This window comes from Parasteatoda tepidariorum, chromosome 6, assembly GCF_043381705.1.
Source record: "Parasteatoda tepidariorum isolate YZ-2023 chromosome 6, CAS_Ptep_4.0, whole genome shotgun sequence".
NCBI classification, from domain to species: Eukaryota; Metazoa; Arthropoda; class Arachnida; order Araneae; family Theridiidae; genus Parasteatoda; species Parasteatoda tepidariorum.
Window position 1 is genome coordinate 63,078,845 of NC_092209.1, and position 69,471 is coordinate 63,148,315.

Below are 69,471 nucleotides of genomic sequence, written 5' to 3' on the forward strand. Positions count from 1 at the left end.
TCGGCTTCCGAATTCATGGAAGTAAGCCTGTAGTGGTTTCTTACATAGAAAAAGGTAAATATAAAGAATGCCCTGAATAATTTTTGTTAATAAAATTAATTTGTAATGTGTATGCAAATGACTGAGATTTTTGATGTTCTCATAGAGCCAGAAATTTTACTATTCTCTAATAGACTACTTATTTTCTCAGAATAGGAATAATCTGTATTTTTTTTTATTTACATTGAATTTAAGCTTTACACATTCCGTGTTTTTAATTCGGTTGTTGCTCTTCAAGAAGAAGAAGATCGCGAATACCCGCACATGGGACCTAAGACGTCAGCGCCAGCTGATCACTTATAAGCAAAATGGCGCATTTAACGTACTAACGTAATGGCGTAATTGTAACGTACAAAATTTCTCCACATAAGTCAGAATGTTGATTAACGTGAAGTTAATTATATTTAACGTCGCATCGCACATCAAATTTGTTGAAGTATAATTCTTTCCCGTCTACGTCTTTTACTTAGCTTAGATTAATTATTTGTTGATGTATTTTATTGTAACAGTGATAAATTTTTGTTTTGTGCACCTGGCAACTTCGATGCATAAGTAGTTTGTTTATGTTCTACATGGCTTCATGCCTATCTATAAAGTAAGAAATATATAGGGAACGAACTCAAATCTTTGTGAAAGAACATAGAATTTGTCAGTTAAGAGAATTTGGCGTACTCGAATTAGAATGAATAGAGCAGTTGCTAACGTAAATAAAGGCCATGTTTCAACAACCAATCAGAATCGAGATACCCACAGTACGTCACTTGCAGGTATCCCATTACGTACTCCCAACTAATCACGTGCCGAACATATTTACTTTATAGCTTTAAGGTTCGAGTTTATTATTAGGTTGACTCAATATTCGAATCAAATTAAAAGGTATGTTTGCAAGCGGCGTCACGTCACACTTGTGTACCGAACCTGATTCGCTGACCCACACGTGACTTCGCTTGCAAATATACAATTAACATAAATCGATAAAGCATATAATATATTTCACTTTCAAATGTACTATCATTGTTTTTATTATTATGTTTATTAATTTTCTCGTTTTATTCAAATATGTAAAATGCTTTTCAAATTCACTGCATTTCAATTCATTTTAAATTCACTGTATTTTAAAGTGTTATTCCAAAGCTATTCTACAGTGCTATTCCATAGTGTAATTTCCATTTATTGAAGCTGTACCATATTTCAATTTTAATTTCTTGAAGCTAATTAAAACGTAAAAATCTATCGGTTCGTGGGATATTTAAAATATGGTAATAAGATGTTGTTTTATCATTTCCATCTAGAAAGATTTTAAAATTCGATTAATTTAAAAAATCTGTATTTGAATGACTTTGAAAGTATTCAAATATTCGTGAGTATTAAAAGATAAATACAATAAACTAAAATTTGTTTTTAAAAAAAAATGAGAGAATTCATTTTAAAATAAATAAATTTTGAATTTTACTTATTGCATCTTCATACTGAACCTATATTTTTGTAGGTTTTGTAAGCGAAAGTAATTGAGGTTGAATTTCGGATGTTACTTACCATTTTTAAATGAGATCAAAATCAGTAAAATTAAAATAAAGTGCTCCCTTCAAACGAATTACTTGATGATGCATGAAAGCTTAAATATCACTCTTCTTCTTTGCATCTACATACTGTAAAAAAAGTACCGGCTCAAAGGGCACATTATCCGCAAAATCCATTTTACCGTAAAATTCAATTTTACCTTAAAATGTTATGCCGTAATTCTTACAGTAATATTTATTTAATTATGACGCCTGGTGGCTGAGCGGTAGTGCTTCGCGCTCCCTGATTCGATCCTCGGGCCGGGCAAGGTTGACTCAGCCTTTCATCCCTTCAGTGGGTCAAGAAAACTGAGGTGGGCACAGTAGGCCTTGGCCTTTTAGAGCTATCGCGCCACTGAGTTTAGTTTAGTTTAGCATTTATTTAATTATAGTCATGAAGTGATTTTACGGTAATTATTACTAAGTAATTACGGTATATCAGATTTTTTGTTTCTTAACATGTTCTGGTAAAAATGGATTTTACAGTAAAAAGTACCGGCACTGAGGGTGCCGATGCTTATTACCGAAATTTTTTACTGTGTAATCTGTCTCCATAAAATCATTCAGTTGTTTTAAATACGCTTATTTATCTAGATACTTTTGAGAAACACACACTTAATGAAACTATTAATCATTACTCAATGGGTTTATAATGACGAGCCTACATACTCAATAACGAGTCACTGATTGTATACTCCAAATTTACATGATTTATTTCTAATTAGGAACTCCTGCAGACATCTGTGGCCTTGAGATAGGAGATATTATAGTTTCTATCAATGGTCTTAATGTTTTGGATGCCAATCATTCGGAAGTAGTAAAACTGGCTCATTCAGGTAAGTAATCCTAAATCCTCAGAATCATTTATTACGTGCATTATAAATTTGCTAATTTCGAAGAGAGCTGCAGCCACTCTTCGTTTTGCCCCTGATTTTTGCTTTTACAATAGCCGACCGGCTGTACAGTGGTCAGGGAGCTTACCTGAAGTCCGAAAGGTTATGGTTTCGAATCCCGGATAAGGCATAGATATTCTTCCCTTCTCTTCGCCGAACTGTTTGTCCTTCTTACTGTGGGAGCAACGTTGGCCCACTTAATATGGTGCCCCCAAGAGAGTGGTGAACAAATCTACCCTTCTGATAGCCGAATGACAAAAATTCAATATCCGTGTGAGCATTGAAAAAAAACAATAGCCATCAGATTATTTAAAAGTTTTTATCTCATATATTAAGCTTTTACCCACATTTTAAAAAAATCTGTTCAACGTCTAACCATAATTTCGATGGCTTCAGATACATTTTGAAATATAGTGCAAATTTATCACAATAATATGGTTCAACTTATCGTTTTAGACTAGCCAATATTTTATTAAGGAAGTCGCAAATGACATTATGGTTCAAGACATTTTGAAATTCCATGCAGTATGCTAATCGCTAAAAATTTATTGAAATACTTGAGTTGCTAGGTTCAGCTTTTACAGCCTCTACGTTTAGGACAAAGCGTGAACCCGGATATATGTTACAAGAAATTTTAATTTAGCAAATGTGCCACATACAAGTTAACACTTATGTCATCAATACACAAGCTCTCAAATGTTTTTCACCCATAAGAAAACCATTATTGTTTTTAAATGCCTCCACCGATTGCAATGTAAAGTTTGAAAGTCATATTTTTTAAAAGCCATACATGAAATGACAATACCGTCATTGTGTGGTGATATCTACAGGAAAGAATTTGTATGAGCAAAATCTTTCAAAACCCGTTTGCATTCTAAAATTTTCTTTTTTGTAAACACAAACAAATAAGAACAAAAATTGTAGACAAAAGAATTAAAAACAAATATGTCGATGATATTCTACTTTTTCTAAGTTTCCTTTGAGTTCAGTTATTGTTGTTTTTCTGTTTTTCTTCACTATTGTAGTACGACATATTACTGTATCCACGATTGTAGTAGGACATTATTGTAATAAGACGCTATTGTAGTATTGTATAGTACAGTATTGTATAGTATAGTGTAGTATTGTATAGTATTGTATAGTATTGCATAGTATAGTATTGTATAGTATAGTATTGTATAGTATAGTATTGTATAGTATAGTATAGTATGACATAGTATTGTATAGTATAGTATTGTATAATATAGTATTGTAGCATACTCTAGACATTGTAATATCTGCTGTTGTAGTAAGACACATTAGTTTGACTTGTTTTTACCTTCACTAAAATGTAATGAAACAGTCTAAGTAACATATGATTTTCAGATAACCGAAGAATAATTTTTCTATTTAATCTCGTAGTCCCTAAAGATTTATAAGCTTAAATATCTGATCTACGTTGTTACTGCCATTGAAATATCACACTAATTCAAAATTAATTACGAATCCATGCCTGCTTAGTCCATTCTGAATAAATAAACTCACCAATTATAAATCTCTTTTCACAGGGACAGAAGTTCTTAAAATGGAGGTGAGTCGGACCTGCCATGTTCTAACTCCGGTGCTAAGTGATAGTTTAAATCCTCCTGTGTTTTCTGGTTTTCTTCAGAGGTTAAGTGTGAGCAGCCAATACAGTCACAAATGGTGCCGGCGTTGGTTCGCTGTAAAACTTGACGGTGTCCTTTATTGGTACAAAACCTGTGAGGTAAGCCCTTGTCGAAACGATTTAACTTTTGATACAAGGATATTATGTAAAATTTCCAATATTGGTTGGGAAATATTGGTTAAGCCAGTATTGGTTGGGTAATTTAGGATTTCAATTTTAACACTACCATTTTGAGCATGATCTTGAAGATACTCGGATAACCTAAGCCAATGATAATTGGTAAATTTAGAATTTAGATTTTAACACTGTAGTTTTTAGTGCGATTTTGCCATAAATTCCTTGTTTTGGGTTGATATTTTAAAACTCAGTGGGAATTAAATGTATTTTCTTTTACGTTAATACCCTTTCCCCTGCATGTCTTATTTTAAATACCTTAATTCTAACTCCAATGAATAAGTTTTTACAGTCTAGCAGTAACATTTAAGAGTAATCGCTGATTTTTCTGCATTGAATAGTTTTTAAATGTCTACTTTTTTGCAACTTCGGGCAATTTTTTAGGCATCGTAATATCGAGCTCTAACTCATTATCAAAATGTGGTTAAGTAAAATTAAATTCTGCTATGTCTAATATAACAAAAGTGGGATTTCTTGTAGCTATATTCTTCTATGGGGATACGAATAAGGAAATATTAAACTATGTTTTCAATAAGAAAACAAAAAATGAACTTGAATTTTTTTTCCGTATTACGAAGGATGAGGAATGATTACGTAAGCTATTTTCTTCCCCTTATCCGGAAAAATCCTTAGTGAATTGAAAAACCTCTACAACTGGAGAAAAAAACATTTTATTTTTCAAAACAAATTTTATTATTGCATTTTTTTTTTTACCTTCGCTTATTTTTTCGGACTTGGAGGAAACAATTCGCATGCATTTTTTCCTTCTATATCATCTGCTTTCAAGTAAGTGGTATATTTCATTCTTATTAAATCATTCATTTCAGAAAATAGACGAGCCCCTCGGTGCTTTGGCGCTTCAAAATCAGTCAATAAGTCGCGTCCCAGAGGCCGGGGCGCCACACGCCTTCAAGGTGTCCAAGTTCGGCGAATGCCCATTTTTCTTTTCTGCCGACGATGAGGATACCGCCACAAGGTAATCACAATTCACTGATTTCTTTAAGCTTCAATCCAAGTACCATAGTTAATTTATGTCCAAGATAAAAATAATTGATTAATTATGTTTCATAAATTATTTGAGTTTTTGACCTATATATGTAACAAAGAACAAAAACATATGATTTCCAAAACTTCGAAAACTTAAAAAAATAAATAATTAATTATTAATATTTAATTAATAAATAATTAATAAATAAATAATAATCAATTAATAATAATTAATTCATAATTAATTCATAATAATTAATTAATAATCAATTCATAATAATTAATATTTTATTACTATCTTTGAGAAAAGATAATCTTCGATTTATACAGAGTGTTCTGTAATCAACGCCCTTAATATACATCTCTTTTTCGATAACATTTTTCTTTCTTAAAAATAAGTAAAGAAAGGGTCACAAATTAATAATTAAGTGAAGATGAATAACTGTTAATCGCAAATGAGAAAGGTAGGAGGAAAAGCGTTGAAACCAATACGATTGCCTGATGAAACTAGGAGGCGTCTCTAATAAGCATCCTTTCAGCTCCTACCTGCTTTCTTTGACAAACAAAATAATTAATTTTTGTCCCGCCTTTCTTATTAATGATTCGTTAGAATTCGATGACGTTTTTTTTCCCTCATTTTAATATTAATTTGTGCTCCTTAACTTTGTAAATTTCCTTCTACTTCGTTTTTGAGTTCAAAAATTTATATTAAGGGCGATAATTTGGGAACAACTTGTATAAAAAACTCTGTTAAATAAAGTCAATCAAGGATTTAATGAGCCGTTCAAAATAATAAGCTATTGTGCATTCAAAAGCATTCAAAATAATGAGGTTATATGCACATATTGAGCATTCAAAATAATGAGATAAATTGAAAAACTGCCCAATATTATTGCAATAAAATTAATTATGTTTATGCTAATTTTGCAAGAAAAATTTCATATCTGTTATATTCATTGCAAACAAGTTAAAAGCACTGAAAGAAAAAAAAAGAAGTTCTGAAAGGAAATGTTTTTTTTTAAACTTCTCATTTTTGATTTTGCTTAAAATCATATTTAAAAAGAAGACTTTTTGAAAAAATTTTCTTGCCTGCGAAAATAATGCCGAAAATACCTGATTCCTGCTCTCAATTTCAATATGGCTTTCTTTTTTTTCAGTAATAAATGTTATTGTACAAACAAATTTTCAAACAAACACACCTTGATCAAAATAAATAATCCCAATAAACTGAAGCAGTTAGATATTACTTGCTTAAAAACTTCATTCACTTCAAAAATCTACAAATATGAAATAACAGTCAACATGTTTCAAGCACTTCAAAAATAGGCGCTCATTCTTAAGATTTGCAGGACGTGAATGTAAGGAAACAAAAATTATTCGAAATTTAAAAAAAAACGTAATAGTTGCCAACTAAAAATGGAAAAATGAAGGTGAGAAACAAAACTAGAAAAACCACAGAAAACGAGAGAAGGGGAAAAGTTGTTGTAGCTCATTTACGATGCACTAGAGCTGCACAATGATCTATTTGCGACGGGCCGGGAAGCATCGCTGAGGATAATCCGAGGACATACCATCACAATTTTGATCCTCTGTAGAGCGGATGGCACCCTTTCTTCGGTAGCCTGACGATCTGCGGTCGAAGTCGGGCACTTTACGGTAGAACAGTTTAATGAGGACCAATATCGCACACCCTCGTACCCTTCACAGACTGATCAAAGTGGTCACCCACGCGCACACTGACCACAGCCTTGACTTCGCTGTTCTACTGGGAATCGTGTTTTTACGATTCGTCAACTGTGGTACGAAAAAAGATGAATAACAGAGCAAGAAAAATTCCCGTAGCCGAGAGGCAAATCAGTTTAAAATACATTTCCACGCATTATGGAGAGAAGGGGAGTAACTAATGTCGTTAACTAGGGAATCAGAATTCAAATGAATAAAATAAAAACTTTTGCTTCCTGTTCTGTTTTATTGTCTTTTTCCTCTTTCTCTCGGCTTCTATGGTTCTTCGAGTTACGTTTCTCGCCTTAATTTTACCATTTTTCGCTGACAACTTTTAGTTTTTTCTTTATTTCAAATCATTTTAGTTTCTTTAAATTAGCGTCTGACAAGTCTTGAAAATGGGCGTCTGTTTTTGAAGTGCGTGAAACATGTCGACTGTTGTTTCATATTTGTGTATTTTTAAAGCGAATGAAGTGTTCAATCAGGTCCTTGATCATATTACTATGAGAAACATCGATAGATATTTTTCACCTCCATTTTATATAAATATATTAATAAATATTTTCTGCCAATAAATATCAAATCATTCATTTTTTTTCAGATGGATCAGTGCCTTGAACCAAGTTGCTGCAACAGCTTCACGGGTAATTTCATTCATAATTTCATTTATTTTTTTAACTAATCATTCATTATTTTTTTCTTAATTTACTGTTCATTTTAGTTTTTAGCATTTTAGTTAAATTTCAATTTGTTTTTAATTTCAATTCATTTTTCGTTTAATTTTTAGTCTGTTTGAATTTATTTTAAATTTAATTTTTTTCTTATTTTACAGTAATTTTTATTTTATTTTGAATGATTAATGAGAAACTGCCATTACTTACTTATCTATTTTAAAATAAACTAACTTAACACCTCTAGTAATAGAAAGTTTATTAAAATCGTATCTGTTTTTCAAAATAAAATAAAAGCATTTTGAGCTCTAGATTACCTTATAAAAATATTAATTTTCTTTATTTAAACGAAGCATTACTTACTTTAAAATTTTTCATTTCCTCTGGAATTCAGTATTATTACTGTAAAATACTTCTATTTATTGTGAAAATATTAAAAGAAATTATTACACACTCTTCTGAAACACTATCTTAGATTCTTAAGAAAAACAATTTTCAAAATGCTCAAACAGATTCTTTGAAGTTTTTTTCAAACATTGCTCATGAAAATAAAAATTGTGTCCAAACTGTACCTAACTCTCAACAACCTATGTGTTTACTTTTTAATAATTTTTTATCTAATGAGGCAATGAAACCCTCCGTTTACCGGAGCAAAAAATTTACTCTGACAAGCAAAATAAAGATTTGTCATTCTTCAGAAACATCAAGAACAAGTTTCTGAAGCCACCTTCGGTCTCATGCTCACTAGCAATCTCATCACAAAAATGCGAAAATGGTTTGATAGCTTCCTATAATATATCAAAGTTAATTGTTAAATCTGGAAAAGCTCATACCATCGGCGAAGAGTTAACACTGCCAACTGTCAGGAAAGTTTTAAAAACAGTTTTACACCATCCAGTCGCATCCAATGTAATCAAAAATATCCCATTAAGCAACAATACAGTGTGGCAACGGATTGATGAGATGGCTGAAGACATTGAAGTTTCCTTATGCAAACTTTTGATATCCAACGTATTTTTCCTTCAAGTGGATGAGTCAACAAGTAATAAGGCTTTACTGTTGACTTACGTCCGGTTTGTGAAGGAAAGAAAAATTATTCAAGAGATGCTTTTTCAAGAAACTTGATTGTAGTTACCAAAGGAGAATATATTTTTAATACTGTCGAAGATTATCTTAAAGAGAAAAACATTCCTCTTGCGAATATGTATTATGTTTGTTGCCACTTCTGCAATGGTGGGTCGACATCGTGGGCTTATTACCCTTTTGAAGAGGGTGGTACCAGATATTTTAGCTGTTCACTGCTTCATTCACAGACAGCATTTAGTTGGAAAAAAAGTTCAGCGACCGTTTTCATCAGTCATTGCAATATGTTGATCTCTTCTGTGAACGAAATTCGCAGTAATGCTCTTAACAATCGATTATTCAGACAGTGTGTAAGAAAAATGATGAAGAATTCAATCGCTTACTGCTACACACTAAAATTTGCTGGCTTTCCCAAGGCGACTGTCTCAATAGGTTTTGGAATCTTTTCGACTCTGCGCTTGAGTTCCTCGAAGACAGAGACGTAGCTCTGAGACAGATTTGCGGGAATTTAAGATTGACGTTGCATATATGACGGATTTATTTGCAAAATTTAATGATGTAAATTTACAACTTCAAGGAGACGAGCTCGATTTGGTCAATAGAAAATCAGTTATTTCTGCCGTTCTAAAAAAACTCATTTTGTTGAATCAAAATTTCGGTCGAAATGATTTCAGCTAATTTCCAATCTTATTGGGTCTTAAAAAGAATGGTGAAATTCCCTCTGATGATATACAAGAATATTGTCAACACCTTGAGTCTTTGCACATTGCTGAGCGTTTTAAGGATGTTTTGTCTCCGTAAGTCCCTCAATGGGTTTTAAACTCTTTTGTGAATGCTAAAACTGCAGAGGTTCAGATTCAAAAGGAATCGGCCGAACTTTCAACTAATGAAACTTTGAAATGGTGATAGTCTCACAGAATTTTACCTTCAAGGTACCATCAGTCGCCTTAACCCAGAACTGTGGACTATCGTCAAAAAATGCTTAATTGCCTTCCCTTCCTCCTACCTAGTCGACTACTTTTTAGAGTAAAAAAAACATTTTCGAGTGTTTTTTTAATTATATTTTTTTAATTATATTTGTTTGATTTAAAAAAAAAAATATTTAACGCGTAAGAAAATTACTTGAAAATGTTGCCTCTTATAATTCAGCATATCCCCTCCATCCCAATACTCTAAATAACTGGATTTTCACAAAGGGGACGTTGAAATTTTTTGCTGCTTAGGGTGTCGGCTACGTTAAAAAGGCTGAGAATCTATGCTCTAAGGTATCATGATAAAATAATCAAACTTAACTACACTTACCTAATTTTTTTATATATTATGAGAACATATTTTATTGTTAATGCCAAACCATTGCCAAAGTGCATGTTCTGGTAGTTTTAACGTTGCTCTTTTTTCTCAGTGCACTACATTTATTAAATTTTTCTTCCTCTAAGGAACCTGTAGCATTTCGGAACATTTTTGTGGTCTGTATTTAAATATTATACCAAAACCATTTTCATTTTATAATAATTACAAGACCATTGCCAAAGAGCTTCGACAAAAATTGCCAAGCTCTTTGGTGTTCCCATAGAGCTAAAAAACACGGTAAATTTTACCATATTTTGGTAGTTTTAACGTTGCTCTTTTTTCTCAGTGTGCTATACTTATTATATTTTTCTTCCTCCAACGAACCTGTAGCATTTCGTAACATTTTTACTGTCTGAATTTAAATACAGCCCGATTCAAATTGCAATCACAATGTACTCAACAATCTACTACTAGTTTTTACATCTAGTTGTTATTACTTATTCTAGTGTCCAGTTATAGCACAAAGAATAATTTTTGTTGCAGGCGGACCCGTACGTGGACGAGTGCCTGCGGAATGCCCAACTGCCTCCCATTTCAATTCCAAACGTCATCTGCCAGGGTCCACTGAGTAAGCTGAGTCAGCGTTGGAAAGCATGGCGTAAGCGCTTCTTCCTCCTAAAAGGCGCATCACTTTACTTTTACGCCGACCGCAACGCCAAAGTTGCCTTAGGTAATGCCTTTATTTATTTTTATTTTATATTTTGTAATCGGCGTCAATGTTCAACTCCATGGCCTTGTTATCTTGAACCTAAGCTAGAACACAAGAGAACTCCTGAATCAAGCATTAGGGCAAACTAGCATTCTTGAAAAACTTTCTGATATAACTAACCTACATTTGCCTTACATGGGGAAGAAAAACCACCTGAACCTTCCACGGTTACACCGATTGCAACGAAATTCTAACCCATGATCGGTCTTCCACTGAATTTATTTTGTGGTTGGTGCGATGAGGGAGATGAATCCTTCTCAACTAGTCACCTCTTAGATTCGAAGCTGGGTCATCTCATTGGGAGAAGAACCCTCTATTCCCTGAGCCACCGTAGCTCACTTATCACTATTCAATAGTAAATACAAAACTAAAATAATGACTAGCTTATATTGTATATACAGGATGTATAAATTTTTTATTTCTGCATCTAAAGGTGCCACCCTAAACTAATGTAAATCTAACATGGCGATGAAATTCATTGAAAAAACCTAATCATATATTTATTTTAAACAAGATTCTCTTCCGTAAAGGAATGATATTATTGAACTAAATTCAATCGTTAATCAATTAATGCTTACTCAGTTCTTGACGAATTTATCCTTTTAAGAAGCCTTGTGACATTACTATGCAAGTCTAGCAAGTCCTTGGCTTAAAAACGAAAAAAGTGTTTTTTTAAACTATCAACTGTTAATTGAATCTTTGTGTCCCTGGTGTAAGAACAAACGTGCTTGTCTTTACTTGTCTAGTTCATAAAAAATGACAAACCTGCTTCAACGAGGAAGGTCGCTGCAATGGAGTCACAATGAAGTATTCATTGGGATTAATATTTACTTCGTCTTAACGGGGGGAATCTATGTTCGTATTACAGAATGCAATTACTAATGTTTTTCAATGTAACGTGATAGGTAAACTGTTTTTCTTCGTCTTAAGCGAAAATTTATGCTAATTGTTTCCGTCTTAACGAGTTCCGACTGCCGTTTAAAAATTAATCATAGACCTTGTTAAACTAAATAAGTTAATTATATTCCTTGATCGCTTAGTCGCATTTCATTTATTTCATCAACTTCTTGTGATTATGTCAGTTAACGCAATAAATTATTTTAATGTTTATTTGATTCATATTAGAGATAACTTTTTTATGATCATTTATGTACATTTTAGGTCTCTTTCAATTGCATGGTTACAAGGTCCAAAGCTGTAGTTATCAAGGAAAGAAAAATACATTTGAAGCAGTACCACCGGAGCCCAGACTGAAGCATCTTTATTTTCTAGCAGATTCAGAAACTGATAAGAAAAGGTAACGCATTTCATGATTTTTAATAACCTAATTTTCTTATATATACAGCGGAAAATGTACATCAATGAGGCTGTTTATGCATACGTGAAGTTAATAAGTTTATATTCATAAAGAAGAGTTTTATTCTACATCATTTACGAACAAAAAGTTTAAGCGACAGTTGGAGGTGTAACTTTTAGAACATAACTCATTTAAAAACGTATAAAAATTCGACTAATTGTTTCCAAGCTTGGGATTTCTTATTTACTTGAAGCTGGATCCATTATTTTTAAGACGAATCAGAGTCCAGTTTCCTCCTCTTAAATATTAATTAGTGATCCTTCACTTATGTGCAGTTTTGGCAAAGACTACATAAATACATATTAAGGGTGGTAATTACAAGACTTGCAAAGCTCAATGCATGTATAACTATATGTAACTATATGTACATAACTATATGTATATGTAACTATATGTATATATAACTATATGTATATATAACTATATGTATATATAACTATATATATATATGTAACTATATGTATATATTACTATATGTATATAACTAAATCTAAAAACTATATTGCTTTATCTCCCTAAATATGATGTTAAACAACCCAAAAAATTGTGCAAGGGCACTCTTCCGGGTTAACCAAGTCGAGCTTTCGATTTAAAAGATGTAATTTAAATCGAAACACTTCATATTTAATAAACTTATACCAAACTTTTGCGCTTTTTCTTTGTACCAGAATTATTTTCAATTCCGAAATGTTGGCGCTCTTTGAATATCAAGAAACGCCAAATAGAATAGTTTGTTTAGAATCTGGAATAAGCTAGCTAGAGTTACTTGTCATTTTCGACGCTGATTTTTATAAACAGAAACAAAATTTCGCCGTTAAATAATTTTGTATATTTTTATATGTGTAATAAGGATAATTATACTTCAATTTTTAAATCTCTTAGAAATGTATTAATTGATTTTTTAACGTATAATTTCTATCCACTTTGTTAAGCCTGGTTTGGATTTATCCTGTGCAACGCACATGTTTATTTACGAACTAATTTAATTTTAAAAATTGGTGTTTACATGCATTTTCAATTAATGATTCTTACCTTATATTGTATTGTAAAAATAATTTTACTGACTCTAAGGTATATTTTACCCTACTGTAATTATAAATGTGAATGTTATTGAATAACAAAAATGGTGGCGGCTACTTCACACCAAGTAGTGTAAAAGAACATAGGTATAATGAAACATTAGATCCATGAACATTAGAAACATTAGTTACATATGGTGCTTAACTACACCACTTTAGTGTAAATTGGTTACCACCATTTTTGGTGTTCAGATACATTATTATTTTTTTACAGTTCACAATTGGGTCATTTAATGATATGCTTTTTAATTATCTTTGTATTCTTCATCGTAGCCTTTCACTTTTCAAGACCAATGTAATTATTTTATTTCTCAATATTTTTTATCTTGTTTTTCAGGTGGTTAGCCGCACTAGAATATTCAATTGATAGATGGATTAAAATTGGATAACGATGGTGATCCTAGCTCCATCAATATCAATAATGTGTAAAAAAAAAATTATTAAAACACGTGGTCCAATATATGCTCAGTTAAGAGATGAGAGTTATGTAAAATGATCATTGTATATGCCATTTGTGGATGTCAATGAAGTTTTGTACAATGCGAATACTGTTGTAAGAGATAATCATATTGTTGAAGTTATCAACAAACCATGATGAAATGCATTTTCTAACTTCAATCTGTTCGATCGAATTATATTTATGCTTTGCGTAAACAAATGACAGTATTATTACTAGAGTCGAATCAAATCTTCCAGGAAACAAAGAAAAGTTATTATATTATTTTAATAACTTTAAGTAAATAAAATAAAATTACATTTCAGTTCCGTCAAATCTACGTTAAATAAATAAAAAGGAGTGTAATAAGCCAATTTTTTATCATTATCCATTTTTATAATTTAATGTTTTATTCTAATAGCATCATAGGCAAATCATATTCTTTCCAAATTTTAGTCAGCAATCATCAATGCGTTTTCAAAGTAATTGACATACATCATGCAATTAAATATAATTAACAATTTCTTTCAATGCTAATGAAAAAGAACTTTTTTTTTCATTCTCTAAGATTTTGAATTCCAAAACTGGAATTGTCAGCTTTCACAATACAGAATATTTTTTGATTTAATCTAGGTTTATATTCTATGAATTATAACTAGCTTCTTTTTAATTTATTTTCATACTTAACAAAATTCATATTTAAATTTTATATTATTATTATATTATTTATATTTAAATTTTATATTATTTTAGTATCATTATTAAATATAACCAAATATTATATTTAATAATATTAAAAATTAAATATTATTAAATATTACCAAATATGTATGCTATATTACCAAATATATTTATAATAACTATTGAATGTCATTGATTATGTAAATGGCTTATAGTAGCTAAATGGCTGAATACTTCTTAGTTAAATTTTTATATTACAACTTTATGTTTATTCTTTTACTGCTTCAACTCAAAAATTATCCGGTTTAATTTTTGTGTTATTAGAATAAAATTTATCATTCGATCTGTTATGATATGTTTCCATTTATGAAATGCTTGTTTAATTTCTGTTTGAGCAATAATTTTGTGATAAATTTCTGGAACTTTTCTGAAAATATAAGATGAGAATATTTTAGAACAACTATACTAAATTAACAATCTTACAATAAATTATAATAATATTTATATTAGAAGACAGAATTTTATTTTCACTCAGTTGCTTTTCGTAGTTTTGTTTTTTACTTTAAAAAGAAAAGAAAAAAAGTGCTGATTTTGTTTTTGTTTGTTATGCAAAGTTTTTCTTCTCGGTAACATGACTTAAATTCGTCAATATTAATGACTATTAATTTTATTATAAAGTGTTTTTAGAGAACGTTCGAAATCATTTTCTTTATATGACGAAAACCTATCAAATTTCCCAGATAATTTTTAAATCTTTATATACCTTTTTTTAAATACGATTTCATTTACAAACATTTTTTTGCGTAAACTGACTTCAAAACCGAAGAAAAAAATGTTTGTTAAGTAAGGTGAATGCGTAATGATAAATGCGAGACGCATTTCATGTGCACGCATTTCACCCAACATAAAAATTGGCTTATTATACGCAACAATTAATCCAAGGACATTAACATATTTATTGTTCATAATTATATCAAAAACTTTTCTTAGTGATAATATAACTTACTTGTGAACAGAGATCTATATAAGAGTATGTGTAAGCTATAAACTTGCCAAACATGTGAGACATTTTTTATACTAAATGTGTCTATATGTGCAGTATTCGATGAAATGAAAGTGAATTGTGTCTGTTTATACTATGTTATACTATGTAATTCTAAAATTCTAGCTTTTTTTTTTAATGGACTATGGATTGAAGTTCGTTTCGTTCGTGAATTAAAATATATTTGCTATGAAAGAAAGGAAAATATAGTATCAAGTTTAAGAACATGAAGAGTTTATAAATGTTTTAAAATAAATATAAATACTGCCCAAAATTGTAACAATTGTTGATTTAATAGGGTGTCTTAAGAAATCACAATGTGAGAGAATTTTAAGGACAGATTAAGTTAAATACTATGTACTTGTAAAATAAGAAAAATTCTTATGTTTAATAACATAGGATATTCGGTAAAAGTCACCTTAAAATATATTTGTTAAACTTCACTTCAAGAAAAAAGTTTAAAAAAAATGCAAATTAAGAGTTACATATTACTATGCAAGTGGGAAAAAAACGCTACCAAATAGCAACTGAGGAAAATTGGACTAAAAACATCAGCTTTTTAGAAAAACCTCCAGATTACTTCAGGTTTAAATGTTTCTTATATCGTCTTCCTCATCGGCTATTTGATAAATTTTAATGTTTTTTCGTTTCGGTTTTAATGCTTAAATACGAATTTGCGATCATAATGTTTATACTTTTCTAACTTAAACTTTAACATTAACTAAATTTATTGTAAAATTGTTTACTTATTGTGATCCAAAAATACTCAAAATATCCTATCAATTGAACTTTGGGATTTAATTTCAAGTACTACTATAAAAGAGCTTTGAAGCAGTGTAAGTTTAAGGTAATTCAGAAATTACCAAAAAAGTATAATTGTTAAAAAGTTAAATGATAGAAAAAAATGCTGAGCATTAAAATTACTTAATGTTAATTTAGCAGCATCAAAAGCATATAGTATTTAAACTTCAAGATTTATCAAAATAAATTGATCTATTATAGTAAAAATGCATAGCTTTAAATAGTTTTTTTAATTGAAAATAAAGGAAGATCTGCGTTTTCTTTATAAAAAAAGAGACATTCTATTTCTATGGAAATAATAAAAAATTGCTAAGTATAAAATTTTCTTCATTATGAAAAGAATGGTATATTTCAAAATACTTTGGAAACATTTTTTTCATTATTATATAAGTAATCGAAATTTCTTAGTCAAAGTTAATAGAAAGTAATTAAATTAACGTTAAAAATGTGTGTAATTTTAAACTATTATTTTTACAGAATGCTTTAAACTATGTATTAAATAACTATTATAACTAAATTATTATTTATAATATGTATTTAAAATATATGTTATAAATTTCATTATTAACAGAAATATTTTTTGAATACTATAGCAAATAATAACCTTCTCAAAACACTTTCATTATCAAACTAACTGAGCAGTTTTTGAAAATATTGTAATACTTTCGTAAGGAAAACCTAAACCCAAGTTTTATATTTGGACAAAACAATTCACATTGTGTATAATTATGACACTCTATTTACTATAATTCTTGAACTTTTTGTCGCACAACAAAATGTATTAATTTGACTAAATCATTTATTTATGTTTATGCAAACTTAGTGTGATATTTTTAAACTTTGTTAATACAGGCTGCTGCTTTTTATTTTCTGTTATATGCAGCAGATACTGGCTTATTGTTTATGTTATGACATTTTTATTGTATTAATTATTTAAGTTTATATACATATAATTTTATGTTTGCTCAATATATTTTACTGCTCGGCCGCTCAATATTTATTATAAATTAATTGTTTTATATGTGTAAAATGATACGCAAACAGTACACAGAGAAAAAAAATTCAAGTAAAACTTCCGTAGTGTATGATAATTACATTCTGGAAGAAAAAAAAATCATAATTAAAGTATTAAAACTAAAAATCAAAGGTATTAAAAGTATTAAAGTATTAAAACTAAAAATTTCAAAATTGTAGTTCTTATTACCAAACATTTAGTAAAAAACGCAAAATTGTAAAGTAACTGAATAAATGGTTTTAATGCCATTTTCTAAGGTATCCCGATAAATTTATCAAATTTCGCCACATTTACTAAATTTTATAATGCATTATGACAATGTATTTCATGTTATCTGGTTGAAATCATCAAACATTAAAAAATATACAAAAATGAAATGACAGTTTATATGTTTCAAGCGCATTAAAAATAGGCTCCCATTCTAATACATTTTACTCTGATTTATACTTTGATATCTATTTTAATACTTTTATTACAGAACAACAAAAAACACAGTGGCCTCTCGACCACTGCGTTTTTTTATTTTTTTTTCTATCTCGCCTTCTGTTTTTTTTTTAGTTTTTGTTTCTCAACTTAATTTTTCCATAACTAATTATTGGTAATAATAACTAAAAATTGGTAACCTTAATTTTGCTTTTCTAATTATTTCTGTTTTGTTACTTTAACGTCTGTCAAGTCTTGAAAATGAGCGCTTGTTTTTGATGCTCTTGAATCATGTCAACCCTCATTTCATTTTTGTATATTTTTGAAGCGTATGAAGTTTTCAGTCAAGTAATATCGTACCACTTCAGTCTCTTGGGATTACTTAGCTAACCATATTTTATGGTTAATTCAACCGAATTCATTATCAAAACGCTTCCTTTAAAATTAGCTAGATTTTTGGTGTTTATATTGAGCCTGAAACACGGTAAGTTTAATCATACTCTGGTAGTTTTGACCATACTTTTTTTTCTCTGTTTTTTTTCCCAGTGAGTGTATATTGAATTTTCTTGTTTGTAACTCAATGCTAAATACTGTCCTCTAATACACAAAATCTTTTTCTTTATGGTTCTAGTAGATCTATATGCGTTTATTGTTATGTTAGTTTACCTAATTTTGAAATTTTGACTATTTGTGCTTTATTTAAAATCGACAATAATGCGGCAATTGAATTTACGTTATCTAGCCCAAAATGCAATATTTGTTTCAAAAGTACTTCTAAAATAAATTTTATAATAAATGTAAGCCAGAAAATTAGATTATTGCTTAATATAAAAAGCTTCGAATGTCATTTTGTAACTTGAATTTCATATAAAAATATAATTTTTGTCTTTTTGAACTTAATTTAACATTTTACCAAATATCAACTATTTTAAACCTAAGACAATATTGTTGAATTAAAAAAATAACGAAACTTTTTTTCAAATTCTACAAGAATATGTTTTTGCAAATCAGATGGCTAAAAGAGTGAATTATCTTTGTACAAATTCAAGCGTTCAAAGTTATCACATAACAAATTCTTTACTAGAAATTTTAGAATAGATGAAAAATGTACATAAATATCATCTACAGTATTATGGATTTCAGAGCTTCTATAAATAGAAAAGATATATTTAAATATAATTTAAATCTCCTATAAAAAAAATAGACCATTAATTCATAGATTTAGACTTTCAGTGTTGTTATTCTTCATTAAATATATAAATTGGTTCCTAAAATTGCTTTGAACATTTATCTAAATAGTTAGATAATTCTCTTTACGCTACTTTTGTTATTATTATTTAAAACAAATATTTTAAAATGAAGTTTTATTTTTTACATAAAAAGTACCTGAAGTGTCACTCAAAAAACTTAAAGCTACAATTTTTTCCTCCCCAAAAAAAGAAAAATTTCTACACTGGTGAACAAAATTAAGAGATGGAAGACATTTTCCCAAATATCTCAAAAAATACTGATTATAAATAAATGAAATTTGGTATGGATATAGCTTATTCCATGATAATAAAGTATGCAAAACAAAAATGAAAGTGCCATTCGCTGGCAAGACCTATTGCCAATAAGTCCAATGTAGTCTGAATTTAAGGATATAAAATGACAATAAAAGTGAGGCTTGTACAGTGTGTATTGCCTCTAGTATGGTATATGGTCACCCCTGACAGACAGACAGCATGCACAACGAGTATGCATGCTGTTAATAAGGGAGTTAAGGAGGACTTGTGGAAGACCCTCCCATTCTTCCACCAGAGCAATTTTTAACTCCAGAATGGTTCTGGGGGGAGGTTGGCGCATCGCAATAGCTTTCCCAAAAGCATCCCAAGCATGTTCAATAGGATTCAGGTCTGGGGATTTGGCTGCCCAATCCATTCGTTGAATATCCTCGCTTTCCAGATACTCATCAACCATGAGAGCCATATGTGGTCGCGCATTGTCGTCCATAAAAATGAACTCAGGGCCAACAGCGCCCCTGAAAAGACGCACATAGGGCTCTAGGACCTCCTGCCTGTACCTCCGGGCATTCACGGAACCATTGTCAAGCACATGGAGCGGTGTGCGGGTATCTTTCATGTGCGAATGAATGTGCGAAAATGCTTTCCATCTCTTAATTTTGTCCACCAGTGTAGTTAAAGAACCGTTACTTTTTACCGGAATTTCTTACAATATATTCCGTGTCAAAAAGGGAAACAAAACGGAAATATTTTAAAAAGTTGCAAAGTAATATTTAAGCAAAAAAAAGCAGAAGTTCTTTCTAAATTCGATTAATCACTATTGAGGCAGGCGTCGAGCAACACATCAAAACCTATTTGATTGCCTGCTGAGATAATATGGTAATATAATAATCATCTTTTAACTCTTCGTTGTTTCCACCAGCAATCAAACAGGTATTTATGGTTTGCACAATAGTAACTTGTAAGATTTCGATAATCTGTTTCTTTTTTTTTTCAAGTAGCCGAGCGGGTGTAAATAGGCGATTTCGACAAAAATTTCGATTTATTTTTTATTGTCTATATTTGAACTTTTGCTCAATAGTTTTCAGAATCTCTTTAAATTAAGAATGAGTATTATGATTCCTAATTATTTTATACATATAAAATAAATTGTTTCAGTATTTTTCGTCAATTATATACTTTAAATTCATTTTCGGAAGAAAGTTAATTTTGAGAAAAATCTCTTTACACGAACACTTACAAAAAAAAATTATTCTAATTTATTGACGCTTCTTATGTATATAATACATAATGTTAGCTATGTTTTGAACTAAAAGCTAAAGTCTAAGTGTGAATTTATTATTTTAATCATGTTTTACGTAAGAATGTTTAGAATTTTTCTGTAAAAAAAAAATCAATAGTAAACAATATATTTAGTTCTATTTCATAGCATATTTGGGTTATTTTAAAAAATTTTGTTCGAAGCACAAATAAGCTTATTATTGATCTAGAAAAAAATTATTTTGATATTTATGCATTGCATCTAGATTTGTTAGAATGATATAAAAATTTTTAACTATTGTGCTCAAATTTACCTTTAATTTGGAAAAAATATTTCATCTTTCTAGGACCCCACCCCTACTTCCCAAAAATAAAATTGAAATTTTAATTAAAAACAATTTTAAAAAAAATTGAGCCAAACCCAGTCAGATACCTTAAATATTGCTTTGCAACTTCCAAAATGCATACTTTGAGTCTTTCTTTTGAACAAGGATTTCAGGAATGTATAACTTAGACAGCCGTGTGGGAGACCCTGCATACTTTATTTTCCGTCACGTGGTTTTCATGAGAAATATATAAAAATCACTTATCAAATTATGTTAATAAGTATTTTAAAACTAATACTCTAACAACTTCATTTAAAAATGTAAAATGAGTATTTTAAAGTGTGAAAAATAGGGCAATTAAATTTCTGTACAGACAGTTTAGGTCTTTTCTTCAGAATCATTTTAATAGCTTTCAGTTTAAAAAAATATTATATTTTGATTATGATTAGCATGAATATTTTTATTAAAAGAAATATATGGAAAAACACTGATCAGGAAATAATATTGAGGTTTTTAAAACTCGAAAAATGTCTATTTTATTCGATAATGAATTAAAAATGGCGACAAAATAAATAATATTAACAATTTTTAAAAAGAAAACTATTCTATCTTGTGTCATTTAATCTTCTGTATTTTTAGGGTGAAAATTCGATGAATTTTTTAATATTTTTCATTGAAAACTATTTTAAAATTCAGACCAAAAGCAACAAAATGTATCAATATATAAAATTCAAATGAAAATGTTGACCAGTTCGTGCATACGCATTGGCAGCGCTCCCTAATGTCACATATTTGTTTCTTAACTGCAAGATATGTTAATATAAAACCTTTTCAGCTCAATGAGCGAGTGACACTTCTAGTATAATCCTTATTATTCTCATTTCTCTATCACATAGCTTATACTGTATTCTATCGGTATTTGATGAATGCATTAGTTATTCTAGTTGGTATTCCACAAGATATTTTTAGAAAAAATATTTAAATTTTTATGGACGAACTAAGTTAACAATAACTTAAAACTATTGTTTTAAAATACTTTATTGTTCTTACTATCTAATATTTCAAATACACCCACCGATTTAGGTCAGACATTTTAAACTTCTTGAATTCCGAATAAGTGAAATTTATCTAAAAACTTAACTCAAATATGTATGATATTGGGAAAAAAAGATCGTTATTTGGGTAGGAGTACACGTTTTTCCATTCATTTTTCATCTTATTATGGAAAACTTATTTAGTATTTGATATAAGAGGCCTTAGACCTGAAAATTTAAGTTTTCAGTTAGTAGCAAGCTTCCGATGGAATCTAGTAACTTGGTAACCACTTTTTCTAATGAGTCGGTAACCGATATCGATAGGGCCTTTTCCTTTAACTTTTGCTTGGATAAAATTATATTTTTTAAAAAAATTCATATTATAAACAATCTACAACTATAAAAAGTTAATTAATCAATGAAAAATAATATAAATATGGGACAAAGTTTAGCTTATCATGCTGACTTTAAAGAACTTTATTTAGACATATTTGAGGGAGCTAAATACATTTTATGTATACATTACAACTTTGAATTACTTGATTTTTTAAGGAACTCTCCTTCCACATGAATCTTTACAAATATTTTGAACTTTGTTAGGGCTCTCAACTTATAAAGAAAAGAGAAAAAAATAAACGAAATTGCAAAAAGTTTTCTTCGATACTAGAGATAGTATATCATAATATTCTACTTAAAAGTTTGTTGCTTTTAAATAGAATATTATGATCCACTATTTAAAAAAAAATTTCGTTTTAGGCAAAGTTATAAAGCTAAAAGAATAGAATATCGAAAAAGACATTTTTTTTAAATCAAGCTTTTCTTGAACTAATTTATTAATTTCTTATTTTTATTCAGAATTCATAAACTTCAAGGTACAAATGCATATTATAGTTATAAAATTTTATTTTGAATAGTCAAGAAAGCTGTCCCAAAGCCTAAAAAAATATTATCAATCTCCAAACATTTAGAATTAAAATAAATTTGTAGAATTGTAATTTTACCACTTACTTAGAAAATCTATGCCTTTGCTTTAAAACCTTAAATGAGAACAAGTTATAAGTTAATATTTGAAAAGTTTTTTTTTTCCATTGGTTCAAAATTCTATTTAATATTGTTTTACGAAGCCACCTTGCGATCGAACTCAACTACTAATAGGGTGAAAACAGGGAGTTAAAACTTTAAATTTGCTTTTGATTTCTTTTTATTCAATTTTTGCAAATAAACTGATAACGGTTATTTACTCTATTGGACAATATCTTTCGAAATATGTAAAATACAATATAAAATCGTCACCCAATCACAATTTGAGATATAAGTCATGTGGTGCAAATTATAGCAATACGATTCTGCGATCACCATTTTTCGAAAGAAAATTTAATATTTTACATTTGTTTGCTTCAAGACTTTTGATAAATATCTTTATTTTTGCTCTATTTTATCAATTTTTTATGAATTGCTTTTTTTTTCATCAATATTCTGGCAAAAAATTTCATCATCAAATCGGTTTTCGTTTGTTTAAACGACAACAAAATTAAACTTTAATGATTCTAAATATATACAACTGTGTAATTTTAAATTACTTACTCAAAGACTCCAATCACATAATTTTGTTACTATACATTTTTGAGAAAAAATCTATTAAGTTCTCAAAATTATCAAGCACTTTTTCGCCTAATCAACTAAACTGATCCCTTTATTTAAAATCTTTTTCATGAGGTATGCATTTGATTGTATAGTGTTATTTAATTACATTCTATCATTAAGAGCAACAAAAAAAATGGAGAGAAAGCGCAAATTAGAAATTTAACTTAAAATCCAAGATGGCGTAGGAAGAGGTCCAAATTATGGTAACTTTTAATATTCTGTGCTTGGTTTAATTTGGAGGTTAAAGGTTAATTATACTTCTTAAAATATTTTCATATTTTCATTTACCTAATTGTCAAAAAAATGCTGGGTCTAGTTTAAAACAAGTAACTGCATTGCATAATTAGTTGAAACGTGCATGGAATTTTATCATTTTCTTTAAGTTTAGACTCGAAATTACGCCTTAGAGGGGTTTGATATCTATAACTTTCTTACTAAAACTAATAGAGTAAATAAAAGTAAAAAGCTCTGATTTAATTCATTTGCTAAGCAATTTATGTGGGTTATATTTATAAAACTCATGGACTTATTTAATGTGCAGAATTTCTAACTCTTTAAGTTGAAAGCTATTGATTTATCTCAGTAATGCTTTTTTTATTATTTTATTTTTGTTTATCTTTTTCCTAATTAAGCAATTTTTAGAGAAATGATTGTAATTTTATCTAGTCATTATAAATACGTAAATTTTGTGCCATGCAGCAACAGTATTAAAGCAACAACAAAATCCCATTTTATTTCAGCACGTATTGCAGTATTATTATTTATGTGCCAAATGACAATAGCACTGAATACATACAAAATTTATACAAAGAAGTTCCAAATATTCAAGATTTTAAATTTCAATACCCTTTTTACTGTAAAGCATTTTGCTTGACATTATGTACAAGCAAATTCGCTACGTTATCTTTCCAATTGTTATATGAAAATAAAAGAATAAAGTCATTTTCACATTTTTTTGAAATAATTGTCTTTCTTTTGTTTTATTGTCATGGCTTTTGACATGAAGCTAATTTTGTGATGAGGAGAAAGTGAAACACATCCAAATTAAAATCGTTGCCGTCAATAAAGAGATTGAAAAGTTCAATTGCTTTAAGCACAAGATAGCTAAAATATCTCCCCTCTTATTTTTTAGTATAACTATACGATTTACTATTCAATGAAATATTTTCGTGATGAGCTTTGCTTATCATTAAAAAAATTATATCGCATTGTATGACTAGTATTTTTTTTTCTTTAAATGAAAATTCATAGGAAATATGCTTTTAGAAAATTAAGAATCTAATTGGTGCAATAGAAGACGCGTGTTATTTTTTCTTTAGTAACGTAATAGAGATAACTGCTTACAAATCTTGTAGCTCAAACATAAAGAGTTGCTTCACTCTTGTTTAACATCAAAAAAGGCATTTTCCACACCTTCTTTCCTCATCCAGGAAAAAGCAAAAATTGTATCTTTCGTAATTGTGAGAAAATCGCATCCAATAGGAATGGTCCTTAAAGCCAGAAATGGGCATTGGTCATTAAGAATAATGAATAATCATTCAAAATCTTCCTGAATAATTAATAAAGATTTATTCATTAGTCAGAAATATTTTGAATAAAGAATAAATCATTCATTATTCTCAATCATTATTCATTAGACAAGAATAAATGAATAATTTTATTGCTCAGCAAAAATGGGCACGGAATACTCTTATTGATCACCATTGTGACAGCTACAAATAAAAAGTACATGTTAATAAACTACATGTAATCATTTTTATAAGTTACACAAGAAACGATTTCAGACAAAAAGTGATTACGATTACCTGTAATCACAACAAGATGCGATAGCTTTCTACAAATGGCCCAAATCTCTTATTTTAAGCAATCAACGTTATCAATATGTACAATTATAAGCAGTTATTTTTACCAGCAATTGTGATTTAACGAATACAAGTAATCTCGAATAAGAATAATTGTAAAAATAGTTACTGCACGAATACATAAATATGTTGTACATGCATACACACTTTGCTACGCTGCATGTTTATGCGCACATGTATACAAGCGAAATCTGTATATGAATGCTTGCATGAATAAGCAAAAAAAGTTTAATGTTTACAAATATAGTTATCACATAGTATAATCGGACTTACGTGCATTGTATCTAAAAGTGCAAGCACATTGTATAATTATGTGTACGTCTCTATACATAAGTAGTACATACAATGTATGTCTGTATGCACATATGCATGCAATTTATCAAGCATTATTTAAGCAAACGTACGTATGTATGTACAGATTCACATACAATGTACTTATATACATAATGTACGTATACACACAAAATGCATATGTGTGCATGTAAAAATATGCGTACGCACGTACATATACATGCATATATGTACGTACGTATGTATGTGTACATGCAAAACACGTACAAATGTATAGATACAATACGTATGTTCACACAATGTACTTACGTATGCGCTATGTAATAGCAATGTATATACCTTAGTTGGCTCATACAACGTACCTCCATTTATATGTACATAAAAGAGTTGGCCGTCGATTACACGCAATTACAGCTGTGTAGTCAATTACTTGTAATCGTGATTACTATTTTAATGGATGCATTCACGTATGCACAATTTTTGTGTGTACAATTATGCATACACTGGGTATACATATATTGTACCTCATACATTCGAATGTGCATACATTGTACACATGCATCTACATACATTTGACTTGCATTTATTGTAATTAAGTGCATATATATATTATACATATGTTCATACATATATTGGACATACATGTTTTATACATATGTGCAAGCAGGTTTGTTCAATGTATGTAGATATGTACAATATATGTATACCCAAATATATTTACAATACAATATATACAATTTATGTAAGTTATCTAAATTTCAAGACTTTACTTATAAGGACCACTAATAATGACTCAAACAATTTAAATGACTAAATCAAACGATATTTGAAATTATTTGTTTTATATCATTTTATCGATTTATTTGTTTTATATCATTTTAAAAATATTTGAGTAGAAATCTTATTTTTATAAGATTTTTGAGGCTTTAAATTTACTTCTAAATAACATAATGCATAGTTCAGAGAAATACTTATATGACAAAAAAGCGTTTAATTTTTTAACTTGAAATAATATTTAGGAATTTAAAATAAGATTATCGTTTGCTTTTGAAAACGATAAGAAAATGAGTCATCAATCATTATTCAAAAATTTGCATAATGAATTATGAATAATGACTAAATCTGCATATGAATATTAAGAAAAAAATTCAAAATAATTAAAAGCAATTATAAACAATACTTCCAGTGGAAAAACGTGCTATGCAGCTGAAAATCCAAAAAGAATTGAAACAAAAAAAAACAATGAAAAATGAAAAAATATGACAACAGAAACTGACCTCTTCAGGGGCTACCAGCTCCGGAAGCCATAATTGCAAACCTTTTTCTATCGAGAGAGCACGAAAAATGTCGATTTTGCTCTCTCTGTACCCCAAAGGTTTTGCCAAAATCCAGGAAGAGAATACAATACAAAATATAAAATACGTAAAGCAAATACAAAGGTATAAAATCAAGACAAATACATAAGAATAATACTCACAAAAACTTACTAGAAACATAAATCCAATAACCGAATTATTGGATTTATGTTATTTATGTTTCGAGTAAGTTTTTGTATGTATTATTCTTATGTATTTGTCTTGATTTTATACTTTTGTGCTTGCGTTATGTAGTATTTTGTATTCTCTTACTGAACTTTGGCAAAGCCTTTGAGGTACAGAGAAAGCAAGTTAGACATTTGTCGTTCTCTCTCGATGGAAAAAGTTTTGCTATTATGGCTTCCAGAGCTACTACCATCTGAAGACGTCAGCTTCGGTTGTCATATTTATTCATTTTTTTCATTTTTCATTGCTTTTTTCTGCATATGAATAATCATTCAAAATAAATTTATTCTGACTAAATTTAGTCAGGAATAAAATTTCCGTGAATTATGCAAATCACTGCTGAAAGCATTCTTCAAAATGATAGTAAATCCATAGCTATGAGTGTTCTTTTAGAGCATGAAATTCATTCACCCGTTAAAGTAGATTAATTATTAAATCAATATGGTTGTCTTCCTTTCTTGATATCACATACAGTCTTTCATGTGGTTTTCACGTAAGTACTCCTGTGACACAGTAAAGGACAATAAAAATTCGAGAGCGACCAGCCGCATGGGTTTTAGCCCTATCGCCGCACTACTAGGGTCGCTGCCCGTTTTCAAGGGTGCGTCAGCACCCTTGGTCGACTACAACCACGCTCCACACGCAGCCGCGGAAACGGACCCGGCAAAATCAAAGCCGGCTTTATCGACTTTCAATTGCCGGACCCGCCCACCCGAGTCGGGGGGGTTCAAACGCGGGGCTATCCCTTGGCTGTTCGCCCGGTACTCCCCTGCGCTCACTCCCGCCAATCGTTTAGAGCACGAGGCTCTAGGGGACTTTTCGACCCCGTTTGCACAGGCATCCCCTTTTGGTCCAACGTAGACTTGGAAAATTGGTCACGTCGGACCGAAGGTCCGCTTCGGACCGAAACGACTGTACTCCTGCGAGCTGGAAGGTTTCCTTACGCAAACGAGGGCTGGGGTGGTGGACGAGACGAAACGAGGCTGGGGGGAATGCGCTCCAACTTCCCCGCCGGCTATCAACATACTCGCCGTTCCGTGCGGACATCGTGTGTCTCTCTGGGTGTGGTGAAGATCGTCCTCAAGTCACCTGAGTCCCCTTCTCTTGCGATCGAATCTCACCTTGATTCGCATCACTCAGGGGCCCCCATCTGCCTTCTACGAACCGCACGGCTGTTGGCCGTCTAAAAGACGTTGCCCATCTGACGGGACGAGGACCCAGGAAAAGGCGCTACTCACTCCACTGATATAGATTCAGGGATTATGAGTTCGATACTAGAATCTGAGTAAACATACGGGGTATACGGAGCAAGAAACTCTCGTAGGTTTTTTTGGCATAAAAGATAAAATAAAAGAGGAATTCCAGCTCTGGCGTTGCCTACGGTTTATATAACGGGGCATTCCTACAACAGCTTCTAAAACATAAAATCCTAAGAAAACAGGGAGGTGGGATAGCCTGACTGTAGGATATAGGGCCCATGTCCGAGAAGTCGTGAATTCGATCCCAACCTGCCGGAGGCTCCCCATGTACAAAATAATGATTGGTGCAAGCTAAATATGTCGGGGCTACGAAGTCCTCCAAGTTTCTATTACAAATCAATGCGTCTGGGGGTACTTGGTAGGAGATTGATAGTTCTCTGATTTAGGTCTAAATTACGATGATCTGTGAATGGATGGATGGTGTGTGAATCGTCCTCCCTGTAAAACGAGATGTGAAGTACGTCTGTTGTCTTCAGATCATCTTCAGATATGTTTCCCAGACCATCACCAAGAGCCCATTGTGCAGCTTTAGTCCTACATAAATGAATGTACCTACCTATCTAGATAAAAAACGGGCTAGGTACTTATTCATAGTTGGGTTATCCATGTGGACATCTTGCAATGCTCCGGTTGTGTAGTCTGTAAAAGCGTCGCTCACTGTGAGGAGATTACCGAAGCCAAGTATCACTGGCCGCGGTCAGTGAATGGGTGGGTGTCCAATTTGATCAGCCTGAGAAAGGACCGATGGTGCATAGTAGAGGCTCTCGTTAAACTGTTCTACAGTAAAGCACCTATAAGGCTCTGTGCTTAGTTTCACTGAAGTCAAAATTATGGATCATTCTCCCCTTAGTTGACAAATAATAGAGTCTTGAAAATAGGGCTATGAACTAGGATAGGGTTGGGGTGTAGATATCCCGATAGAATCCCAGTAATAATTTTTTTTTAAAAAGTTTAAATGTTGTTGTTGTTGTTAATTTACGTCGCACTAGAGCTGCACAATGGGCTATTGGCGACGGTCTGGGAAACATCCCGGAGGATGATCCGAAGACATGCCATCACAATTTTGATCCTCTGCGGAAGGGATGGCACCCCCGCTTCGGTAGCCCGACGACCTGCGCGCGAAGTCGAGCACTTTACGGTAGCACAGTTTAACGAGGACCAATACCGCACACCCTCGGTCCCTACGCAGACTGATCCAAGTGGGTCACCCACCCGCACACTGACCGCAGCCAGTGATGCTTGACTTCGGTGATCTGATGAGAACCGTGTCTTGACGATCAGTCCACTGCGGGACAAAAAGTTTAAATCGAAGTGATCCCAAATATGAAAGCAATTAGTGGCCACTTACACACATTGCTAGTGCAAATAGGCCTTAATTATACGCTGGTAGGCTGACCATGCTTGCCGCTTTTTTTCTTAATAATAACTAACTGTAACTGCAAATTTAGTTTCACTTTTGTTTACATCGTTCCATTTTACGAGTAGACTAGAGCAGACAAAGTTTCTGATCTGATGTTTTAAGAAATAACTTACCTATGATTATAATTTTAAAACTTATTTCCCGGAGTAAATATTCATTAATTACGCATAATAGTCTACGTTTAAATTTGTTTTCAATTTCTTCTCATTTTTTTGATCATATAGAATTTAAATTATCATGACCTAATCTTTTTATTTATACTTCCGTGATGACATCTTTATTTAAACTTCTCAAAGTTAATTAAGCTTTTGACCTTCAATTTTCTAACGATTCTAATTATATTCATTGCCTTTTTTAAAGTTTTAAATTTTATTCACATTAAAATGATAATTCGAGAACTTTTTAACCGAATTTGCCATTGGGGGCCTATGATTGCTATGATAATAATAAACTGTATTACGTTTTCAACGCTTCAAGTAACTGCTATGTGGCTTCCCTTCTTTTCTTCATTAAATGCTGCAGTGTGTCACAGTTTATTTTTATTTCTTGTTGGAAGCACTTTGTACAATTTTTTCTGTGCCATGTTCATTGGTCCTGGCTACGTTCCTTTCGGTTGGACTCCAGTAAGTGTACTTTATTTGCTAGTTACTTACATTTTATTCTTGTACGACAGGGGCAAGAATTAAGAAAATTTAATCACCCTTCCATCCTAATTTTCATTAATCCATTCTCCAGAGTTCTACAGTTGATTTGATCCTCAATTTTTAAAATTATCCTTCTATTCTCTTAAATGTGAGGACTGACCATATTTCCGTATCGTGATCTGTCACACCAACTACAATCGCCAAGGAGCCAAATAGATTTTAAACTTTCAAACGTTTTTTTTTTTTTTTTAAAAAAAACATGTAGATGTTTGCCCCAGAGTGGGCTACAAGTTATACCTTTCGAGTTGGTCCCTTTCTGTGATGTTTTTTTTTAGTTTCTCACTGGCCACTACTGCCCTGAAGTAGCTAAGACTTGACGATTACTCTGCCGCAAATCACAATACGGAAATCTTATCTTTAATGTGTATACTTTACTAAGTAATTCTCATTCAGTATCAAAATAACCAAAAAATTTAAAACTTCTGAAGAATAATTGAAGGCAAGCTAAAAGACAATCTCTGTGTTTAAATTTTTTTTTTTAAAGTAAACTTTAAAAAAAAGGATTGATTGATTAACATTTTGAAAGCTGTTTATATTTTAAACTGAAAATAAACATTCAAATGTGTATTTTTAAATTAAAAGGTATTTGTTAAAAAAAAGTAATGGTAAAATTTAAAATTACTAAAAAGAAAAACTCAATATACCTCCCAAATAAAAGATTTGAATATCTCTGTGGCCAAATATCATTCAAATTTTAACTATATACCAAGACAACATAAGATAACTAAAATTAAGAAATTAAAGTAAATAATTATCAGTAACTAAATAAATCAGAAGTGGACTTTTCATTAAAACAGATGGTTAAGAAAACAACCTTATCTGAAAAAATAAAATAAGAAAGCAGTGTTTTTAAGGGACGGCAGCTTAGTTTTACAAAAAGAGCAAGGAGGGTGTATTTATAAGATCAATGGGCAGGTAAGGTAGGCTGCCATTCTAAAAACGCTTAAAGAGAACGCTGCATTCTCATGTCTCTCTTTGATTTAATAATTTAAAAAACAAAGTAAGGATGTTTCTGTTTAGTAGACTTGGGCAAAAATATAATCAATTACATTTTTAGATTACTGTAATCAGTTACTTGTAACCATGATTACAACATATAGTTTTTATTACTGTTGTAATCGAGATTACAACAATCAATTACCTGTCATCATAATTAAAACTTTGATTACAGCTGCAATTGTGATTTCAATAGTCAATTACAATAATCATTTATTTGTAATCGTGATAGCAATGCACTATAATTTTGATTGCTGTTGTAATGGTGATTTATATAATCAATTACCTGTAATTGTGATTCCAAATTATTTTGACTGTTATATGATACTGCAACCTTTATTTTTGAAATTTCATAGCTATCATTAGTATGTATTTAATTTATAAGAATTGGATGCATAATTGTTTGTTTTTGTCATATCTTAGTGTATGTAATATTTATTTTTTTAAATATAGGCAGATACTAATGAGTGTAACTACCTCCAGTTTTGCTCTTTATGCAAAGGATACAAAGCACCAAGAGCTCATCATTGTCGTAAATGTAAAAGGTTAGGAACTTGTCTTCTTTTATTTCTAAGTTAGTCACTTTTAATTTGTCCTTGATATTTTTGTGAAATTATTTCTCCCTTTTAAATAGTCTCATAATTTTAACCAAAATTCTTTTGGTATGATTGTAATATTTTGTTTTAAGTTTTCTGCTATAATATTTTTTTCTTGCAAAAATTAAGCTAAAAATTAAAATTCTGAAGAATGTTTTTATATTAGTCAAATTTAATCTTCCTTGAGAAAAGCTACCTATTGAATTAAATCTGACAAGACATTTATTTGAAGGAAATGTATTTTTCTGCAAGGAATTCCCCATTTATTTTAAATAGTAGTGGACTTACATACTAATTGTGAAGAAATGCACAAAACTTTCCTTTTATATTTATTCCAAGTCTAAATTTGATTGTCTAGTATAAATTTGACCTTGATTCACTTCATTGTTTTTTGTTTTTTTTTATAGGCAATGAATGGTCCTGTTCTTTTTCTTTCCAATCTATCTACTACGATGTGTTAATTTCAAAATGTTCAGGTTTTAATTTTGAAGTGTTGCACATCATTTTAGTGCATCAGGTTATCATTTTTAGTGGCATTCTGATTTAAATAGCACTTGAGAATAGGCATTGCATAGCTGCCAACTGTTCTGAATTTTTTGGATTTGTTCCTAATTTTTAAATCAAATCTGAAAAATCTGATATTTTTATAAAAAATCTGAATTTTTATAAAATTGCAGTATATTTGCTCTTAAACCAATCCCTTATTCTGATCGCCACAACCGCATTTCCTGTGTTTATTGTGCTGAAGTAATTTTTAGTAGCTTTTTATTAGAAAATACTATTCCAATACTATAGCTGTTGCTGATCATTTCACTAAGATGAATCTTAACAACTATTATTATTTTTTAAAAAATTTATTGCACTATTATAACACTTGCATCAGAAATATTTGTTCATGATGTAGATTATTATTTACCTGTGTTTTATAATTTTGAGAAGAATCTATATTATATAAAACGCTAATATGTATGTATCAATAAAACCGATGATATTTCTTTTCTCGCGTTGGCAACAGTTTTCATTTTTAATTGATACGCTTCGGTGCGCAAGAGCGCGTAGTGAGCGTCATATGACTAATCTATATTACATAAAACGCTAATACGTTTTAATTGATAGGCTTCGCCACGCAAGAGCATGTAGTGAGCATATCATATGTCTAATCGGGTGAATTCTCACCGAATTATCAAAAAAATTCTCACAAAATTATCTTCATCGAAGCCGATGCTTTACATCCGGCGTTCAGTACTATTTGATATTGTTTTACAACGCATGGTTTTAGCCCTCTGGTGGGAGAGACTTTAAAACAAAACTTACAACAGTTATTTTTCTCAACAACTGAAATTTAGAATAGTGTGATTAAGAAAAATATGTGAACTGTTTGCAATTTTAAATTAATATTGAAATACACAGGTTTAGAAATTTCTACAGTGAAAAGTTTTCAGAACTTCAGTGTTCAAAAAAGTATACAAAAGCTAGACGTTAAGAACGTATCCAATGAGCGAGCAAAGCGAGCCTCCTAGTTATATAATAATAGGTAATGGTTGTTTTTCAATTATTATACTGGTATTCCTAATTATAAAATATTAATATTATTAATTTCCCACAAAAGATAGTGTTTCTAGTTTTGTTTTACTAATTTACATACGGTATTTAAATATTAATGTTATTATTTAATAGCTAAATTTTGGTCTTACTCTCGTAATTTTTGCGTATTATTTTGTCGCAAATAGTGTTCCTAATTTTTTATTCCTAAGGTTGGCAGCTATGGTATTGGCTGTCCAGAATTTGAGAAGTATATTATACATGCTATTGAAATGTTGATAAATTTAATAAAAGAATGCTCTAATTCTTAGAGCTATTTAGTTAATAAGAAGTACCATGCACATTTCATATGTGAGTATCTCCAATCTAGACTTAGATAAAATGCAAAACTTACTTCGAACATAAAATCTGAATTATAAAACTTTCTGCAAGCAATTGATTAACTCTTCTAACTAGATTCAACCCTTTTTTGGCCACCTGATTTTGTTGAAATTTGTTTGAAAATCACAGATTTTTTTTAAAAAATGTTATAATTTTTGTATAATTGATAATAAAAATTGTATTGTATTGTATAAAATTGCATAAAAAATATATTGATTCATACTATAGAGGTGAGTTTGGACAAACACACAAAAAAAATTTAAAATAGAAATCCAAAAATATTATGTATGAAAACACTTTTCAAATAATTGAAAAAATACCTGAAATTTGATCAAGAAAAAAGTGTATGTAGGAGGGATTTAGGAACAGAATGTTATGAATTTTTTAATAAAATTATTTATGTGAGATTTTAATTATGCATTTAAATTATGAGCGTGTGAATCTCGAAGTGTAGTTTTTTAATCCCACTTATTTCTTGATGTTTGATTTTAAAATTTCATTAATTTGATTTTAAAATTTCATTAATTCATTATCTCTAATAGTGACTTAAATTGCTTGTATACAAATTCCGTTGGATAATTTTTAAGTCATTCGAACACAAATCATAATAGTGGCTTTTAAATCGCAAGACTGCAAAAGGCAATTGATGTAAAATCATGAAAATACAAACATTATATGTGATCTTAAATCGTGTAAATAGGAATCTTGTTTTATGATTTTAAATCATGTGAATACCTACCAGGATTTGTGATTTTCTATCATGTGACTGTATTGTGAAATTATGATTTAACATATTATTGCTTCACTTTTATCATGCTTCTAATATACAATTTTATAAATATTCCCAGAAAAGTTATAAAGTATATCAAAAATCTCACAATTGACATGGGGTTGAAATTAGAAAAACTAATATGGAATAAAAAGAAAAATAACTAAGAAAATGTATATGATGCATTTAAAAATTTCATTTCAATGAAATATTATATGCTTACAATTTCTTTAACACATTGAAATCTTAATAAATATAATCTTATAGCATACTTTTAAAAAAGTAAATTTTTTCTATCTTTTATTTAACCTCTCTTCATAAAGCAACCTTTTTTTATCACACCAACCTGTACTTTTTATGTACTTATTTATTATATCAGCTCATTTAATTGAAAAAGATTAAGTGAATATTTCATTTTTCTCTGTGTTGTTCGTGAAAAAAAAAGTTGAATATATTTTTTTACAAATAAAGCAGTCTGAAGCCCATTTTTTAAATTTTAAATAACGTTATTCTGTCTTCCAGGTGTGTGATGAAAATGGATCATCATTGTCCGTGGATCAACAATTGCTGTGGTCATCGCAATCATAAAACATTCACATTATTCCTCATTTCTGCAGTATGTGGCTGTGTTTTGTCATCGGTTCTTCTTTTTCTTGGTTTATATCGTGCTTTTCAGGTGGTAAGTTATGATTTTTAATTTTCATTTGAAAAAATTTTAATTTTACCCTTATTGTAAAAAATAATCTCTCACTCAATTTCTTGATAGTAACTGTATTATTTTATCACTTTAAGCCTCCAACCTTCTTGACATTTACTATGGAAACTTTTCAAAAATTTTTTTAAATAAAGCATTATGTATAATTATTAAGTTCCTACTTAAAATTATTCTGTATAGGTCGTTATTATTATCTGTATAGCTTATTATTTTGTCGAAAGATTTGGCTATGCACCCTGTAGAAACAAAGTATATAGAAAGGAAAAGAAGTCCAGCTCTTCGAATACGTAACTAACGCAAGGAACTGCTCGGTTTGGTATGCTATACTAGAAAAACAACTTACAGGTTGAGCAGCATACTCAGATTTAGTTGAACTATGATCCAGCGCATGTGCATAAGATGTAAAGTGACAGTCAGGAGGTACATCACCTGTGAACCAGTTGTTGGACAGATTTGCAGGATTGGGTTGGTTGCTTCTCAGCAACCCCCGTTTTATTCTTTTTTCCTATGCTAAAATGTGTTTGCAGATTTAATTAATGAGAATGGTATAAATGTATTCTCAAAGAAATATCTTAATTAATAATACAGTACTGTTTATCAATCGTGTAAAAATGTAGAACAAACCAACAATTAAAAAGGAGAACTTTTCTTCTTCACCCCAACCCCAGTATTGATTAGAAGGAGATGAGGATGCAAACCCCTTTCAAGAATCTTTGCTGTTGTGCCCCTTTATACACAAGGACCGCACCTGACCTTGGAGAACTGGTTTACATTACATCAATGGATGCTAGACTTCTTCCCCTTTATAAATATAGATTCTTTGGTAGAGAGTCTTCACATGTTCTATTTTAACAAAATTTATTGTTCGCAATTTTTATTTTTTTTAAATATCACATGTAATAACATTCTGTATATCTTTAAAACTTCATAAATAGTTGTACACTGAACATCATCTTTCACTTTTTAAGCATTCCCACAGCATCTTACTTTTTTGAAAACCATTTTTCAATTACTCATCACTGCTTTTCCTTGTCTCCAAGAAACTTTGGTCTGGCTCTATTTGTTGATTTATTAACCTACAATATTAAGTATTCTTCCCCTAAATTTAAGTCATTAGTGAGAACAAAGAGAATTCTAGATCTCCAAAAATATAACAGGTCATAAAACCACCGCTACCATCTCTTACTGGAAACTCTCTAATTGTCTGTAGATAATTCCCATGCTTTCCAATCCCACATGAAAATAGTTAAGTTGTATAAAAATTAAAACATTTAAATGCATATTAGTGAAAATGGCAAATACGAAAGAAAAATACATCGACAAACCTATTCTATTCAGTAATTTATACTCTTTCAGGGACAACCTCCAAATATAACCATATTCCTAAATTTTTTATTCCTTAACTATGTGGGGAGAGTAGTTACAGATCATGTCAACCTTCATCTATGAAAAGGTACCCCGACATAGAGTCGAGTTAACATGTCTTATATACTAGTGAATTGTAGTTGTAATTTTGTAGTGGTAGATACGCTACAGTACTCCCCCACCAGAATTATAGCTATGATAGAATTCGATGAATGGATGCCACTAGTTGATTCATTGCTGTTTTGTGCGAAGCCGGGAGAGCTGTATTAAGATCACCGTATTTTTTTGAGTGCTGAATGTGAGAGGTGTATTAACTTCACGGTTGTAGTCGCTCCTGTGTTGCCGTTAGCAGTCGAGTGTATGCAAGCCAACGTTGTGTGTGATCGAGATGAGACTGAGTAGCAACTGCGTGAGGAGGTGGATAATGATGCAGTCACAAGTAGCAAGTCAACTGTTCAATGTGGACCATCCAACGAAGTAGGCGTTACTGCCGATGTAGGCGTATCCAGATCAAAGTGGGCGTTTTTACCAAGGTAGGCGTGTTCACATCATGTCCGAAGGTCACCAATGTGGGGAGAGTAGTTACAGATCATGTCAACCTTCATCTATGAAAAGGTACCCTGACATAGAGTCGAGTTAACATGTCTTATATACTAGTGAATTGTAGTTGTAATTTTGTAGTGGTAGATACGCTACAACTATATTGATAACACTTGGCCTTTAAGATATCTTTTTCTTTTTTCTATATTTGGAGAACATGGTTTTTTACTAAATAAGTAGATAAAGAATATTAATGTATAAAATGAATATAAATGAAAATGAATATATATCTTATTAAATTAATAAATTATTAATTAATATCTTATTGAAATTAATATAATCATTTAAAATGCTGAATTAAATCAGTTAAAAAGAAAACCTGTTAAATTGTCATTATATTCTTGATGCTCAAAAGAAATATTAAATATTAAAATAAATAATATTTTTTTGATTTTTTTAATTAGAAGTTTGAAGTTAGGTTTTGGTTTGTTTGAAAAAATTTTGTGAGCAGTTATAGAACTCATGTTTTTATAAACTCTTTAATGGTTTTATTTTTATTGCTTCTTTCAGAACTGGTACTTTTTACATGGAGATAGAAGATATGTTGTTTATCTTACAATATATCAGTTAGGCTTCACTGTATTTAGTCTTGGATTAGCTCTAGGTGTTGTTCTAGCAGTTGGTGGTCTATTTTATGTCCAGGTAATTGCTTTTATCTATTTATTTTTCTTGGTTTTGCATATCTATTCCTAGCCATTTTGTTATATCTCTTTGTGTTATTAAGAAAAAAGTAATTGAAAAATTAAAATTCTCCTAACTGTTTAATTTTAAGCACGGAAAACAATTTCAAATGTGATTCCTTAATGCAGTATAATCTGTAATCTAAACTTTTGGAATCTTAAATTCAGTTTAAATTACAGTTATTTTTTTAAGTACTTCTTATAGCTACCTGATAATTATAAGCATAAACTTTGTAATACTTTTGTTAGTGTGGCATAAGGAAATTTGTTTACTTCATTTTTATTTATTTGAAGATAAAACTAAAGGGGCATTCTTAAAAAGTAGAGTTTTTAAATCTTGCACATGGCTTACCAAAGAATACACTGATTTTGCTTTATCATTCTCTAATATAATAAACTACACATTCTTATAATACTAGGTTTTGTATATTGCAAGTTTTGAATTATTAGTTATACTTTTGGATATTGATTTTAAAAATTTAGTTATTGAGTCAGATTTCAGATTTCTTTTGTAAAACTAAAATACTTGTAGGGAGAGTTGTTATCGACCATGTCAACCTTCCTTCATCTATGAAAAGGTACCCCAACATAGAATCGAGTTAACATGTCTTATATACTAGGAAATTGGAATTGTATTCTTTTAGTGGTAGACACCCTAGAGTACTCCCCTACCCGAATTATATGTGTGATAGAATTCAATGAACCACTAGTTGATTCATTGCTGATAGTGAGAAGCCGGGAGAGCTGTATTAAGTTCACTGTCATGGTCGCTTTTGTGTTATGTACAAGTGCTTTAGCAGACGAGTGTATATGTAAGTTATGTGTGATCGAGACTGAGAAGCAACAGCTCAAGGATGTGGATAATGTCACAGTCACAAGTAGCAAGTCAACTGTTCATTGTGGACCATCCATCTTAGTAGGACTGTTCAAATTGAAGTGGGCATTACTGTTAAGATAGGCGTGTTCATTTCAAAGTGAGAGATTCTGTCAAGGTAGGCATGTTCACATCACGTCCGAAGGACACTAATGTGGGGATAGTTGTTTTCGACCATGTTAACCTTCGTGTATGAAAAGGTACCCCAACATTGAATCCAGTTAACATGTCTTATTTACTAGTGAATTGAAATTGTATTTTTGTAGTGGTAGACACACTACATACTGAATATATTAGTATTACATTTATTTTGTTCAGACTTAGTATGGTTACATGTTTATTATTTTGGCTTGTGTTTATAGAGCCTTACAAGAGAAAGAAATGTGTAGCCAAATTGAATTAGCTAATACAATATTTAAATTAGTGAGTATCAAAATTTTGTTAAAAAAAATCAATAGAAAAAGTTGGAAAAGAAAAGAAGAGGTTGTTCTCCATATTTACATTGTAACTAGTGATACTTTTTTACACGAATCGATAAATCAAAGTTAAGATATAAAAGAAAATAAATGTAACTTTTAAATGAAAGTACAACTACTCATTGTATGCTGAAGACTGATTACCATTTCAGCATTTCTCTTTTAAAATGTAATGTGCATAAGGTGACTACAATATATGGAAATAAATTTCAAACGTAAATCCTGAAAAAGATATTTTAAAAATATAATTTTTATCTGTTTTATGCAAAACTAAAAAGAAAAGTTTTACTTTTGGAACACCTCTTTTTAGTATTAAACTAAGCTTATTTAAAATGAAAGTTATGCAAGAAAATGTAAAGATAGTTTGAATTTTTTATTATTGTTTGTTTGTGTAACATATTTGTAGTTTATAGTTCGTATATAGTTTATAATGGGTTGTTTGTGTACCAGTCTGCTTGATTCTCATTTTTTTTTCATTATTTCTTTTCGATCATGAACTTATCATAAAGATATTCCTATTCTGACATATGTGAATTAAATTATTTATATTTCTAATTATAATTTATGTAGAGAGAATTTTGTTGTCAAGTGCCATAAAGTGTACATTTTTAGAGCTTTTATCAAAAATTGAGTCATAACCTACTCATTATGGATCAAATACATTATCATGAAAACTTTATAAGACTATGAGAGACATTATTATTGAAGTCCTTATATATATGCATACTTGCCAAGTCTCCTGTTTTTTAACGAAGAATCCCGTATTTTACGACTATCTCCTGTTTACATGTATATTCTCAAATTTCTCCTTATTTGTTGAAGAAATTTTTAAAAAAAAAATTGTTAATGAAATATCCACTGATGGCAAGTATACTTCTCTTCTTACTCAACAGATAGTGCGATTGCCAGTACTGCGCTATGTTTAGAGTTAATAATTAAAATCTCCCCTTACAAACAAGCTATCGGTGGGACGTTTTCGTGGTTTTTCTCTCGGTGTTACGCAAATGCAGGTTAATTCCATCAAAAAGTCCTCCACGAAGGCAAATTTCTCCCAATACTTGATTGATCAAGGAATTCCTTTGTCTTCTGGATTAAGTTCAAAATTTCAAGGCTACGGAGTTGAACATTAGTAGCCGTAAACCCAAAACTGGATCAGCTCTTTATCAATGATTATGAAATAGTTTTAAATACTTACATGATTATGCATGATGAATCAAAACTTTATGTGTTTGCCTAAAAAATGTCACTAGTAAAATCTCTTATTTTATTTCTCCACATATATATATAATATAATATATATATATTTATTTAACTAAAACCTATTTCTGTTTGGTAGAGTGAAATAATTATTGGTATTGCATTTTTATTTTCATCAGGCGAAATGGTTTTCTGTAATTGCACCTGTATATTTATCAGATTTTAATTTAATAATTTTTCTCTTTGCTTAAATATTTTATTAATTTTTTGTGAATATTCTTATGACTTCAATTTCAGAAAATGTTCTAAAATTGTTTAAAAATGATTGAGAAATGCTCGATAAAAAATTGGCTTATTAAATTATAAAAAATAAAATTATTTTAAATTATAAATTTGACATAGCTTTTAAACAATACATTTTTTTTTCCGAATGTTGTTTTATATTTCTTCATCGCTGAACGGTAAAATGGTCTAATTTTTTACTTTTCTTTTAGATGAAACAAATATTTAAGAATGAAACTAGTATTGAAAATTGGATTGTAACTAAAGTGAGTCATGTGTATTTAATTATTTCTATACATATTTATAATTACATAATCATCTGCATTCATATGTTGATTTTTAATGAATTTGATTTAATTTTAAGTTTAAAAATTTCATCCGAAATTGATTATTCTCAGTAGCATGTGTGTCAAATCACTAAGCAAAGCATTGAATAGTTGCATTTAATTGATCAAATAATTCAGATAAATGTGAAATAATTTTATAGTTTTATCAGTGAAAGTTTTTATTTACCAGTTTAGTTCTAATAAAAGTAGAAAAAAAATTTGTTGGTTTTTTGTAAAATTTATGGTGTATTAATTTTCTTAAATGACTTTAAGCAATGAATTGCTAAAATACTTATTTACTGTATTCAAACAGCTGTTGTGAAATCAAAATTTCATGCCCTTCTTGGACAGAGTAAAACTAATAATAAGAATTGTACAATAAAAATAAAAAAAAATAAGTGAACAAAAAACCCAGAATCAGAGCCGTGGTATGTTGACTTTCTCTAGTGTTCCGAAAATTTTTACTTAAGACAGTTATTTAGAATCCATGAGTATAAATCTCATCTAGAAAAGAAAGCCAGTTAAGTCTACCCCAAAGCAATGAATACTTTGATGAAATTTTCGAAAACACTGGAGAGAGTTTCTACGAAAACTCATTATTTTAAATAAATAATGCTTTATCAAATTTTAAAGTATTTTTATCTTACTGTTCGAATAACTTTGTATTTAGGCTGTTTGTCGACCACGCCATGAAGATGAAAAATTTATTTATCCTTATCACTTGGGTTATTGGAAAAATCTGAAACAAGTCTTTTGGGATCGACTTGGTAATGGTTTAACAGACTGGCCTATTGTTGCTGGCTGTCATCCTTATACCCTTACTGTAAGTTTAAATTTTATTAATTTTCAGTATTATAAGAATTGGAGACCTTTGGGGTAAAAGTGAAAACCCACAATTTATAACAATCTCTCTACTGTATATAGGTAATTCAAAAAGAAATTTCATTCTGCTTGAAAAACACCAGTGTCTGTCAAAAAGGGCAACACAGTTTTGGTTCATTTTCATAAGAAACAAGGAAGTATCGGTGATAAAACAAAAATTGCCTATCTCTAAACAAGTAAATGGTTCATTGCTTTCCCACCTTTAGGTCTTCAATTTTTACATTGAACTTACTAAGCTGGAAAAAAAATAATCACCCTGCATAGCTTTTGATTTAATTATGAGATTTTAATATATGAAGATGCATTCTTGGTTATTATTACTGACTAATTTATTGGTACAAGCAACTCATTAAATTTGTTGAGACAGGCGAAAAATGTTTTTTCTTTGAATATACTTTTTTCAACAGATATGGATTATTATCCCTCAAAATATAAGGGTTAGGTGCAAATTATGAAAAATATGGCACAAATAGTTTAGCCAGGAACTCTGCCAAAAGTTAAGGTTCTTAATTATATTTCTATCTATTTCATTATATCTCATGAATTAATTATGAAAATCAAACAGTGTTTCTTCTCTATTTATAAAACTTCTTTGCAATGATAATTTCCAGGAAAAAAAATCTTTGATTATTATTTGTTATTTAATTTTATTATCAAAAAGCTCAGACTGTAAGGTATGAAAAATTTTATTTCATATCACGAACTCCAAAGTGATGATGATAATATTTTATTGTCTTCTCCTTCATTGTATAGTCATAGAACCCTTGTAAAAAATGCAATAAAAAATGTAATGTGAAAGCATTAAAGGATGGAAATCTATGTTTACGTAAAGGAAAACAAAAATATTTATAAACTCATGCTAATCATTATATTACATAACAGCAAAGAAGGTATTAAAATCATCTAAAATCAGTTTATTTTAAGGTAAGCTTAAAGGTAGTTTCGAACTAACTAAAAGTATATTTTTCTGTCTCTAAATAAGTTAAACCTTTTTTTTCTTTTTTTATGATGATTTTAATTCTCTCCATGTATTTTCCAGCTTTAATTATATTAGTCAGGTTTTTGAAAACATTTTTATTCTTTTTCTTTTTAATATTAATTTGTGGTCTAATGTGCAGGATTTTTCTTTAATAATGGCTTTTAACAATTAAAGACATGTATACTAAGGGCAGCCATTCCAGATTACACAGTGTAATAATTTTATATTTGAATCCATTAATTATGTTCTAAAAGTTGCATGAGTCAAAAAATTCCTCTCGTTTCCTGCTTTTTGTTAATTAATTAATTTATTTTTTAACTTTCTATATCTGTGCATAGTTTGAATTTTTCGCTCTGAATTAAGTTAAATAAAAATGTCTGAATCTTTGAAAGTAATTTATTACTTTGTTATCCCAATATATATCCAACTTTTCATGTGATAAAGTTATTTTTCAACAAAGACTTTCAATTTATAACCGACGGTAAACAGTTGACCCAACTCGGAATTTAAGACTATCAATGTTCAACTCTGCCCCGTGTGGTGACCGGGGGGTGAGAATCTAGTCCCAACGTAGCTCATGCGTGTCGTAGAAGGCGACTAAAATGGGCACCCAGTGTCCGGGGGTATAGCCGGGTACCCTGCTCCTGGGGATTATATCAGGGGACTGGTCCTCCAGGTTGGGGGTTGGGCGTAGGGCTAACAACCCTACCCTGTAAAAAAATCTTGTTGCGAAGTCTCAAGTCAATGATTCCGGACCGAAATTTAGAAGACGACCTGGCAAATCTTACATGGAACTGAGAATCGGAACTTGGAACATTCGCTCTTTGTATAAAAGCAAAGGGCTGCAACTCTTAACGGAACAGCTGGATAATTACAGAGCTGATGTAATGGCTCTGCAAGAGATGAGGTGGCTTAACGATGGAATAATCGAGAAGAGAAATCACACAATCTTCTATAGCTGTGATAAGAAGAGGCATTTTTTTGGAACGGGTTTTGTTGTGGGCAAACACATTCGTCATCTTGTCGTGGATTTCGTGCCAAAGTCTCCAAGGTTATGTAAAATTAGGCTAAGAGGAAAATTCTTTAATTACAGTCTTATAAATGCCCACGCACCTACTGAAGACAAGGATGAAGACGAGAAAGAACTTTTCTATGAGAACCTGCATTCTNGGTGTTTTTTTTTTTTTTTTTTTTTTTTTTTTTTTTTTTTTTTTGATGATTTTAATTCTCTCCTTGTATTTTCCAGCTTTAATTATATTAGTCAGGTTTTGAAAACATTTTTATTCCTTTTCACTTTAATATTAATTTGTGGCCTACTGTGCAGAATTTTTCTTTAATAATGACTTTTAACAATTAAAAATATGTATACTAAGGGCAGCCATTCCAGATTACACAGTGCAATAGTTTTCTATTTGAATCCATTGATTATGTTCTAAAAGTTGCATGAGTCAAAAAATTCCTCTCGTTTCCTGCTTTTTGTTAATTAATTAATTTATTTTTCAACTTTCTATATCTGTGCATAGTTTGAATTTTTCGCTCTGAATTAAATTAAATAAAAATGTCTGAATCTTTAAAAGTAATTTATTACTTTGATATCCCTATATATATACAACTTTTCATGTGATAAAGTTATTTTTCAACAAAGACTTTTAATTATATCCGACGGTAAACAGTTGACCCAACTCGGAATTTAAGACTATCAATGTTCAACTCTGCCCCGTGTGGTGACCGGGGGGTGAGAATCTAGTCCCAACGTAGCTCATGCGTGTCGTAGAAGGCGACTAAAATGGGCACCCAGTGTCCGGGGGTATAGCCGGGTACCCTGCTCCTGGGGATTATATCAGGGGACTGGTCCTCTAAGTTGGGGGTTGGGCGTAGGGCTAACAACCCTACCCTGTAAAAAAATCTTGTTGCGAAGTCTCAAGTCAATGAATCCAGACCGAAATTTAGAAGACGACCTGGCAAATCTTACATGGAACTGAGAATCGGAACATTGAACATTCGCTCTTTGTATAAAAGCAAAGGGCTGCAACTCTTAACGGAACAGCTGGATAATTACAGGGCTGATGTAATGGCTCTGCAAGAGATGAGGTGGCTTAACGATGGAATAATCGAGAAGAGAAATCACACAATCTTCTATAGCTGTGATAAGAAGAGGCATATTTTTGGAACAGGTTTTGTTGTGGGCAAATAGATTCGGCATCTTGTCATGGATTTCGTGCCAAAGTCTTCAAGGCTATGTAAAATTAGGCTAAGAGGAAAACTCTTTAATTACAGTCTTATAAATGCCCATGCACTTACTGAAGTCAAGGATGATGATGAGAAAGAACTTTTCTATGAGAACCTGCATTCTTTATATAACTCCTGTCCACAAAACAACATCAAAATTATTCTGGGTGACTTAAATGCTAAAATTGGAAAGGAAGCTGAGCACAGGCCCACTATTGGAAAATACAGCCTGCACGAAACAACAAATGACAATGGACAGAGGCTCATTCACTTCACTGCAGAACATAGCATGGTCATATCCAGCACCTTTTTCCAACACAAGAGAATTCCCCAAACGACCTGGAGATCACCAGATGGAGATACCTCCAACCGGATTGACCATATATTGATAGACTCTAGACATGTGATGGACATACAAGATATTAGAACCTATTGTGGGGCCAACTTTGACTCAGACCATTACATGGTAATGAGTAGGATCAAGGCCAAGCTATCTAATGCACGTAAATGTCATGGGAAACATCTTGAGAAATTTGACTGCGAACAATTAAAGACCCCTAGAGTCAGGGATGACTTTCAGTCACAACTAACTATAAAGCTTAATGAAAAAGCAATCGGAAATATTGATTGCATTGATGGAAAGTGAACTTCTTTCAAAGAAGCCCTATTGGACTCATGTGATAATGTAATAAGCAAAATAAAAAGAGCTGAGAAAAAGGATTGGTTTGATACAGAATGTCGGAACGCGACCCAAAGAAAAAACGATGCATATAATATGATGCTCAGTAAAAAACACTCAAGAGCATCAGTAGAGAAATACAAAACTGCAAGAAGAGAAGAAAAGAAAGTTCATAGGTTGAAAAAAAAGGTTTTTCACGAAGACCTCTTTAAGGATGTCGAACATCTCCGAGGGTCTAATGAGAGCAGAGCTTTCTTTCGTGGCATTAACTTTGGTCGTCAGGAGTTCAAACCTAAAACTAACCTTTGCAGAAATAAAGATGGAGATATTTTAAGCGATATAACTGACATTTTAATAGGTGGAATGAACACTTCGACAACCTACTTAATGTAGAGTGCGTTCAGACAGAGTCCTGTTCACCAAACGTTAACCAAGAGTGTATAGCACCTCTTTCAATGATTGAGGTTGAAGAAGCAGTTCAAAAACTTAAGAACAACAAGGCTCCTGGCCCAGATTTGATATCACCAGAATTCTTAAAAAACTCAGGACCAGATGGGTTAAAGGCCATACATAATATTCTAACATCAGTATGGGAAAAAGAGATACTCCCGGAAGAATGGAAACACAGCACTGTTTGTCTTATACACAAAAAAGGAGACATTCTTGAATGTTCAAACTACCGGGGTATCAGCATGCTCTGCACTGCATATAAAGTCTTTTCAAAAATTCTATTTAACAGACTTAGCCCCTATGTAGAAAACATCATTGGTGAATACCAGTNGACAAAGCTATTCCCTACATTCTTATCAGTTTCATAGTTCATCTAAAGGTTCACATTCCTTTGCTCACACCTGTTCCTGATAAGTCACCTTTCTTTGTAACAAAGGAGTGATGAAGGTCAGTGGTCAGTACCCATACATGTGTTTGTAAGGGCAAGTTAAAACTAAATAAGACATTTTAAATAAAATTTTAAAAAATTGAAATTAGGAGTGGAAACTTCTTAAACGGGAAAAAAACTTCTTATAAAAGTAAATTTAACATTATGGTAATTGGTTTTTTTAAAAAATAACTTCTTACGCGGGAAAACTTCTTAAAAGGGAACTTTTTAAGCGGGTTCCACTGTATATATTTATGCTTGTACAAATTTTGAAATTAATAATAGTTCTCTATGTTATTTAGATTGAGCAGCTAATTCAAAAAGAAGACAAGAAGGCAAGAAAGAAGCAATATACTATTATAAAAAATTATTCTGGATCATGGTTTCCTATTTCAAAAGGAATAAAAACCTGCTTAACGCCCCCATGTAGTGATGAGTATCGCATTCCCCTTTCTGTTGGTGATACAATATACGTAACACGTTGGAGAAAGTAAACTATTTTCATTATTAATTGTTTTATTATCAGTTATAATTATAATATATGTTTATGGCTCATTTCAAGTGATATGTACCAAAAAAAAATCTTATTGGCGTCATGTTACAGACTTTCGTGAAAATGTTTTGTTGAAAAGCTCTTGATGAAGAACAACTAAAATATTTTTAGGACTAAAACTTTTATTGTGTTCCTGGAACAAAGCTACGATTAGAGAGCCATTTTGAAATTCGACTCAATTCATGAAAATTGTGCAACTGCAAATTGTAGTTCATATGTTATAAACCAATTCTATTTATGAGTCAATTTTCTTAATTTTGGCATCAATAGGAAGAAGAAAGTTAACACTATGTAATTAGGCTGTTAAAATGCTGCAAATATTTATGTAGTTTTTAAAACATTTTATTATTACACTAATTTTTTCGAGAATATTTTACAGGGAAGTAACAACTGTCACCACCTTATAATTTTTCATATAGTTAAATATCATACTTTTCAACATAAATAGAGGGTGTTTTCTGTTTTTGAAAACAAATAGAAAGTGGGTTTTAGGCAAAATACTTCAGATTTTTTTTATAGCACGAAAACTGTTTCTTGGTCTAATTTTTTTTTCTTGTAATGTTAAATGCTATATTTTTTTTCAATATGAAAAAAGAAGATGTGTTTTGTTTTTGAACAATGAAAAAAAAAAATGATTTTTCGAAAAATTTACTTCAAGATTTTTACAGCGCGAAAACAAAGTGTTTTGATCACAATTTTTTTTCCTCATATTATTGAATGTCATATTTTTCAATATAAAAATTCACTAGAGTGTGTTTGGTTTTTAAGAAACTTAAACATTGTTTTAGCAAAAATACTTAAAGTGTTTTTTATAGCACAAAAACAAAGTTTCTTGACTACATTTTTTTTTGTCACAATGTTAAATATCATATATTTCAATATAAAAAATATCAAGAGAATGTTTTTTTTTTTGTCTTGTTATTTCACATAAAAAAATTATTTTTAACATTTGTGATAAGAGCCACTTTTTATTTTAAAGACCAAAAAAAACTTTTTAGAGTTCTTTTATGCTGAAAAGTTCAAGAAATTTTGTTTTCATGCCATAAAAAAATCTTGAAATGTTTTGGCTGAAAAAACATTTTTTTATTTCTTTCATGGTTAAAAATAAGAAACTGCCTCTTGAGGTTTTGTAAGGAAAAAAAAAAGACATTTTACACTATGAGGAAAAGTGTGGTCACTAAAATTCGTTTTTGTGCTATTGAAAAAAGCTTTAATTATTTTAGCTAAAAAACCCTTTTTATTTTTTTAAACTCAAAAACAGAAAATATACTTTTAATTTTTATTTATTGAAAAACATAATAAATAACATGATACGAAAAAAAAAAAATTTGAGGTCCAGAAAGTTTGTTTTTGTGCTATAAAAATATCTTAAAGTATTTGGGCTGAAAACAATTTTTTAATTTGTTTCATTGCCTATAGCAAAAATTAAATTTTTAATTTTTTTATATTGAAAAATATGACATTCAACATAATGTGGGAAAAAAATTGAGATCAAGTTAAAATAATGCTGTAAAAGTGAGATCAAGTAAAGGGCTGTAAAAGTATCTCAATATGTTTTGACTGAAAACTACTTTTTATTTTTTAAAGATAAAAAAATATCCTTTGATTTTTTTTTTCATGTTAATAACATTATGAGTTCTATGGTTACTAGTTATGGTCCAAAATTCTGAAATAATTATTTCAGTCATTTTTATTTTCTGTCAGGAACATTTCTACAAAAAATTTTCTTGAAAATCTGTGATATGATGGCAACAAGATTTTTTTTATTTTGTTTGATTTCACTTAAAATGAGCCCTGATAAATTAAAGGTTTGACTCATTTAGACAAAGTTATTATAATTTTTTCAGTTTAAATGAGTTTGTTAAATAATTTAAATGATTAGTCCAAACTTCTCAATTTCATTTTAGTATTTCTAGATTTCATGTTACCCTGCCCCCTACAAAAAATCTGTTTGAAAATAAATTTTTGAATTTTATATGAAATCTTAAACTGTTAAGTTAGGACCTCAGATAAAGACAAAACATCTTAAATTGTGCTATTATCTTGAATTTAAATTGTAATTTTTTTCAGAAATGGCAAATTTTTTTTTAATTACTGATGTTATAACTATAAAATCGATAATTAAATTATCCACTTCACAATTTTTCTTCATGGGATCTATTACTTTCAATAGATTATTACAACTTAAGTATTTCATCAAAATGGTGCTTTGCACTTTGCATCTTTGTTATATTTTTTCCACTACTAACAGTTAAAAACTATCTTTTATTTTTAGTGGACATGTAGCCTAAATTGTTATGATACAACAAACTCTTAAAAAAAGTCATTTTGCCAGTCTCCCTTACAGGACTAATAATTTTATCAGAAAATAGTTTCTTCTAGTGTCAACTGTTTAATATAGAGCCATAAAGTTTCTAAAAAGGAAAGTCATTATTTTTTTTTTTAAATTTTGTTAAAGAAGTGATAAAAATATTAATGATACAAAGAACACTGAAAAAATTAATTTCATAGATTTTCATCTTGAAGCTTGTATTTTTGTGAAATAAATAGTTACTGCTTACTCTTTCAAATGGTACCATACACTTTGAATCTTAATTATTATTATTCCATAACTGCGTGTATTTGTTATAAAATAATAAGATCTTATTTTATTAAAACAATACTAAAATCTAAGCCAACTTTGGACACTGTATTTAATTCAACGTATGACAATCAATGCAAAATTTTTTGTTTAATTCCTCCAAATTTATTTTTACGATATCAAAACTAAAAATTCCACTTTACCAATATGAAACAATTCTTCCTGACTAATAATGCTTTTATTTTAAAATTAAATTGCTCATTTAACAAGTGAAAATTGGAAGCTAAAAACATTAAAGTTGTTTGTAAACTTCCTTCACTTTGTTTTCAAATTTTTTCTTATATCTGACATACATCAAAACAAATATAATTTGAGTTTATTTTTAATGAACAACCCAAAAAATGCTATGCTTACCTTTCTTTCTATTGTTATTAAAATAAGGTTTATGTTTTTTACTCTTTTAACCTCTGATGTTCATTGATTGTTTCTTTTTTCTTCTTTGTTTAAATTATAGCCGATGGTTATATGGTGAAAAGTGCAATCCTTTAGATAATTCAGGTAATACTTTTTTTTTAATTACTGTAGTAAATATTGCTGAAATGTATATTTTTTCCAAATAAAACTTCTAGCCACAGCCATGAGCTGAGAGCATCCATTATGAGATTCTGTGCTGCTGATATGTTTCTGTGTATTTAGTTTTTTCTTTCTAAATTATTTGAGTTTTTATATAAGAAGAAATTTACTTTCAATTGTCTTCAACTTATTACAAATATTTTACTTATTTTTAAACATTATGGATATATGTGATGGCAAACTTTTTATTATTTAATTAAAAACTTGAAGTTTGAAAAAAAGATTATTTGTAATTAGATTTTTGTGNCTGTATTTTCAATTTTTTTTTATTTATAATTTTAATAAGAACTTTTTATACTTCTAATTTGTTTATAAATATGATGTTATTTCATGTATCAAGACTATTTCAGATATTCTCGTTATTTCAGATATTTAGCTTATTTCAGATGTTTTTATTATTTTTACACATTGTAGAACTAAGCGATGGTAAATGTTTTACGAGTTAATTAAAAGCTTAACATTTGGGGGGGGGGGACAAATGTGTAATTAATTTTCAGAAATTTTTTTTATTATTTGTCTTGTGTTTTCATTTATACTTATACTATGAACTTTTTATGCTTTTAATTTTTTTATAAATTTGATAATCTCTCATAATATTGCTTCTGTCAAAATGCATTAAAAATATTACAAAAGATTTTAAAAAATAATGATACTAAACTACAGGTATTTATAAAATAAATGACTTTCTGTACTATATCATTATTTGGATTCATATGAATTGGGTCATTAAGTGCAAATTATTACAAATCTATCTAACATTTCTTACTTATCTGTCTCAAAAAGAATTTATTCCAAATTAACGTGTTTTTTTTTTTGGAAGTCTACACAATGGTACATATTCATGAAATTATAGGCAATTTAAATGTTCTAAATTGAGATTATGTTTTTAATGCAATGGAGATTATTAACGTTGTTTTATAATTAATTTAGTAAGTAATTAGTTGCTCTTTCGATATTAAATTGCAATGCATATTCATATGACTTCTGAAATCACACATGTTGCTCTCTACCTTTTTTCATGTTTTGGACTATTCTCAAAATAATTAAAATATTGTCATATTAAATCAAACCTTTTTAGCTTTAAATGTGTGAATTAAAGACGGCGTTTACTAAACTAGTCCTGTTTTTGTGAATTTATAAAAAAATGGACTCATTTTCTGAATCTATAATCACTGTGAAATGGGGGTTTTCTGTCAGAGTCCTGTTTCTGTGATTACATGGAAATTAAGACCTTATTTTTATTTAAAAAAAAAAATTGAAATCTTTTCTTTCAAGGAGTTTTAGCTTTAAATGATGGAATTAAAGATGGCATTGACAAAACCAGTCCTGTTTTTGTGAATTAGTAAAAAATATATTTATTTTCTGAACGTATATACTCATGGTGGAATGGGATTTTTTTTTCTGTCAGAGTCTTGTTCTTGTAAAATAAACTCAAAAACCCTGCCTTTCAAAGAATGTTAGCTTTGAATTTATCAATTAAAGCTGCCCTAAACTCTATTTTTCAAAAGTGGACTTTTGGGGAAGAGTTCATTTTTAAAATAAGAAATCTTGTGAAGGGTCTGTTTTTGTTGTAGAATAATTTATGAAGGATTTGTTTTAATGATTAAATATTTCTCAAAAGTTCTGTTTTAACAATAAACTATTTTGTGATGAATCTACTTCAACAATGAAAAAAATTTTAAGGGTCTGTTATGAGGTGTGAATTTCTTCTAAAATAATTTCTACAAGGTCTGATCAAATTCCTTATTATGTGCTTCCTAAAGTTACTGTTTTGATGTCCTAAAATGGTTCTAACTAGTGCTTACTCGTTTATATTGGGTTTCGGGCATAACATATGTGAAATTTACTGACAAAAACAACAGAAATTTTATTACAATGTATAATACCTGTTATTCTGAAACTAGTTAACTATATATGTTCTAGAATTGCATAATTTTTTTTAAACCTTTCAAATGTGAGATCCAACTGAAAAATAAAATTTTTTACTGTATTTTCAATTTTTATCTGTTTTTTTTTCTAACTGTTTATTTTAATGTTCTCCATATTCAACTACTTTACAATATCTAATTTTAGAAAACTTATGACAGAAAGCATAAACCAATTGTTTTTAAAATCATTTGTATTTTTTTAAACATATTTTTAAAAAATTATATTTATTAGTTTAATTAGTTTACATTTTATATTAGTTTAAGTAATATTATTACTTGTATTGTTGTTTGTTGTGAATTTCTCAGTATTTTTGTATTTTGCCCATTTGCTTTGTGTTTTGCTATTTTGTTCAAAACCTTGCAAACTCCAATGCTTTCATTTTCAGGCAAACTTGACATACTGATATCACTAATAACAGAAATGCAGTCCAATTTTACCATTTTTATGGGGGGGGAGAGATAGAATAAGTATTAATCCATAAAGCAATGATTTAAAATTTATTTCATCAACAAAGTGAAGAAAATAGTAAATTGCTAAAATTAGTTTTGTAACAAAATATTGTTTGATTATGAACTTAATTTTTAATTTTAGTAAAACGATTTCATACTGAAAATATTTATTTTATAGGTAAAGATGAAATTAAAGGATGGTTTCCAAGATGTTGTGCTGTAGAATTTACCAGTACTGACTGTGAAATTTCAAAACTAGCAAAAAAACTATCTTGATTTTATCACAAAATTACCTATCAATACTTAAATCTGAAATGGTGCCATTTGCTCAAAGGAGAAATAATGATTTCATTTAATTATCATTATGGTAAAAAAGGTTGTTAAAATTTAACTTCACATTCATATCAAAAACTGAATGTATGTATTTTTTATAGATTGAATTTGAATTTAATTCTTTTGATAATTTTTGTATTGTATACATTTTTAATTGTTATTAATTTTCAATAACTCTTAAAAATGTGAAAATTTGTTGTATGTGGTATTTTCCTGGTGACAACTTCAATTTATCTTTATTTTGTTTTTAATTTAGAACTTTACATAGTCAATTTTTCATCAAAAAATGACTTTTTTTTTATATATGTCTCAGTATATATATTCAAAAATATATTGTTTTCTAAGATAACTATATTGTTAGTGTGTTGTTATCTCATCTAAGACTTGCAATATTAATGAATAATTATTTTCAAATTTTTTCTATGTCTACTGTTAAATTGCACCAAAATACTTTGCTGTTATTTATTTTTCATTTTAAAACTATCATATTTAAGTTTTTTTTCCTGGCCTGTCTTCCTATATTTGCAGCACATAAATCCATAAACACAAAGTCACTCTCAAAACAAAGTGTATCTCAGGTGAATGAATTTTGATCTGATAATTGAAATGTATAGCAAATTTTATGCAATAAAGTGAAATATTATCATTCATAGAAAATTGAAAAACTATTTGTTTAAGCTTTGTAATATTCAATTTAGAGTGTCATTTGTTATGTGTCAACAAAATTACTATCTGTGCCATTGATTCACCGTCTAATTATTGTGAAAAAATTCAGAAATTTTTTTTTTTGTTTTCTTTTGCAGTATTGCAGAATCACCCAATAATTATCCCTTTTTATTTAATTGTTTTATCTTTTTTGATAATAGATTGTCACATTTCCACTTAATTTTTCTCTTCATTAAGAACCAATCCCTCCTGAGTTAATAGATTTAGATACCAGAAGTCAAAAAAGAAATGTGCTTCCAAATGTGTCATTTGCGAAAACCTAAGATGAATAACCTTATTTCTGATAAGACGACTTATATTTCTACATGACTAATGATTTTTTTTTCTTTTAAAGCAAGACAATCCATGATGCATTCATATTGTCATTTTAAAAATTTTTTTAATGAACATACAACATAATTGAAATTTTTATTGTTATTGACTTCTGAGTGTTAATACTTTTAATATACAGTAGAGTCCCGATGATCCGAGCCCTGGTTATCCGAGTTTCCGCTTTAACCGAGCTATCAAATATTTTAAGGTTTTTTTTTGTTCTAGTTTATTTTTTATTTTTAAAAATACCGCAGAAAAATAAATCGGAATTTTATCTTCCAAACGCTCAGGAAAACAAAATCTAACAACTTGATCCCATGAAATGATCATTAATATCGTCAATAATGAAAATGAACCTAGCGAAGATGAAGACAGTGACGGTGAAAATCAACATTTAAAAGTCTCTGACACAGATGAACTTAAAGCTGTCGAAAATGCTACTGAATACATAGAACAACAAAAAGAGGCGACACCAGCCTTCCTGTTATCCCTAAAAAATGGCGAAACATTGCTGCAGAAAAGTACCAAAGTTATGTCAAACAAAAAACGATTCAGGACTTTTTTTAAGTAAAAACTCTTTAATTCTCGCAAAGTATACTTTTTAAGTTTTTTCAAGTAAGCTTTTTAATAATACAGTAGAGAACTATTTATCCGGTATCCAGATAACCGGGAAACCAGAAAACCGGGGAAAATTTTGCTCGATTTTCCCGCCATTTTAAACTAGAACGAAAAAAGCGGAAATTGNACCCAGCTCAGGAGCCTTGACTCATTAATGTACACTTGTAAACCAAGAATTAATTTTTTTAAAGTATTTATTTAATTGAGATATGTTAGAAAACCTAGTTCTAGGGATCTATTTTAAGACATAAATTATATTCGCAATAGGAAATAAAATTAATTTTTCCTCTTAGTTGAAAATTTGCTATTATTTAGTGTTATTAACAAAGACAATCTGTACAAAATTTTAATTGTTTAAAATACAAAAATATTTTATTTTTCTGACTAATTGTAAATGCTCTATGTATACCAAGGAATAATTATTATCAATTAATAAGAAAAAAGAACTAAATTTATTACACCTGCAAAAGACAAATCTTTTATTTTTTTTATTTTTTGTGTCGTTCTAAAAAAGTTTATGCACTCCTATTATTCATAATGATGAAAAATATAATTGTTTTTTTTTAATTATTTTTGTTAATAAACGTTGTTTTTTTTTTGTTTCTATAGTTGTTTAAAAGTTGTCTCACTAATTAAAGAAAAAGTAGCAGTTACTTGACTTCTACTGCATAATTTACGTGTAATGTAATTATCGCATCAAATTTATTTTCACAATATTGGGATTGAAAAATAATTGAGTTTTTTCTGTCTTGTAGAGAAATATTATTGTTAAAAAAAAAAAAAAGAATTCCTGTGTTGCATAGATTAAATGTATTTCAGTTAGTTATGTCCAATATTTTATTTTCCCTACTTATATGTAAATGTGTAATATTTTTTTATCTGTATTAACTACTGTTATGAAATATTTAAATTTATTCATTTTTTTACATGTTTTCTGAAACTGTATTCTTTATTTATATGTTTATAAATTTTTAGTATTCATAATATTAAAAATGCCTGATATAGTTTAAAATTATCTTAAATATTGTATCTTTATTGTGCAAAAAAGTCTTAAAATGAAAACATGATATTATTTATCTTATATTTTGCATATTAAACTGAAATAATCATAATATTTACATGGTACAGTGCCTGATTATTTTATATAGTGTAAAAAAGGTTTGAAAACTGTCAAATATCTTTAAAAATATACATTAAATCAAAAAGCGAAACTGGACACAAACAATTTTTTTTTTAAAGTCTTCAACTGAAAGTCTATTCGCTCTTTCACCACAACAGCCCAGGGCAAGGCGGGGGGTCAACTTTAAAATATTAAATTAGAACCCCTATTTTTTATTGCAGATTCAGATTCTCCAGAAAAATGTAACCCTATATGAGTTGGTAAGTTTATGCATTACATTTTGTTTCACAGATGCTGCTGTAACCGATAAAATTAAAAAGCGTACAAACTGTTAAAAATGGTGGTAGCTCGAGACCATTAGATTAAAAATAATAATAAATAAAACTAAAAAAATGTTTCAGTGTTTTTTAAAATAAAAGAATTAATAAGAAATTAATTCAACTTGTTTATTTTTATCTTCTTAATCTGATGGATCTCTAGATTCGCCATTTTAAGCAGCTTATACCCTATTGCATTTTTCTTAGTTCCATTTGTGAAACAAAATGCATAAACCTGCATCTCAAATAGGATTACTTTTTGCTCTGATTCTGCAATAAATAATGGGAATTCATATTTAAGATTTCAAAGTTGTTCCTGCCCGCTGAGTGGTAGGGTGAAAGATCGAGTTTTGTTCCATTGGACAACTTTTAAAAGATATTGAACGTAACTATTTTTACTTTTTTGATCTGTTGCGTGCATATATATATTGCGTTTAATCAAATTTTTTACATTTTAAAAAATTACAGAATGTTTACTTCAGCTCTCATGGTTTTTTATAAATTAAAATCATTTCTTGTAGACGGTTTTATATTTATTCACATACTTAAGTTATAATTTGGATAAAATAAACTTGAAAACTCACAGCTGTTGCTTATTCAGCTGGTTAAAAAGTCATCCTGTATAAATTCTGTGATATGTATGTAATATCATAAAGTTGTGGAATATTTTTTCAAAAGCTTATAAGTTGCTGCTTGTAGTTCCAATTTTAAGTTTTTATTTCCATACTAGTTAATTAGGCATTCCTTTGTTTAGATTATTTATTAATACTTGTACCATATATATATAAGCATGATGTGGTACAAACTAGCTTGTACATAGTATGTAGACCACTGCAGCATGTGTCTAATATAGTATTACCATTTTGACTAATTTTATAAAAATTTGCTGCAAACCATAAAAAGTTTGTAATTTTCATTACATATTTAGGCTAGCAAATTGTGAGCCTAAAGCAAATATAGTTGGTTCCTAGTACATTAATCTGCATTCCACATTATTTGTAGTGTTAATTTTGCATTTATTTATTTTTATGCTTATAAGGTTTTTATGCATAGTATGCTTGATATTTATTTCATCCCCTTTAATTATTTATATGTTATTTGTAATATGTTTAATATAATTGAAATCACTGTTTTCTGCTCATCAGTTATGTTAAGTAATTTATTATGTTAGAGCCTCAATGACCCAGTGGTTAAGGCACTGAGCTGTCATTGTGAAGCTTATCTGGGAAGTAAAGGCGGCATGTGCACAGTACTGATTAAATTGCGGCAATCATGCCATTGGTCACCAAAGTGTGAAGACTTATCCTCCATGACCCACTTGGCCCACAATGGGCTGTTACCAGAATGCTATACTAATTTATTATGTTGTTGCAGTTTTTGAAAGTATGTACTTCACCTCCCACATGGAAATAATTTCTTGTTAAACATTGTTTTTGATAAACTAAAAAAAAAAATTCAAACGTTTTGTCGTAATTGAAGTATAATTATCATCTTACATATTGTCTTGAAGCTCAACATAAACACTGTAGTAGTTCAAAAGTGATGCTTTTACAGTTTACAATAAAATGGCAGAGAAAATAATATACAATAAAGTATAATTTTTTTTAAATACATTTTGAATTAAAACTTTTGATTTATTAAATTAAATATTTATGTAAATAAAGATTTCTTAATATTTCAAAATGTTGTCTGATACTAGTTCTTTGTGTGAAATACTAAACAAAATTTAATAGTAATTGCCTCTAAAAAGATTTCGCACCAAATTATTAAAGTATTTAGTATAATATGAAACAAAAGGCTTAAATCAAAAATATTTATTTTATTGCAAACTGAAAATTTCTTTTATTGCAAACTTATCATAGTTTTATAGTTAAAAAAATCAGTTAAAGTGTATGAAGGGAGGGTGCAACTTCTAAATTGTGCTCATTTCAAACCATGTCTGCCTCTTATAAAGATGCCCATTTGCAGAATTTACCAAGCCTATCTGCTGCACTACCTTCGCAGAATCCAATTTGTCTGTGACTTTAACACACTCTGGCAGAGATTATTATTGTAAAAATTAAGCCTAATCAAAGACATATTGAGCACAATTTGCTAATATTTAATATAATAAAGTAATTCACAAAAACTTTATGTTGTTTAAATTTAATTGGAATTTTATTCATACTTTTGCTTTGTTCATATGGTGAAGAAAAAAAAGACATGCTTATACTAAGCTTAATAATGAAATGATAAACTTGCAGGTGATAATATTTAAAAAAAATCTTTTGATTTTAAAGGAAAATATAAACAGCATTGTAATTTATAGTGCTCTGAATTGTGCTTATTCAAAGTTTCTTCAATGAAAATTAATTACCACTCAATCACGGATACTTTGCAGACAAATAAAACTATAGCTGGCTAGAGTAATAAACATTTAGTGCCTTTCTTCCCTATCAATTATTTTTTTTAACCTTGTTCTCAGTTTTTCATGCTTACAATTTTTTTCACCATTTGCTCTTTACTATTAAAAAATATCTGTATTTGAAAATGAAAAATCCTGAAGAAGCTATGATTATTTACTTTCATGCTGGAGATTTTTTTCTACTGAGTAAAGGAGTATCATGTTTACTTCAAACAATGTCCTCTTTAATTTAATTTTTTTATGCTGCCCAGATAACAAATAGCTGTGCAACGAACTTTTACAAACAAAAAATAAGTTTGTAATTTGCTTTTCTTTGGTATTTTATTTCATTATTATTGAAAATATGCAAAAAGCATTCATTTTCAAGTTACAATTTTCTACTAATTTATATTATGGTTATACATGAAAACAATTTCGCATGCATTGACTTTTTTTTTCAAATAATAATAAAGTTGAGGGGTCAACAACAAACTTAAAGTTTGATGAATATTATTATTGTCAATGCATGTATTTTCATTTTTTAGATACATGTTATCAGATAAAAAGAACTCATGTTTAGTTAATACCTTATGTTTACTTTTAATATGTCAAACATTGGAATAATATTTATATGATAATTACTTCATAAGTAATACATTTATTTATTCATTTTAATGTTTTATTGTGTGAAAATATAACTTTTGCAACCTTATTGGTGGGTAAAATTTTTCTTAACAAAGAAAATTAAGCAAACCTGAAAATATAATAGATATTGTAAGCAAATATTTTGAAGTTAAGATATATATCATTTGCCTTTTCAAAATCTTGAATTTTTAAAAATCACAAATAACATTGCTCTTTAGTTATTATTAAAAAAAATTGTGATATGGTTTTGAAAATTTGTGTACAACTTTTCAAATTCTTCTGGGTGGCCGCACACATCTGCGCATATAGGGAACTTTGACTGTTATTAGTTACCACTTTTTACCTCTTCAATGAGCAATAAAATGCAAATTGTAATTAATTGTATAACCTTTCACATATTTATTATTTTTCTAGTACCATTTGCACCAGTTCGACTTGCCTTTATGCAGTCAAACAGTTATTTTTATAATTTGGTTTTAATATAATATAAACTATTTCTTTTTTTAATTTTTACTTGTGTAATTCAAAGTAATATTTATTGCCCTTTGAGTTTCTTACCGTCACTCAAGTTTAAATAAATAACAATGAACATTTTATGTTAAAATAACGTTTTTAAGTAAAAGAAATTAAAATATTTTTTAGTTTTAAAATTTTTATATTTTTTAAAAAATAATTATGAAGTAAGCAAATAAGAAGATAAAAACAGTTTTACCTAGTTAATTAATAAAATTTTTTCACATCTAGCTTTTATGATTAAATAATCTGTACCTGCGCTCCTCTCAATAATAAATTCAACAACCTTTAAATATTTTTTTTCTGTATTTATTAAACTGTCAAATTGTTTATGCAAATTGCATGCGAAACTTTAACCTTCAAAAATAAAGTAGAAATTTTTCGAAGTGTGCAGCTGCTGGAAAAAGTGAAGGGAAATAATCAAAAATATTACTAAATACTTATACAACTAATGTTGAAAAATGAATAATAATCATAAAAAAATTAATTTCTAAAGATATGAAACAGAAATAATGAATTATTATCATTTACTTTATTGCGAAGTTTCATTTTTTGTTAAACACTATTTTAACCTTCCGAATTTTTCTTCCAAGTTTAGGCTTCTTTTTTTTAAAAAAAATTATTTTTTTTAACACTAAAAAATCAGTTTTATCTGTTTTATTAGAGAAGAAGTGCATAGCAAGGAAATTTAGGTAAAATTGTGCCTACGGGTTCTAAACCTGTAGATTAGATACAGTTCAACTTCTATTTATGTCATTTTTAAAAAATTTTAATTTTTATATGAACTTTGATTTTAAATCGAAAAATTTGATCTAAATAATATGAAAATGAAAAAAAATAGTAATTTTGAGTTGAGTAAAATTTGAGAATATATGATCTTTTAGTTTTTAAACATATTTGATACGTGTAATTTGAGTAGAAAATTTTACCTCCATTTGATTAAACTTAACCTGATTCACTGTTATATAGGTAAATGTCATGTAGGTGAAACGTCTCATATCAATGTGCTCTCTTCCTCACACTACAAAACCAGTTTTCCTATGTTATTATTTATGGAAACTGTGTGTACAGATGAAATATTTGACCATTTGTGAAACATAAAGAGGTTTAAATGTGGCAATGAAATGTTATTCACTTAATTTATTTTACAATTAAAACTTACTAAATTTTACATTAATTTACTAATTTTAGCCGAAAATGCTTCAGAATGAATGCATTGCATTAATTTTTTTTATAATGTTTTGCTTTTTATCCTTTTCCATAAAAAAGTGTTTTGACTGTTACATTTTTTTTTCATAACTAGTACTTAATTACCCAAAGTGTTGACATTAAAACAATTTATTTTTTGAAAAAATGTAACAAATTTGATTTGTAAGAAAAAAAATTGAATAATAAATTGGTAATTGTTTGCATTTTGTTTATTTGGAATGTATTTGTTAAAAAATGCTTATTGATTCAAAGTACAGATTTGAAAAAATATTAACAGTTTTTTTTAAGTAATATTTTTTACTTTACATAATTACACATTTTATAAAAGCTACCTCCCTTACTTGCTGACATTACTGTAATGAATTCATAATTTAATACTATAATTGATAAAAAGGTTTTGCAGTGTTATTAATTCAGTATTATATTTCATTATCATTTAAAAATCGTTCTGTTTTTCAAAACAACGATTCTGAGTCGCGATGCTATAGGAGACAGAGCGCCAAATGACGTGACCCATGTTCGAATTCTACTCCCAAATCACACTAACCACTTTTCTGACATAAAATATCCTCAGTAATCATGGGTTAGATTCCCCTTGTTGATGGGCTAACTATGGAACGTTTTCGTGGTTTTTCTCTCCATGTAAAGCAAATTCAGGTTGGTTTCAACAGTTAGAAAATTTTACAGCTAGGAAGGCTAGCTTGCTTCAATTCCTCCCAATGGCATGACCCATGTTCAAATCCCAGCGGTGGCTGCCTGGTTGATACAAATTCAGCTCCTAGATAGCACAGATCACAGTGCTGACGTAAAATATCTTCAGTGATCATGGGTTAGAATCTTCTTGCTGATGGGCAAACTGTGGAAAGTTTTCGCGGTTTCCTTCTTCGTGTAACACGAATGCTAGTATGTCCAAATGCTTTATCCAGGAGTTTCCTTGTCTTCTGGGTTGAGTTAAAAAATACAAGGCTACAGAGTTGAACATTGAAAGTCGTAAACTCCGAGTTGGGTCAACTGCTTACCATCGGTTATATATTTAAATTAAATGCCTTTGTTGAAAAATAACATTTTTTTATCACATGAAAAGTTGGTTATATAGTGGGATATCAAAGTACTAAATTACTTCTTAAGCTTCAGACATTTTTATTTCATTTAATTCAGAGCAAAAAATTCAAACTATCCACAGATATAAAAAGTTGAAAAATAAATTATTTAACTAACAAAAAGCAGGAAACGAGAGGAATTTTTTAACTCGTGCAGCTTTTAGAACATAATTCATGGATTCAAATGGAAAACTATTATACTGTGTAATTTGGAGTGGCTGCCCTTAGTATACATGTTATTAATTGTTAAAAGTCATTATTAAAGAAAAATTCCGCACATTAGGCCACAAATTAATAAAGAGAAAAGGAACAAAAAAGTTTTCAAACCCTGACTAATATAATTAAAGCTGGAAAATACAAGGAGAGAATTAAAACCATCATAAAACGCTTGTTTAGAGACAGAAAAATACACTTTTAGTTAGTTCGAAACTACCTTCAAGCTTACCTTAAAATAAACTGATTTTAGATTATTTTAATGCATCATGGGAGTCCCCTTGCCATCAGGCTAACGGTGGGAGGTCTACGTGGTTTTCCTCTCCATGTAACACAATTGCGGGTTAATTAATCAAAAAGTCCTCCATGAAGGATAGTTTGATCCATTAGTTTCTTGTCTTCTGGATTAAGCTCAGAATTACAAGGCTATGGAGTTGAACATTGATAGTCGTAAACTCTGAATTAGGTCGACTGTTTAACGCGGGTTATATATAAAATGAACGAAACTGGAAAAAATCTCGAAAAAACGCTTGAGTGTGCAATAACTTTCGGAAAAAAACTTAGTTTAAAATTATAATACAAAATTATCCTTATTAGCACATTAAGTTTCACATCTGCAGTTGTATTTCAACGGACAGTAGACCGACAAGCATAGTAATTTTCAAACAAACAATCGAACTGTGGAGAGAGAAGCTATCGACAATGTCAACCTTCATCTATGAAAAGGAACCCCAACATGAAATCGAGTTAACATGTCTTATATACTAGGGAATTGTATTCTATCACCGGAATTTTATCTGTGATAGAATTCGATGCCACTAGTTGATTTATTGCTGTTTTTTGAGAAGCCAGGAGAGCTGTATTAGGATCACTGTACTTTCGGGTGCTGATCGTAAGGCTACATTAGGTTCACGGTCGTGGTCGCTTCTGTGTTGCCGTTAGCAGTCGAGTGTATACGTTGTGTGTGATCGAGATTGAGAAGCAACAGCCTGAGGAGGACAATGTCGCAAGCAGCAGGTTAACTATTCAATGTGGGACATCCATCGTAGTAGGTGTGTTCATATCATAGTGCGCGTTTCGGTCAAGGTAGGCATATTCATATCACGTTCGAAGGTCGCCAATGTGGGGTGAGAAGTATTCGACAATGTCAATATTCATCTATGAAAAGATACCCCAGCAAAAATTCGAGTAAACGTGTTTTATATGTGTAGTGGTAGATGCACTACAGATCGAATCGTATTTTTTTATTATTTATTCCGCAAACTCCTTGTACACTTTTCTATACGCCTTCGTTATTTTTTAAGATACTAATTCTTCCAGATTCTGAGCAGCAAAGCATAATGAAACGTAAAGCTCAATAAAAGCACTTAAAATTGCAATATTATTTCAAACAAATTGGAATTTCAGATAGAAAAAAACTGTGTTAAGTTTATAAACAAATTTGGCGCTCTCAGCATGCCATATATCAACTCTAGTTCCATTCCTGCAGCCTGTAAAAAGCCGCCCATATGGATGGTGTTTTCAATAGAAATGTAAACAATCTCGAGCTCGGGACCTACTCTAGTTCCGGTTAAAAAGTTTGCAGCTGCTTACTACATGTTATTCTGATAGGCGATGTTTTCAAACGGATAATTTTGTTTTCAATAAAAGAAATAAATTAGATAATTTCTGAACTCAAATCTGCCGTATTTCATAAGATATTAATGTTATTATGTAATTCTGGTGAGTTTTAGTTATTTAGTTTGCTTTAGTTATTTAGAGATATATTGTTAAAAAAGGTGACATGGTTGCTAGATTTTGAATAACTCGCTTTTTTGGCAGTCTGGATTTGGCCTCTTTCCATTTGTTTATTACTGTTTGTTCGTGTTGCAAGCTGTGCACCATCTTGCGTTAGAGTTAATATATTGTTTAAGGAGCAAGATGAAGTTTAGTAATAAGTATTCAAATACCACGTTTGTAAGAATCTCAACACAATGATCACGTTGTGAGCCAAATGGCTTTAAAGTACACATGAAACAGTAACCCGGAAGTATGAGCGGCATACAGCCTGCAGCGCTCCCTAGTGTCGAAAATACCATCCTTAGACATTCTCACTCCAAACGCACATGTAAGCGATTAAAAACTGCAGGATATGCGTAATGAGCCTAACACAGGTTAAATAATTTTGAGCCAATATTTCAATATTATAAAACAAATAATGTAATGTTATAATGATGCTGTATCATTATTAATCATTGAAGTTGTTGTTGTAGTAGTTCATTTACGTCGCACTAGAGCTGCACAATGAGCTACTGACGACGGTCTGGGAAACATCCTTGAGGATGATCCAAGAGACATGCCANTTGTTCGTGTTGCAAGCTGTGCACCATCTTACGTTAGTGTTAACACTTTTAGTATTGTAAACACAAGTATTGTTAGCATTGTAAACATAAGTAATAAGTAATCAAATACATTGTTTGCAAGAATCTCAAGACATAATAATGCCAAATGGCCTTAAAATACAACTGAAACAGTAACCCGGAAATTTAGGCAGTCCCGAGCTTGCAGCGTTCCCTAGTGTAGAAAATACCATCCATTGTAGTTTTTTCCAACAAGTTAAACAGTTAATAATTCTCGAACAAATTATTGAATGTTAATTGTTTTTAATCCATCCTAATTCCTGTATACTTTTCAACGCACCATACAAAATTCAAGTTTTTAAGTCTCATAGTTTTTGCGCAACAAAGCAAAATATAACGTTAAGTTGAACACCAAAAACAGTGGCGGCTGTTACTATTTTTTAACAAAGAAAAAATTTGTAGCCAGTGGAGCATACAGAAAGAGCTTTAAAGTTAGAGGGGTTTACAGAGAGGGGCTTTAAACTTGGTAGTTTTAATGGCCATAAATTTTTAATACGCAACAAATTTATATAGGAAAACTTCCAAACCGTAAACTATCAAATAAAAGTTTCGTTTTTATTTTTCGCTAATAAAATGTAGCAATATTCACAATAATATTGTATTTAATAGTTATATCTTTGTATATATTCGTAGTCATGATAATCTCATATTCGATGCACCTATGTGTAATAAATCAATTGTTGACGAACTTTTCTTCATACTACAATAATAATTTTTTTATAAAGTTTATGATATTTTTATTTAAAAGATAATTATATAAAGTTAGAAAATTTAAAATCCGGGATCAGAAAAAAATGTGAACAATTAATTATTATTATTTATTGCTGCAACTATAGTATTAAAATGTTTTATTAATAGAATTTAATACATTTAAAAGCCTTGAAATTGAAATGCCGTTTGGACGAATAAGAATCTACTAACTAGTTTTGCTGCGAACTCTCTAACTACCGTATCTAACTAAAAGTAAGATATCAGGGACTCATTACCAGTGACGGTGAACAGTGGCGTAGCGAGGGGTGGCCAAGGGGGGTCATCATGCCCCGGGCGCTACTCGCAAAGGGGCGCCAAATGGTTCTTCAAAACAAAAAAATTGTAGGAATAATTTTTATTATAATTGATTTCTGGAAAATATATTTTAAATTTAGTGCCAGTGTAATATAATAAATGAAAAAGGAACACTAATAGTCTAAATCAAACTGTAATAATATATTCATAATAGAAATGGCACGTCTTTTCTACTGGCAGGACTGACTCGACTTGTGTCTGTCTGCACTTCCTTATGGCATCTACGCTGTGTGGTTACATAAATTATCTCCTCCTTTCTTGATTTGTCTGATAAAATAATATGTCATAATGAATACTTGCAGTGTACAAAGTACAAACATTCTTTCTTTCAGAACACTAATTATTTTTATTTCTATAAACGCTATGTAGCTTACGCTTGTTATTTTAAAACGATAACAACTACACTCTAATGCACTTATATGTACAGTCACTGAAAAAAATATCCCGAAAATAACAACTAAAGGATTGTCTATTTTTTAATATAGATACTTCTCATGCACAGAACAAATACAGCGTTTTGTCGTTTCAAGGAAAGGACACAAACGCCGTACTTGTTGTGGGCCTGAGAATTATCTGCATTAAAAAATAAATAATTCTCTAACTGTTACTTTCCGGATACTTTTTTCTGTGACTGTACGTATCCGTGCAACTTGCGACAGGTTGCGGGAGTCCGCAACAAATTCGTGAAATATCCGAAATATTAACGTTTAAGTTATTTTGTGTGTGTATTTTTCAGTTTTGCGCCCTTGTCATCGCGCTCTGCTTAGAATAAAAATGAAATGTTATTAAATTTTATAAGTTTAATGTTAGCATAAATTAGAGTGTATATTTCACTGTGTTCCCCTTTCAAGTTCAAGGCATTTCTGGTAAGTAATAAAACAAATAATGAGGCCATGCTGAGAAACTAGCACTTCAAGATGGTACAAATGTAGGAAACCTATCATCTTTACTTAGACTTAGCTCAGTTTGATCCGCTACTAGCAAATCATCTTAAACATGCCACAGAAATTCAAAAAACTGTCTCATATTTGTCAACACAGATTCAAAATGAATTCATTCATCTTCTGGCATCTACAGTTCGAAATCAACTAATAAATGATATCAAAAGAAATAAATATTATAGACTTTTGTTTGATTCAACTCCTGATATCTCTCATCGAGAACAAATGTCCCAAGTCGTTAGGCTTGTAGATGTTGATTTTAACAATAAAAAAGTTTCCATCAAAGAATCTTCGATCGAAAATACAATTTTAAAGAAATTAAATTCCGATGAAATTTCATTAGCAAACTGCAGATCACAATGTAACGATAATGCTGCCGTGATGGCAGGTCACACATCTGGTGTTAAACAAAGAATAATGAGAAAAAAAAATCATAAAGCATTATTTGTAAATTGTGATAACCATTCATTGAATTTAGTAGGAGTTACTGCAGATAAACAAGATCCAATCGTTGTGGCATGTTTTGGAATAATTGAAAACATATATCTCTTTTTCTCACGTTCAACGTTACGATGGGAATTATTAAAAAGTGCTTTAACAAAAACTGTCAAACGTGAATATGAAACACGGTGGAGTGCCAGAATACAAGGGGTTAGGGTTATCGTCGATGGGTTAGAGCAGAGGTGTCAAACTCAATTTTGCAGAGGGCCATATATTAAATTTAGAATGTGTTGGCGGGCCAGATTCAAATAAAAAAAATTTAGTGAACTATTATAACATTTTATTTATCTAATTATATGGTATATGATATACGTTTGTTAAAAATCACATCTAAGTTATAAAAGATGGTAATTATTTTGAGCTCGAGAATCCAAATACCTGACTTCTCTTGTTTTCAGAATGCGTGCTGCATGCTTTTTTAATTCCGGGTAGTTATCCAAACTCTTGAAATATTGTGTATAAAATGTAAGAACGTTAACCTTTTTAAATTTTTCTTTCAAAATACTGTCCGATTGAAGATTTATCAACTCCATTTGCAAATGAACTGGTGCCTGTGTAGCTTCAAAATTGAATGGATAGTTGAAAATTGGGAATTCCGTTTCATTCATTTTGTGGAAGTCTTCAAAACGATTGTTGAATTCCGTGATCAGATTTTGCAGAATTTGAGAATACTGATTCAATTTTTTTTGGTTCACTCTGCCAAATGATTTTAAATGAGGGAAATGATCCAAAGTTTGATTTTTTACCTGATTTTCCCACAGTCTCAACTTTGTTTCAAAGGCTTGAATACATGAATACATTTGAGTGACAATCAGATTTTACTTTCAGACAAACTTTACATTCAGATCAGTCAAGTGTTAATTCATATCTACCATAAAGACACAATCAATCCACCTGTCATTGTCATAATCAATTGGGTTGCCTTTTTCTTACATGAAAGCTTGAATAGGGTCACGTAATGCAAAAAATCTTTCTAAAACTACTCCTCGACTGAGCCAACTATCTTCGGGGAAATAAGGGACATCAAAAAAATTTTCGTCCAAATCTTGTAAAAACTGCCTGAACTGTCGGTGATTTAGTCCTCTGCTCCTTATAAAATTTACTATTTTAATTATAGGTAGCATGACATGGTCCATTTTTAAATGATTCGATGCCAATGATTCCTGATGAATTATACAGGGAAATCCCACAAAATTCCCTGATGTTTTCTGTTTTAATTTAGTTACAACGCCCGAATGATTGCCAGCCATGGCAGTAGCGCCATCCGTAGTTGTGCTGTTAAGTATATTCCAGTCGATGATTCCGCTTGCTGCTAAGAAATGTCGTTACTGTCTACCTCTCTCGCTTGTCTAGGCACGCGCTGCCCTTGAAATTACTTGTAAATGTAGTGTGCACATTTTAAAACTTCCGTAGAGGAATCGAGTGAAGTCTAAAAGCTCTAAAAAACACTATTCTCCTTTCTGTGACATATCGCGATCGCGGGCCGTATATTTGACATGACTGGGCTAGAGAATATAGTAGAAGTATTTGAAAAATTAGCAGAGGACACTACCACTACAAGTGACACTAGCAGTGAAGCTACAATTCTGTTGCAAAATGTACTAACTTTTAGTTTCATAACTTCAGTTCATTTCTGGTATGAAATCTTAAGGAGGAATGATCGTGTGCAGCTAAGATTACAAGATCCTAGACTGAATTTTAGAGAAGCGTTCCATGATCTTGAATCATTAACGACTGAACTAGCCGAAATTCGAGACAAGCTCTGTGAAGAGGCAATCGAAAAAGCGAAGTTTCTTTGTGAAAAATGGGATAATGATACAACAATGCGTGTAAGAAGACGACGCAAAATGCCCGAAGAATTGGCTCGAGATGTTGGTCTTTCAGCAGAAAGTGAAATTTCTCGCGTTAGGAAAAGCGTTCTTGATCGTCTCCAACAAGAAATATGTACACGATAAAGTGATCTTAATTTCAAATTTG

The 69,471-nt window shown here is 29.9% G+C and overlaps 2 protein-coding genes across 3 annotated transcripts in view; both read left to right on the top strand.

Annotated features, from left to right (window-relative positions):
• LOC107444278 (uro-adherence factor A-like) overlaps window positions 1-13,759 on the top strand; it is a 706,709-nt gene extending 692,950 nt beyond the window's left edge. For both annotated transcript variants that reach the window (XM_071182438.1, XM_071182439.1), the window contains 8 exons: window positions 1-54; window positions 2,324-2,434; window positions 4,039-4,235; window positions 5,138-5,286; window positions 7,621-7,663; window positions 10,607-10,793; window positions 11,994-12,129; window positions 13,606-13,759. The exon at window positions 1-54 is cut by the window's left edge and continues 42 nt beyond it. In XM_071182438.1, the coding sequence (XP_071038539.1) occupies window positions 1-54; window positions 2,324-2,434; window positions 4,039-4,235; window positions 5,138-5,286; window positions 7,621-7,663; window positions 10,607-10,793; window positions 11,994-12,129; window positions 13,606-13,657 (929 nt within the window). In that variant the 3' untranslated portion in view covers window positions 13,658-13,759. The remainder of the gene's footprint in view (window positions 55-2,323; window positions 2,435-4,038; window positions 4,236-5,137; window positions 5,287-7,620; window positions 7,664-10,606; window positions 10,794-11,993; window positions 12,130-13,605) is intronic.
• Window positions 13,760-29,835: 16,076 nt separating this feature from the next.
• On the top strand, window positions 29,836-54,210 carry LOC107436494 (palmitoyltransferase ZDHHC6). The gene is made up of 9 exons (XM_043050684.2): window positions 29,836-30,428; window positions 31,959-32,050; window positions 35,316-35,472; window positions 37,984-38,115; window positions 41,195-41,248; window positions 41,979-42,131; window positions 47,257-47,444; window positions 50,603-50,646; window positions 53,278-54,210. Exons 1-9 carry the CDS (start codon window positions 30,189-30,191, stop codon window positions 53,373-53,375), a joined length of 1,158 nt encoding a protein of 385 aa, XP_042906618.1. The 5' UTR covers window positions 29,836-30,188; the 3' UTR covers window positions 53,376-54,210.
• Window positions 54,211-69,471: the final 15,261 nt, after the last annotated feature.

Excerpts from the sequence above, each read along its gene's own strand:
- LOC107436494 (XM_043050684.2), top strand. The coding sequence starts at position 30,189 with ATGATAATTCGAGAACTTTTTAACCGAATTTGCCATTGGGGGCCTATG. Across the intron at positions 38,116-41,194 it reads GTGGTCTATTTTATGTCCAG|ATGAAACAAATATTTAAGAA; the intron begins GTAATTGCTTTT and ends CTTTTCTTTTAG. Across the intron at positions 50,647-53,277 it reads CAATCCTTTAGATAATTCAG|GTAAAGATGAAATTAAAGGA; the intron begins GTAATACTTTTT and ends TTTATTTTATAG.